The 71,331-nt window shown below is 47.0% G+C and overlaps 2 protein-coding genes and 1 pseudogene across 2 annotated transcripts; all 3 read right to left on the minus strand.

The window, feature by feature from the left end:
• Positions 1 to 40,211: 40,211 nt before the first annotated feature.
• Positions 40,212 to 44,182, minus strand: LOC114598163 (cytoskeleton-associated protein 5 pseudogene; annotated as a pseudogene).
• A 10,420-nt stretch (positions 44,183 to 54,602) lies between these two features.
• On the minus strand, positions 54,603 to 60,156 carry SST (somatostatin). Its single transcript, XM_077929610.1, has 2 exons — positions 59,826 to 60,156; positions 54,603 to 55,011 (listed from the first exon to the last, which is right to left on the minus strand). Exons 1-2 carry the CDS (start codon positions 59,964 to 59,966, stop codon positions 54,799 to 54,801), a joined length of 354 nt encoding a protein of 117 aa, XP_077785736.1. The 5' UTR covers positions 59,967 to 60,156; the 3' UTR covers positions 54,603 to 54,798.
• A 6,643-nt stretch (positions 60,157 to 66,799) lies between these two features.
• LOC144327921 (somatostatin-like) lies at positions 66,800 to 68,451 on the minus strand. The gene is made up of 2 exons (XM_077929611.1): positions 68,051 to 68,451; positions 66,800 to 67,204 (listed from the first exon to the last, which is right to left on the minus strand). Exons 1-2 carry the CDS (start codon positions 68,189 to 68,191, stop codon positions 66,992 to 66,994), a joined length of 354 nt encoding a protein of 117 aa, XP_077785737.1. The 5' UTR covers positions 68,192 to 68,451; the 3' UTR covers positions 66,800 to 66,991.
• Positions 68,452 to 71,331: the final 2,880 nt, after the last annotated feature.

Genomic DNA, 71,331 nt, shown 5'->3' on the forward strand with positions numbered 1-71,331 from the left:
ACCCCTGAGAATTTTCCTCACTCTCCTGAGGCAACGTTCTTCCACGATGTCATCCAGTGGATAGGACAGCCCATAATAACTTGTGCTGTATTCACCACTCTCTGTATGCACTTCCTATCAGTTGATGCCAAACCAGCGTACCACACCATGATGCAGTATGAAAGGACACTTTCTGTTGTGGTCCGGTAGAAGGAGATCATCAAATGTTGATTGACATCGTTCTTCCGCAATACTCTGAGGAGATGGAGTCTCTGTTGGGCTTTCTTAACCACCTGGGTTGTATTGATTTTCCAATTATCTCAGGCCTTCACTGAGATAAGAACATACCTGACCTAAGAACATAAAAAGGGCCTTGCTGGATCAGGCCAATGGCCCATCTAGTCCTCCCTCCTGTTCTCATTGTGGACAACCAGATACTCCGAAGGGAAATCTGCAAGCAGGATTCGAACACAAGAGACCTCTCCCCTCCAGAAACTGGGATTCAGAAGCACGGCTGCCTCTGACAGTGGAGGCAGAGAAGAGCCATCCTGACTAGGAGCCACCAACAGCCTTACCTTTAATTATTTTGTTTAACTGTCTTTTAGGACCACCCAAGTTGATGGCCATCACTGCCTCCTATGGAAGGGAGTTCCATAAATTCAAACTAAACCCCCGGAAGATCTTCGACAATGGAAAGGATTCCCTTGGGAGGTGGCAGACTCTCCTTCCTTGGAGGTTTTCAAGCAGAGGTTGAGTGGCCATCTTTTAAGCTACGATATGATATGATCATCTTTATTGTCATTGTCCCATACAGAACAATGAAATTGGGGGGAGGATCTACATCAGACATTCAAAACCAAGCCTGCTATCCCAACTATCCCAGCCTGGTTAGCCCCCTAAAAACTCTGATACCCCATAATTAAATACAATATGCTCCCATAGAGACTACCTTACACTGGGTTTAAAACCAAAATCACATTTGGATAGAAACTGTTTATCAGGCGGCTGGTCCTAGTCTTTATAACCCTGTACCTTCTTCCAGAAGGCAGAAGCTGAAAGAGATCATTTCCGGGGTGCGCACTATCCTGCGCTATCTGTGCAGCTTTCTTATGGCACCTGGCAGCATAGATTTGATCTAAGGTGGGAAGAGTGCACCCAATTATTCTCTCTGCAGTCTTTACAACCCTGGACAGCATTGTTTTTTCCCTGACCGTGCAGCTCCCAAACTACACACAGAGACCATAAGGTAATACACTCTCCACAGTACAATGGTAAAATGCCATCAACAGGTCCTTTGAGAGATTGTTTTTCCAGAGGATTTTGAGAAAATATAACCTCTGCTGTGCTCTCTTCATCGGGTCTTTGCTGTTTTCTCCCCAGGTTAGGTCATCTCTCAACTCCATTCCCAGAAATCGAAACACCAAGACCTGTTCCACGCACTTACCCTCAATAATAAGTGGCTGAATATTCAATTTACATTTCCTAAAGTCCACAATAATCTCTTTTGTTTTCTTTAAATTAAGGAGTAAGTTGTTTTTCCTGCACCACTCCCCCAACTGCTGTTCAATTGATGTTGAACTCCCTGCCACATTTGTCTAGTATCAAAATTTCTCAGATGGTCCTCAATTTTTCCTCTGTACTCCACTTTTGCTTTTCTGATACCCCTCTTCAAGTTCTAAAATATACTCAGAGTCGAGGGGGGATTTCATGCTCTTTATTCAGCTCATAGTGGTGAGGAGGAATGAAAGTTCCCCCAAAGTATCTGCTTTATATACATTATTTACACAATGGGCTGCACATGAATGGCTAATTCCGGAATTCTCCTGAAGGCCAATCAGGTTGTGGATTCACTTCCATCTGGAGCTGGATTGGGTGGCTCCTGCAGACCAATCAGACTGCTGCATTCTGAATCCTACTGTTCTAGGACCAATCAGACTGCTGCATTTTGGATCCTATTCAACTCAGTACATAGCAAGTTCGCTTTCATGGGTGCTTTAGCGGAGATTCCTCTATTGCAGGAGGTTGGGCCAGATGACCTTTGAGGTCCCTTCCAACTCTACAATTCCACAATTCTATGATAGTTCGATGTGCATGTCCATGAATTTTAGTGTTAGGGGAGAGGAAGAAAAACTCTTCTTTATCCACTTCCTCCATCATTTTATCCACCTCAATCATGTCTCTCCTCTTTCTTGCTTTTCCTCTAAGCTTAAAAGCCCCATTTCCTCCTTGGGGAGTTGCTCCATCCATTGGTTTGGCTTTTAATTATGGTTTTAATGCCCGCTGCCCTACGATCGCAATCGCTGAAGGGCAGCTTGGAAAGGGAGTCACTGGGTCAGCTCACCTGGAATCATCCTGAACTGGGGCCATGCAGAAAGCAGAGACAATCACGGGGAGCAGAAGTTTGTCCCCATTAGCTGTTGGATGGGGTGAACCTCTAAGTGTTTTGTTTATTGCAAAACCAGCAGCCAAGAGGCATCAACTCAAGAGAAAGGCCATTTTCAGATGGCGGAGTTTATTAGCCTGGTGTCAGAGAAGCACTTTCTGCAGTTAACAGACAAGAATAACTTTTTACACAGTTAAAAACCTGCTAGCTACCCTGGCATTAAGATCAAATTAAATGCATTTTAGCTGTGAGATGGTTATTATGTAAAGCTGAAAGGAGAGAGGAGAGGATGAGAGGGAAAATATCGACATCTCCCTTCCCCCCCTTCCACATTATTGAAGATGCATTTTCTACAGAATAGACCAATTATGCCTGACACTTTAATTGACAGCCAACGCAGAGAGAGAGAGAGAAAACGTTTTTCCAAAGTAGTTAAGTCTCATTGATTTTAATATCAGCTGCAGTTTTTATTTCGTTTCATGTTGCCTTCCTTCTTTTAAAAACATGCTCCTGAGCATTTACAGTCATGTTGAAAGGCTCATTAACGATGAATTAAAACCCCCGAGATCTGTTTATTATTTCTTATATTTCTTTTCCACAGTGAGGGTATTAAAGTGCCACCCAGAGAGAGGCTGTTGTCTTAACAAATGCTTTTCTATGGCATAAACATTCCTTGATTGATAACCAGAGCAGAAGGGATGCAAGCAAAGAAGCCTTTTCATGCTCAGTAAATAGAAAGTCGGGTGAAAAAAATCAAAAAAAATCAATGGCACTTTGATTTCTGGAGAAAATGGAGTTGAATAATAGGAGAGTTACACCATCAGGATTTGCAGACTTCCTTAAGAACGTAAGGAGAAGGCAAGAGCTCCAGTCCTGGTCTGTTTGTTTTTTGGTGGGGGTTTTTTTGGTCACTGACAACCAGGTACAGTGGTGCCCCGCAAGACGAAATTAATTCGTTCCACAATTTTTGTCGTCTAGCGAATTTTTCGTCTTGCGAAGCACGAAATCCCATAGGAATGCATTGAAAATCAATTAATGTGTTCCTATGGTCAAAAAAAGTCCAAACAAAGCCAAATTTGGTACAACAACAGTTTATTAACTGCTCTTTAAAGTCACACATACTGTAAAGAGCAGTTCAAAAATTGAAGGGAAAATAAATTAACTTTATAAACAAAACATGTCTTTGTTTTTAGACAAAGAAAACAAAGTCGCGAGACGTTTTCGTCTTGCGAAGCAAGCCCATAGGGGAAATTCGTCTTGCAAGGCAAATCAAAAACGGAAAAACCTTTCGTCTAGCGAGTTTTTTGTCTTGCGAGGCATTCGTCTTGCGAGGTACCACTGTACTCAAAAGCAGGAATGGACACATGTGTCAAATTCAGCTTCTCCTCCGCCCCCACCCATCTGCAGTTTGTGATCTATTTACTTCTTTAAAAGAGCCAGCTTGAATATTCACAAATATTTCCATATGCCTTCCTCCTAATATGCACATTTTTCGTTCACAGTTTTGCCCTAGTGTGCACATTTATTTGTTTTTGCAAGAAAACTAATGCAATGCATCTTGGTGTATTGTTTTCACCAATATGCCCTTTTAGAGCCCTGCAACTGTAGAGTTGGAAGAGAGACCCCAAAGGTCATCCAGCCCAACCCCCTGCCAATGCGGGAATCACAGCTGGAGAATCTCTGGCGGCAGATGGCTATCCAAAATCTGACTGGAAAACTCGAAGGGAGCCCATTCCGCTATCCGAAATCTCACCATCAGAAAGTTCTTCCTAATCTTTAGTTTAGAGATACACTTACCCCAACATACCTGCTTTTGTATGCTCACTTTGGTTGGAGGACTTGTGGGATGTGATACACAAGCAGCAGTCAAGTACAACATTCCTTGTTTTCCTAGAGTGGACATGCAGGGGAATGTTTGGTCCAGCCGGTCGAAAACTTCCTGTTTCCTCCTGGCTAGGACATACTTCCTTTGCATGTGACTAGAGGTGGGTGTGGCCTTACCTGTCCAGGTAACAAAAGGACAAGGCACACAGCACACTCTCCCTTTTTGACTTCCTCCTTTGTTGGAGCAGCTCTTTAGCTAGAGATGCTCTGTTGGCTTTCAGCTAACAGAGGACACTGGGGTTATCCCCATAAGGGATAATCCACATGTATATACTTTGTAACTAAATCTGCCTTCAGGGATCCAATTGTGTACAGAATGTGAGCAAACTACTTTTACATACTTTACACAAGATTGTGGTGTGTTTATTCTTTTAAGAGGGATATAAGGGAACTTACCAGGAACCTAATACAGTGGTACCTCGGGTTAGAGACACTTCAGGTTACAGACTCTGCTAACCCAGAAATATTACCTCGGGTTAAGAACTTTGCTTCAGGATGAGAACAGAAATCGTGCGGCGGTGGCACAGCAGCAGCAGGAGGCCCCATTAGCTAAAGTGGTAGCTCAGGTTAAGAACAGTTTCAGGTTAAGAACGGACCTCCAGAACGAATTAAGATCTTAACCCAAGGTACCACTGTAGTGAGAAGCTTACACAAGCCTGCAACCAGCTATCTACTGTGCATGTAAAAGGGGAATGTAAACTCTTCTAATTAAAGAAATTTGCTAGCACAAGTTAGGAAGGATATTAATAAACAATATATCCTTTCCTGCCTCCCTGAACATTCCCACAGACAGCAACAAAAGCAGCAGCAGCAACAACAACAATTAATTTATACCCCGCCCATCTGGCTGGGTTTCCCCAGCTACTCTGGGCAGTTTCCAGCAAAATATTAAAATACAATAATTCATCAAATATTAAAAGCTTCCCTAAACAGGGGAGCTTCATACCTCTACAGAGATGAATGAGCTTCATATCTCTACAGCTTATGGAAGGGTCTTCTTGGTGGTGGCTCCCTGGCTCTAGAATGCTCTTCCTCCTAAAATCCAGCTGGGGCCAACAATGGTTGGTTTCCTGCATCAGCTAAAACCTCATCTCTTCAGCTAGGATTTTAAAGACATGGGTTCTCCCTTACTATTTTTCTATCTTTATTTAGCAGGATTTATAAACTGCTTCACCACCACAAACTTCTACATTGGTGGGTTAAAAATGAAATAAATCTATTGTCTCTTAAGTGATACTCTTCCTCTTCGTCCCATCTGCATAAAGTCATGCTCTGGGCATCTCTCGCCTGCTACAGATACCTTTTCCTTTCCAGCCTCCATGGTAAGACCCCCTATCCCCCCCCCCCCCAGCAGAAACCTCACTACAGCTTTAGCAGCGGGAGATAAGCAATAATCACTCCTAAAATGTCTCCTGCCGAAGCAGGGGGATCGTTTGTTCACCCTCCATCCTTCCTCGGCGAGTAATTAGAACGCCGCTGTGTGTTGCACAGGTTACCATCTCCTCCGTCATTCTCTTCACCAATTTCCCCGCTTTTCAGGAATAAATCAAAGGCAGAAAGCTTCTTGGGTGCCATAACCAGCTATTGATTTTGCATTTGCCATTGTGAGAGGAGAAATCACACTCTGCTGCTCAGGACCATATATGACTCACGGGGCTCAGATGTCTGCATTGTTCCCCAATGTTTTTCCCCCCCTTCTTAACATAAAGCTGTTGCAGAAGTTGAAACTTTGAGTAGAAAAATGGTGGGGAGGGGGGACGGATGCCCTGCTTAGCCTTTTCACGTTTGGCTTTTGTTCTGCTTGAAATCGCCTCTATCTCTGAAACTGTCTCGGTCCAGTATATCTGAAGGAGCGTCTCCTTCCCCATCGTTCTGCCCGGACACTGAGGTCCAGCTCCGAGGGCCTTCTGGCGGTTCCCTCACTGCGAGAGGCCAAGTTACAGGGAACCAGGCAGAGGGCCTTCTCGGTAGTGGTGCCCGCCCTGTGGAACGCCCTCCCATCAGATGTCAAAGCGATAAACATCTACCTGACATTCAGAAGACATCTGAAGGCAGCCCTGTTCAGGGAAGTTTTTAATATGTGACATTTTAGTGTATCTTTCATCTTTGTTGGAAGCCACCCAGAGTGGCTAGGGAAACCCAGCCAGATGGGCGGGGTACAAATAATAAATAATAATAATAATAATAATAATTATTATTATTATTATTATATAATTTTATAATAATTAATTATTAATTTTATTATTACTTATTATTAATGTTTCAACATGCAGGGCAGAAGATACAGCGCTCTTATCTCTTGGTACCTGATGGGACAAAAGCACAGGGAGCTACCTTACAATGAGTGATGCTGTTGGCCCATCAAGCTCAGTGCTGACTACTGAGGGACTCTGGGAACTGACCACAGCCTCAGCTTATCCAGCTTAGTCCTGGCTGAGCAAGTGATGTCAACAAGTGAGCCAGTGTGGTGTAGTGGTTAAGAAGGTGGACTCGTAATCTCCGCTCTTCCACCTGCAGCTGCTGGGTGACCTTGGGCCAGTCACACTTCTCTGAAGTCTCTCAGCCCCACTCACCTCACAGAGTGTTTGTTGTGGGGGAGAAAGGGAAAGGAGAATGTTAGCCGCTTTGAGACTCCTTAAAGGGAGTGAAAGGCGGGATATCAAATCCAAACTCTTCTTCCAAACATATCTTTGGAGGCCAGTTCTGGGCACCAGTTGAAGAAGGTCGTAGAATCATAGAATTGAACAGTTTGAAAGGACTTGAAGGGTCTTCTAGTCAACCCCCTGCAATGCAGGAATCTCAGCTAAAGCACCCAAGACAAATGGCCATCCAACCTTTGCTTAGAAGTCTCCAATGAAGGAGAGCTCACCACCAGCTCCTGAGAGAAACTATTATTATTATTATTATTATTATTATTATTATTATTATTATTACTACTACTACTACTATTTACTATTTGTACTCCGCCCATCTGACTGGGTTGCCTCAGCCACTCTGGGCAGCTTCCAGCATATATAAAGACATAGTAAAAAGCTTAAAAAGCTTCGCTATGCAGTGGTACCTTGGTTTAAGAACAGTTTAGTTTTGTTTTTGTTTTAATGTTTAATGCTTTATGATGTTTGTATATATGTTGGAAGCTGCCCAGAGTGACTGGGGGAACCCAGTCAGTTGGGAGGGGTACAAATAATAAACTTCTTCTTGTTGTTGTTGTTGAATGAAGGTAAAGGTAAAGGGACCCCTGACCATTAGGTCCAGTCGTGGCCGACTCTGGGGTTGCGGCGCTCATCTCACTTTATTGGCCGAGGGAGCCGGCGTACAGCTTCTGGGTCATGTAGCCAGCATGACTAAGCCACTTCTGGCGAACCAGAGCAGCGCACAGAAACACCATTTACCTTCCCGCCGGAGCGGTACCTATTGATCTACTTGCACTTTGGCGTGCTTTCGAACTGCTAGGTTGGCAGGAGCAGGGACCGAGCAACGGGAGCTCACCCCGTTGCGGGGATTCGAACCACCAACCTTCTGATCGGCAAGTCCTAGGCCCTGTGGTTTAACCCACAGCGCCACCCGCGTCCCTGTTGTTGAATAGGTTGTCCCTATTTTCAACAGAGGAATGTTGAAGAGCACGGGCTCTTCTTATGTTCTTATGAGGATAAATAACAATGCAGTAAGTGCTGTGCTGGAAGCCACCATCATAGCAATAAATAATTATGAAAGCAGGAACTCGGGGTGTCTTGCGGCTGTGAGCCACATTAGTTAAATGGGGCAGAAAGAGACCTTTTTCCGTTCCTTAAGTACCATTCCTGCCTGGGAACATGGATTCGGTCATTTCGAAGGGGGGAACATTCCAGCCCTGGCTGTTTCCGGCGCACAGATCACAGCTTGGTCTCTGCGTGAAGACACACACGTGGCCCCCATCAAAAGGAGAAGGCAGCATGTTCAGTGAGCTGGGAATGACAATCCTATGGAGCTGGGGACTGCGGGCAATTAGCAACCAAAGAATCCCGTCCTTTGAGCAGCCTTGATGGATGCTGGCAGGAGTGTTTGCTTTTCTAACGAATCTCTAAATGCAAAGCAAACAGGCCGTCCACGTCGGTCAATAATTGCTTTAGAGGAGCCGGCCTGTCAGTGGGGGCAATAAAAATGAATTTATCTCTTTGTTGGCAGAGCTTGTGGGTGAGCCCAGAGTCTCGCCATGTGCAGTAATGGCTTTATTATCCTGATATCATTAGCGGGGTTCTTCTCAAAGTTCATGCTAATGGGACCATATCTAACGAGCACTTGTGCGGCGTGAGTCAGACTCCGTGTCCTTTATTTAGAGTCGCTGGGGCTACATTGGCTTCTTTAAATATAGACAGCTAGGTGGATGGCATTGATATAAATAAAGGATTTAGGTTATTGTTTTATATATATATATATAAAAGTGAGTGTCTCATTCTGAGCAAACTAATGTAGAAAGGATGGCAAAATTCAATTATGGTTTGGCATGGTGTGCCCTGATGGAGCCACGAGCAGATGGAGCGATCAGCAGAGGTGCCCACATCCGTCCCCAGTCAGGCAATCAGCAATAACATCCATTGCCTTTTCAGTGAGTAGGCAGACAACGAAATCAGTGCCTGCCCACCCTCTGAATATCTGATAGGTATGATCAGCTGGATTCACAGAGTGCAGACCCATTGACTCTTACAGTCTCACCTCTTCCAGCTTAGGTGAGTTGCAGCTCAGAGATGGAGTAATATGCCGTGCCTTGGGGAAATGCTGCAAAATGGACAAAGTGGACCCAACACAGGAAGAGCTGCCTATTATTATTATTATTATTATTATTATTATTATTATTATTATTATTATTATCTACGGCCTCTGTCTCATTCCAGGAGGCAAGGCGGCTTACACAGATAAAATAGAACAAACTGAAGATATAGAAAGGACCATCATTAAAATGCAATCAATCACTATTAAAATAACATTTAAAAGATCCATTTAAAACCTGGATAGCTCAGTTGTTAGAGCGTGGTGCTGACAACGCCAAGGTTGCAGGTTTGATCCCCCGTATGAAACAGTTGCATATTCCTGCATGGCTGGGTGTTGGACTGGATAATCAACTCTACATTTCTGCCATTCTATTCTGTGTGAAAACACAGGCAATCACAATACATACATCCCAGGGCAAGCCCTTTAATCAGAAAGAGCCAGTTCCCAAAGGCCTCAGGGGGGGGGGGGAGCAGAGGCACAAGAGGAAGTGGAGGTGAGCCCTGAGTTGTGATTGCACTAAGTCAGGGCAGGGGCGGAGGAAGGGGGGTGCAGTGGGGGCTGTCTGCCCAGGTGTCACCACTGAGGGGGGTGACAAAATGCCAGGCAGCACTCACCGCGGGGCCTGCAGCACGCCCAAGCCACACGTCTCTCTGGAGAGTGAATGCAGTGGCTTGGGGCACCCGCAGGCTCCATGCTGCCCCAAATGGTCCGCCCGCTGCCTCCCCCTCAGCTGTAGGGCGGCTGAGTGGGAGGAGGCAGGCAGACTCCTTGGAGGCCCCGCAGAGTGTCCTGCCCTGGTGCTCCACCGCTGAGTCAGGGCTCATCCACATTGTCCCACTGCTTCCAACCCGCAGAAAACCACTCTTTAGCACTCAGTCGGAGCAAACGACAATTGAGATTTCATTGGCTTGGCGTTCAATTCAGTGCTAAACAGCAGGTTTTCCCTGGGAAAGGAGCAGGGCAAGGGGGAAACTGCATGGACCCATGCTTTTTAAGGATGGCAGAAACGAGGATGGGTGAGCTTGACCAGGGCAACAAACCCCTAGCAAACTTCTGCTTTCGAGCTGCATCGGGGATGACTCTGCGATGCGCCCATTTCTGGACCGCCAAGGCCCTGGGGAGCCTGTTCATTCTGCAGCACGGAGCCTGTTTCCTTTCGGATGCACACAAGCAGGGCCAAGGATTACAGGGTACCTTGAAGCGAGCAGCCTCTCAAATGCCTCTCTCTCTATGTATATATTTGCAGCCCAACACAGACTTAAGCCTCTGTTGGTCTGATAAGCTATTTTCCTGCCAGAGCTGAGGCCTCCCACACAGACAGCTGTGCCGGCTGCCTGCTACTCTCCGTATGTTTTAAGAGCATCGCCTTCTGCGCCACTTGCTGTAATCGCAGCCTCAACCTGGCAGATATGTTCATGTGAGATTTCCTCCCACTTGCAAACACCCGTCGAGCGGAGAAGGCAAATTCCGAGTTCCCTTTGCTGCTAGAGGGGAGAGGAAGTTGGCAGATGATACTCTTGGGAATTGATTGATTGATTGATTGATTGATTGATTGATTGATTGATTGATGGAAGGTACCCCAGGGGTCATCTAGTCCAACCCCCTGTGAGAAGTAACATGTCATCCCCTCCACCAGCAGCAATACAGTATTTCTCTACTCTCTGTTCGCTGAGCAATCAGATTAATTTCTTTGCAACGGTGCACCGGATCATGAAATTGCGCTGAGGTTTATCTCCCCAGGGATAATGTCAAGTGCTCATAATCATAATAACCCCCACCCCCGTGTAATGTTTTTAAAACCAAGAAGACAGAAATAGTGGCCTCGGAGAATTCATTCCCTGCAGTTACTAAATCTAGGTTTCTTGTAGTATCCGGTCCTCAGCATCCTTCTGAGGTTTAACTCGGGAGCGGGTGGGATATGATTAATTCATAAGGTGGTAAATATCACCTCGGGGCCAGACTGAACTTCTCTTCCCTCCCTTGGCTGCAAGCTCCTGAGGTATTATGGGTTGCCACTGGCATGAGAACTGTGCTGGGTAGAAATGTTGACTCCCCGCCCCCGCCTTTTCTCCCTGCCTCTCATCATATTCCTCAGCCGTGATGGTGGCAGTGAAGTAAACATGTCTCAGAGGGTTTCAATTAATGGGATTCTTCTGAGCTTCTTCTCTTCAAATCTGTTTTGTGTGTGTGTGTGTGTGTTTTTGAGTTGAGCAACTGTTGCTCTGTGATGATCCTTCGTTCACAACACTAGAACTCTTGGACATGCAATAAAGCTGAAGGTTGAAAGATTGTTGTTGTTGTTTAGTTGTTTAGTCGTGCCTGCCTCTTCGTGACCCCCTGGACCAGAGCACACCAGGCACTCCTGTCTTCCACTGCCTCACGCAGTTTGGTCAGACTCATGCTGGTAGCTTCAAGAACACTGTCCCACCATCTCGTCCTCTGTCGTCCCCTTCTCCTTGTGCCCTCCATCTTTCCCAACATCAGGGTCTTTTCCAGGGAGTCTTCTCTTTTCGTGAGGTGGCCAAAGTACTGGAGCCTCAGTTTCAGGATCTGTCCTTCCAATGAGCACTCAGGGCTGATTTCCTTCAGAATGGAGAGGTTTGATCTTCTTGCAGTCCATGGGACTCTCAAGAGTTGGAAGATTAGGGACAGATAAATGGAAGCACTTCCTCACACAGCACAAAGTCGCAATTATTATTTAGGATTATGCATTAAATTTGTGCACCGCACTTCATCATGTGAAAATACAAAATGAGAACACAAAATACATAATAAAGCAAAAATGAAAGCTAAAGAATAAAGACACACCCTTTCCACAAGCTCATTTAAAAGGCCATAGAACAGTAATCTCCAAGACTTTGGCCACCTCATGAGAAGAGAAGACTCCCTGGAAAAGACCCTGATGTTGGGGAAGATCAAGGAGAAAGGGACGACAGAGGACGAGATGGTGGGACAGTGTTCTCGAAGCTACCAACATGAGTTTGACCAAACTGCGGGAGGCAGTGGAAGACAAGAGGGCCTGGCGTGCTCTGGTCCAGGGGGTCATGAAGAGTCGGACACGACTAAACGACTAAGCAACAACAACAACAACAACAACAGAACGTTAATCAGCCAAAGGCCTGGTTGAAGAGAAACATTTTTACCTAGCATCTAAAGATATTTAGTGAAGGCACCAGTGAGTCTCTTTGGGGAAAACATTCAGCAAACAGGGAGCCACCGCAGAAAAGGCCCGTTCTCATGTTGCTAGACTGGTGACCGCTAAGACCACATAACACTGGTCCTGAAAGACCTACACTGGCTCCCAGTACGTTTCTGAACACAATTCAAAGTGTTGGTGCTGACCTTTAAAGCCCGAAACGGCCTCAGTTCATTATATCTGAAGCAGCGTCTCCATCCCCATCGTTCTGCCCGGACACTGAGGTCCAGCTCCAAGGGCCTTCTGGCAGTTCCCTCGCTGCGAGAAGCCAAGTTACAGGGAACCAGGCAAAGGGCCTTCTCTGTAGTGGCACCTGCCCTGTGGAATGCCCTCCCACCAGATGTCAAAGAGAACAACAACTACCAGACTTTTAGAAGACATCTGAAGGCAGCCCTGTTTAGGGAAGCTTTTAATGTTTAATAGTTTATTGTATTTTAGTGTTGTGTTGGAAGCCTGGTTTCCCCAGCCAGATGGGTGGGGTATAAATAATAAATTATTATTATTATATTATTTTTATAACCATATGCATGTGATAAAGAAGTCAGGGCCCTCAAATTCTCCAACCAGTTCTTTGGAGAATGCTTTGCTTCAAGCTTCTACGCTGCTTCACCATGATACTAAATGCATTGCAAAAGACATCCGGGCTGCTAAGGGGATAGAACATGCTGATTCCTCAGGGTTTGCTTGTAACTGTGACTTTAGATAAGCAGACCATCAAGACCTGGGGTAGCTCAGGCACGAGGCCAGTTGAATGCTCTGCCCACACCTGTGAGCAATCAGAAGGTAAGCACACCAGAAGATTGTGAGGTTTATACTGAGTGTGGATACATTCCACACTGCATATGCTCCCTGCCTCAAACCCTGAAAAACTGCTGTCTGTCCGTGTGGGAAATACTGGTCTAGATGGACAAAGAGTCTGACTCGGTATCTAAGGCAGCTTCCTGTGTCCTTAAGTTCCTGAGAAATGACTTTACTCCACCATCGCATACGCCGTGCCTGTTAATATTACGGTTTTATGAAACTGTTACTATCCACGGATTGAGTGAATCTAGGATGAGATAAGTAGGGCATAAGCCACAAAATGCGTAAGCATTTTAATTAACCAGAACAAACACAGGACTGCTGTTTCGTCTCATTTGCCCACCAGCTGTGGCATCTTCTGTGGCGTCAAACAAGCCTACCTGTCACATCACGTTATCTCCAGAATCCGAGAACGTCGCTCGAGTTTAATGGCATTAATTGCACCCGGATGGAAGCAAACACAGCTCCGCTGTCATCTATCCTTCCTCCTATCGCGGGGGAGGGGGCTACTTGTCATGCTATTGCCCCCTCCCCCAGCTGGACAGGTCCTTTATTTAATTACCCACATGCTGACCCATCCGCTGTGGCTTCTGTAGCGCCCGTGTTTCCATGTTTAAGACGACAACATCAAGCAGGAACATAATCTGCTCATCCATTGAGGCAGCACAACCTCCAGCATGAGGCTCAGTTCAGGCTGGTTGTCGTCTAGCTTCCAAAAACAGCATGAAGCCCGGATTTGCAACGTCGCTCAGTTAAAGGGATTGCGCTTTGGAACAGTTTGTGCCGTTGCCAATGTGCATCAAGACATATGAATTACCTTGTCAGGCGGGACCGGTGGCCCATCTACAGTCATACCTCGGGATAAATATGCTTCAGGATAAGTATTTTTGGGTTACTCTCTGCGGCAACCCAGAAGTAACGGTGCATGTTACTTCCGGGTTTCGCTGCTCGCGCATGGGCAGACGGTCAAAAAGACATCACACGCATGCGCAGAAGCGGCAAAACGCGACCCGTGCACACACAGACGCACTGTCGCATCTTACGTTCTATTCAGGATGCGAACGGGGCTCCAGAACGGATCCTGTTCGCATCCCAAGGTACCACTGTAGTCTGTGTGCCTGCCTGTGCATCTATTGCATTTGTTGTTGTTGTTGTTTAGTCGTTTAGTCGTGTCCGACTCTTCGTGACCCCCTGGACCAGAGCACGCCAGGCACCTCTGTCCTCCACTGCCTCCCGCAGTTTGGTCAAACTCATGTTTGTAGCTTCGAGAACACTGTCCCACCATCTCGTCCTCTGTCGTCCCCTTCTCCTTGTGCCCTCCATCTTTCCCAACATCAGGGTCTTTTCCAGGGAGTCTTCTTTTCTCATGAGGTGGCCAAAGTCTTGGAGCCTCAGCTTCAGGATCTGTCATTTCAGTGAGCACTCAGGGCTGATTTCCTTCAGAATGGAGAGGTTTGATCTTCTTTCAGTCCATGGGACTCTCAAGAGTCTCCTCCAGCACCAGAATTCAAAAGCATCAATTCTTCGGCGATCAGCCTTCTTTATGGTCCAGCTCTCACTTCCATACATCACTACTGGGAAAACCATAGCTTTAGCTATACGGACCTTTGTTGGCAAGGTGATGTCTCTGCTTTTTAAGATGCTGTCTAGGTTTGTCATTGCCCTTCTCCCAAGAAGCAGGCGTCTTTTAATTTCGTGGCTGCTGTCACCATCTGCAGTGCACTTTTTCTCCAAGGAGCTCAAGGTGGTGTACACACATCTCTCCCCTTCCTCATTTAGTTCCCACAACAATCCTGTGAGGTAGATTAGGCTGAGAGGCAATGAGTGGTCACCCAGGTCCACCCAGAGAGCTTCATGGCCAAGGGAGGATTTGAACCCTGGTCTCCCAGTCCCTACTCCAACACTCTAACTGTTATGTACTGAAGTTCTCACCCTGGGCCAGCAGGGGGATACTGTAGATAGGTTTCACTCAGGTCCACATATGCAAATAAGGGATTGAAAGTGACACTCAGTGATTGGATAGTTACAGAAAGTGGTTACTGTTGTGTTGTAGTGGAGCTCTATATAAGCAGGCTGGCTGAACCCTTCAGTTCAGTTCTGTTCTGGCCTGTGAATAAACAAGAGCTGTTTGAAGAATCGCTGTGTCATATGATATGTTCACCCACAACTTAACACTAGTCACTACAACACATTCAATCTCCTCTCCTAAGAATGTGGGGAGATCTTGTTTGATCAGGCCAATGGCCCATCTAGCTCGGTATCCTGTCCGCACAGTGGCCAATCAGATGCCCCAGTGGGAAGGAGGTAGCAGGGGCATAGGAAGGGGGGCAGTGGGTGCTCTCACTGAGGGGGGTGGCATTCGGCATGCCACCCACCCGCGACTCACAAGCCTACCCCGAGCCGTCGGGGTAAGGGGGCAGCTGCACCACTTCGCCGGCAGCATTCCCCCCTTCCCCCTTCATTTTGACAGCTTGGGGAAAGCTTGGGAGTTGCAGGGGGCGGCATGCCGAATGTCCACTATGGACAGCTTGCTCCACCCCCATGGGTGGCTCACTCCGTCCCTGGCTGCAGGACACGCATGCTGCTCCGGGCACCCGAGCGGCTATCCTGCGCCTGGGAGGGCACCCTCAATGCCACACACACACACACCCTTGGGAGCGCGCACACCCTGGGCAGCGTGGGCATATGCTCTGCCGTTGGCTGGTAGGAGAACCTGAGTACATCAGCAACACTCCTCAACTGGTATTCAGTGGAAGAAGGTACAGGGTTATAAAGACTAGGACTAGCCACCTGAGAAACAGTTTAGGACTTGCTGATCAGAAGGTCGGCGGTTCGAATCCCTGCGACGGGGTGAGCTCCCGTTGCTTGGTCCCAGCTCCTGCCAACCTAGCAGTTCGAAAGCACATCAAAGTGTAAGTAAATATATAGGTACCGCTCTGGCGGGAAGGTAAACGGTGTTTCTGTGTGCTGCTCTGGTTCACCAGAAGCGGCTTAGTCATGCTGGCCACATGACCCGGAAGCTGTATGCCAGCTCCCTCGGCCAATAAAGCGAGATGAGCGCTGCAACCCCAGAGTTGGTCACGACTGGACCTAATGGTCAGGGGTCCCTTTACCTTTAATGTAGTATCTATGGGAGTATATTGTATTTAATTATCAGCTATCCAGGCTGGGATAGCTGAGGTAGCAGGCTTGTTGGTTTTTGAATGTCTGATGTAGATTTTTTCAATTTCGTTGTTCTGTATGGGACAATGACAATAAAGATTATCGTATTGTATCGTATCGTATCATATAATGACTCTGCAATGGAGGTAGAACATAACCAGTTTCCACACTGGACAGAGGAGAACATCAGATTGAAAACAAGCCCTGTAGTTGCATCAATTCACATGTCTGTTGAACATAAGAAGCTGCTTTCTACTGAGTCAGGCCATCGGGCCCAGTGACTCCGCAGGGTTCCAGGCATGGGGTGTTCTCAGTCCTGCCTGGAGATGCCAGGAATTTTAATTTGGGACCTCCCGCATGCAACTGAGCCACAGCCCTGCCCAAACCTAGATGTCCATCTAGTCCAAAATCCATCCATGGCAGACAAGATTCACCTGAGAAGCACACCAGAAGCACATGAAGAGAACAACTAGGGCTAGCCTGGAAAGCTCCACCCATTTCACCTTCCTAGTTGGAGATGGGGAGATATTTTGGGCCAGTTTTCCTGCCCAAGTTTGGCCCTCCTGCTCCCCAGAATTTGCTGAGACAGCTTCATCACCCTGGTTTGAAGGGTGAATGTTCTCTATAGAAAGTTTTCTGCTCAACTCCAGCCTCTGCCCTTCTTTCTTGTATATCCTCAGAATATTTTATTATTATTTTTAATAAGCATTATTTCATTTTGCTCCCTCTGGACTTGGAGGCTCCATAGTTAGCATATATTAGTTTGTTAGCTTGGTAATTGCATTTAATTTTACTTTGGCTTGGAGCCTAACTCGGTTTGTGAATGCAATCTGCTGAAGGACACAGGGAGAATTGACAAGCTCCACCATGACAGATTTCATCCAGTATAGTTGACCCAAACAGTGGGATTTGATGCCGAATCCAGTATGACTTGGGCCTGTTCAGTTCCCCCACTTACACAGCCCAAGAGGGATGACGTCTGCATTTCTATATCCCCTTTTCCCCTGGAAAAAATGGAGAAGAAGAAACCCCTGGACGTTTCCTCGTAGGGCGAGCAAGAAGCTTAAACCTTAAGCCTGCTTTGTTTTTTGGAGACTTTTATCCAGTTAAGCATGTTTAGGTAAATCCAGGATGAAAACAGCATACCGTTTCTCCAAGCTTCAAGGATCTTCTTCATGGTGTCTGGGTTAAGAGCCTTATGGCGGATTAGAGTCCCGTAGGAGGAAGGTTTCTCTCTGTGTTATTATTGAAGACTTGAAACAGGAGGAGAGGGAAGGAATCTGGGGGCCAGGGGGGGGGAGAGAGAATGAAGCTAAAAATCAAGAGAGGGGAGGGAGAAATTGTGCAGCAATGGAGGGGGGGAGAAGAATTGATGAGCAAAGAGGTGAAGAATACTTAGAGCCATGGCAGAGTTGGCAGGTAAACCCAACCGTCATATAGTCCAACCTCCTGCAATGCAGGAGTCATGGTGAATAGGTCTTCTTATAGGGAAAGGATAGCAAAAATAAGGGATAATAGTATGTGTCAGAGCTGCCTCAGGTCCCAGCTCACAGAGGACCAACGCCAGTCAGTTGTTATATAAAATAGTCTTTATTGAAGTTCAGTTTCTCATTTACAGCCACGGCGCGCAGCTCTACGTCTTAAACCCTAGACTGCCGAAGCTCCGTCTGAGTCTCCTCCCCCCAGACACCAGTTTAAGACCCTAGCCTTGCTCCACCTCCTCCTCTGCTCCCTCTTCCTCTGGGTCCGCTTGTCCGCTGAGGTCTTGCCCTTCCTGGACTCTTCTGACGCTGAGTCCCCTGAGTCTTCCCCCTCCCTCCGGCGAGCTTTAGGACCTGGTTCCCAATCCGGGTTTTCTGCTGTCCCGCGCGCCTGTACATTTGAACTTGGCGCGCGCGCCCAGCCTGCCACCTTCCTTCTGACCGTTATACTGCTCCTGTCGCTGCTTCCCTCTTCGGGGATGCCAGCTGGGTCTGACCCCTCCTCCCTGCTTGCCGGAGGAGACGTTGACTCTGACCTATGGGGCTCTTCCCCCCCACTACGCTCTGGTGGGGAAGCTGGTCCTGATTTCCAGCTACTGCTTTGGGAGTCTCCGCTGGCCCCCTGCTTCTGGTGTGTCCCCCCCGGGACCCCCCTTGCCCTGGCCATCGGCGCCCCCTTCTGGGAATCTTCCGATTCACTGGAGAGGCTTATGGAATCTCTCGGGTCACTGTCATTCTGCCCTCCGCTGCCCTCAGATTCTTCCCCTTCGCTCTCCATTCCCTCTCTCCCCTGCACCTCTGCTCCTGAGCCCCTGACAGTATGGAACCATTTAAGCTCACTCTAGTGAGATCCATGGCTGAGTCAGTGGGGACTAAATGAAACATGGATCTCCTCAGTTCTAGTCTGGCACTGTCAACATGACACTGAGGGATTCTAGAACCAACACCTCCTCTTCCATCTTTCCCCTCCATCTCAGTTGCCTTGCCTGGGATGCTGGTTTTTGACATCTCCCCTTTGTTTGCTGCGAGTTTGTGCAGATTTGGTAATACCGTTGTATTCTTGCTCGGCGTTTCCAGTCAAAATCACCAGTGCATGATTGCCAGACAGGCACATGAGGGGCTGCGCATCATAGAGCTCCTGAATCAATATAGAAGGGGCTTTGGTGGTGATTTCTAACAAAGGAGGTAATCTTATGTACTTCCGATCTGTCTGAGCTCTCTCTCTCTCTTCTTTCAAGCTAGTAATGTGAGCAGACATAGATGCATGGGCTTCACACAGAGCCCAAACTCCATTTTCTAATTTGTAACTAAGAAGTTTTTTTACCTGTGTACCACATTGAGGTATTTGCAGCCTGCATTGAAATGTAAGTAAACCTTTTTTTGCTTATCTTACTAAAACGTGTGGTTCATTCTTAGCAACATGGACAAAGAAGGGAAGGTTGTTGTTGTTTAGTCATTTAGTCGTGTCCGACTCTTTGTGACCCCTGGACCAGAGCACACCAGGCACTCCTGTCTTCCACTGCCTCCCGCAGTTTGGTCAAATTCATGCTGGTAGCTTCGAGAACACATCGAATTCCCTGTCAGAATTCAGGGAAGGTTAGCAGACCGCAAATAAACAAGGATAAAAAGGTGTAATTGCCTCATGCCTAGCTTCCTTTAGGGGACGCGGGTGGCGCTGTGGGTAAAACCTCAGCGCCTAGGGCTTGCCGATCGCATGGTCAGCGGTTCGAATCCCCGCGGTGGGGTGAGCTCCCGTCGTTCGGTCCCAGCGCCTGCCAACCTAGCAGTTCGAAAGCACCCTCGGGTGCAAGTAGATAAATAGGTACCGCTTACTAGCGGGAAGGTAAACGGCGTTTCCGTGTGCTGCGCTGGCTCGCCAGATGCAGCTTGTCACGCTGGCCACGTGACCTGGAAGTGTCTGCGGACAGTGCTGGCTCCCGGCCTATAGAGTGAGATGAGCGCACAACCCTAGAGTCTGTCAAGACTGGCCCGTACGGGCAGGGGTACCTTTACCTTTACTAGCTTCCTTTAAGCTGCAAAAGTGTGCAAGTGCTTTTACTCTGCTAAAAGGCCTTCACAGCCTGTTTGCTCTCATATTTCTCCAACACACGTGGGACAGGAGGTTTACATTTATGGATTTAACCCTGGATCCATCTCCATCAGGCAGTAGTAGATGAAAGGTTGAGAACTATTGAGTTAATATAAGCAATTGTTTTCATAGGTAGAAGTGTGCATATTTTACCGTGCGATCGAGAAAAAATTCCTCTAGGCAAATTAACAGAGGCAGGTAGATGACTTCTCCTCATCTGTTATCTGCCCCTCCAGGATTCCAGCTGTCTCATTGCCAAGCCAAATTCACACAATGTTTCAGGTGGGAGCCTTCACAACAACTTCGCGCAGAGAAACAGTTGTCACGGCATATGTCTGGTGGCGCACAGGCCGGGAAAAATACCTACCAGATGCTTGGAAGCAAATTGTTTTTAGTGGTTGAGAGAACAGCTTCTTACCACCCAGAATTCAGTACCAGAGGGACTGTCTACATTGCAAAACACAGAGAAGCAATGGCTGTTGAATCAGTTTAAATCTGTGATGTGAATATCCCCAAAGAGGAATGTGGTGGAGACATGAAACGGCCCTAAAATTTTGGATTATGTTTGGTTGTTATAAAAAGGTTGGTTAGAGGTTGCTCTGACCACAAAGGCCAAATATTTAGCCCAGGAACCCAGGAGTGCGGTGGAATGGTTAGAGTGTGGGATTAGGACTTGGGAGACTTGGGTTCAAATCCCTACTCAGCCATGAAGATTACTGGATGTGACATTGGGGGCCAGTCACTGCCTCTCCGCCTAACCTACCTCACAGGGCTGTTGTGAGGATTAAATGTGGAAGGGGAGAATCAGGTGGGATAGAAATGAAGTAGATAAACAAATAATAAATAGAGGAAAGGTAAAAATTGAACCGAGGAGAGAGCCTAACAGGAAGGCTGCATTGTTCAGAATGCTGGGGGGATGTTTTGTAAAATGAAATAAAGGACACCCACAAATGCCTAGGGATTGCGGGGGGGGGTGGAATTCAATTCAGTTTGCATTGAAAAGCAACTCTACCTAATCTGCAGTTTCCAAAGCAATATGCAAACCTAAACACAGCCACCCTTCAAAATTCACTCCAAATTTTTGCAATGCAATCCTCCACCTAGGCAGTGCTTGTGAAAGTTCATATGCTAAGGTAAAGTATATATTAAAAAGCTTTACATTAGTGATTATAACAGGCGATAATGCATTCTGATAGGGAAATATAATGCATAAACATGTGGGGAGATGAGCTTTCAGTGGGAATACTGTGCATCAACTGAACAATAAATGCTCATCTCTCTCGACTATTGTACAGCTGGCTCTCTAAAGGCAACCAGGCAGTGCTCAACTACATTCACTCCCAGTACATTTCCGAACATGATTCAAAGCGTTGGCGCTGACCTTTAAAACCTTAAATGGCCTCTGCCCTGTATACCTGAAGGAGCATCTCTGCCCCCATCATCCAAACACTGAGGTCCATCACTGGACTTCTTATCCAGCTCAAAAGAAGAACCATTTTAGTTTCTTTAGTTTCTGTCTGTTAGTCATGAGAAAGAGAGAGAGAGAGAGAGAGAGAGAGAGAGAGAAAGAAAGAAAGAAAGAAAGAAAGAAAGAAAGAAAGAAAGAAAGAAAGAAAGAAAGAAAGATGGATGAATGTTCTCTCAAATGGAAGTGATGGCAAAGTGGCTGTCTCTGGCCACAGATCTCAAGGACTTTTTCATACTTCTGGCGTAATGTTCGCACTTCAGATAAAGTGCAGGAAGTTACATTTTCCTCGTTACAAGGTGTTGCAGCAGAGCCATTAAGGTGGACCGAACAGCTGTCAATTTAAGGCAGGAGTGTTCTCGAGCGACGGAGTGAGCCAGCGCCAATTCAAAAGCTTTCTCCCTGCTCTCACTTCATTTTCATGATTCCAGCCTTAACTCTGCCGCGAAAGATCTCATGAGAATGGAGACCGTTAGATGGGAAACTCCTACGCTCATAAAACACATTTTGCAAAATTCGGGGTGGCGGGGTGAGACGTATATTTTATTACATCTATACATATATTCATTAAGCTTTATTGTTGATACCGTATATCTGTATTGTGCATTGCTGCTTCTACTAAAGCAGAGTTTCTCAAAGACTGGATCGGAAAACAACAGCGAGACTCAGGCCACTGTTGAATAGGCATCAAAGCCACAGCCACTGGTTTGCTTCCTACCTGTGTCCTGTAGCCTTTTGGTTGACCCAGTTCCAGCACCACCAATTCATCGAATTATAGAGTTGGACTTGGGCTGAACCCCCATCTAGTCCCACCTCCTGCTTGCATGCTGAGTAAAAGTGGCTGGGAGATCAATATGTCGTTGGGAGAGGGAGCAGGGGAAGAGGAAAGGAAGGGAAGAGCGACAAAGGACGTGTAGGAAGGGAATCATTCCAGTCTTCTTTACCAAAGTATTTATAATCCACACTTCCATGAATGCATATATAACAAGGTGGTACCAGAATCAGAAAGATTATTACAGCGATGATTGATTGATTGATTGATTGATTGATTGAATTTATATACCGTCCTATGTGGTAAAAGCCTCAGCGCCTAGGGCTTGCCGATCGAAAGGTCGGCGGTTCGAATCCCTGCGGCGGGGTGCGCTCCCGTTGCTTGGTCCCAGCGCCTGCCAACCTAGCAGTTCGAAAGCACCCCGGGTGCAAGTAGATAAATAGGGACCGCTTATTAGCGGGAAGGTAAACGGCGTTTCCGTGTGCGGCTCTGGCTCGCCAGAGCAGCGATGTCACGCTGGCCACGTGACCCGGAAGTGTCTCCGGACAGCGCTGGCCCCCGGCCTCTTAAGTGAGATGGGCGCACAACCCTAGAGTCTGTCAAGACTGGCCCGTACGGGCAGGGGTACCTTTACCTTTTACCTATACCCAGAGGTCTCTGGGTCGTTTACAGAAAAGATCACAATATATAAAACCAAAATAAGAAAAATAACCCAATAATACGCCCTCCCCCCAAAAAAGAGCCACATTTTAAAAGGATGTCCATCAGGCCAACCAAAGGCCTGGCTAAATAGGAATGTTTTTTGCCAGGCGCCTCAAGGTGTATAATGAAAGCGCCAGGCGAACTTCCCTGGGGAGAGCATTCCATTAGATTGGGAGCATTAGAACATAAGCAGAGGCCAATAGCCCATCTAGTCCAGCATCCTGTTCCCACAATTGCCAACCAGATCCATATTGGTGGCCACCCCTGCCTCCTGTGGCAGCAGGTTCCATCATTTAACTCTGCACTGTATGAATCAATGCTTTAATTGCAACTTATGGTTTCCGCTCACATCCTGCAGGCCCAAGACCTCCTTTATTCATCCCATTAATGGCTCCTTTGCAGGAGACCTACAGCGGCGAAGGAAATGAGATTATGCTCGGAGCAACACATGCAATGGCACAGGAGAGAAACACACACATACACACACTGGAAACAGATTCTGCAGTGTGAGAAAGGCGAGATGTATATAATAACCCCCAGCAGCCCTTTGACTGAGGCTCTGGCATTGCGAAGCCCCGTGGGGGAAGGACGAAGGGAGCGAGAGGAGGCAGCAAGTGACAGAGGTTGTTTGCCTGCAGTGCCTGGAAGAAATTATCCCTTTTTCCAAAGACTAGTAATTCCCAAATCGTGTGCTGGAGCATAGCTAACACACCGTGCGAGCACTGCTAGTGTGTTTCAATGCTTGTTGTGGACATCCGTCTGTCGAGAGAGACAATGGAGTGTGCCTCCAGGGGTGAAGTCAAACTGCTGTGTGTCAGATGCTGGTGCTGGTTGCTCGTGAATAATCAGGCAGGACTCCGACCTGACTTTTACAGGTTTTATTGTGCAAACTATTTACCGTGCAGATCTACAAAGTTCATGTCCGACTTTGTTGTTGTTTAGTCGTTTAGTCGTGTCCGCCTCTTCGTGACCCCATGGACCAGAGCACGCCAGGCACTCCTGTCTCCCACTGCCTCCCGCAGTTTGGTCAAACTCAAGTTGGTAGCTTCGAGAACACTATCCAACCATCTCGTCCTCTGTCGTCCCCTTCTCCTTGTGCCCTCCATCTTTCCCAACATCAGGGTCTTTTCCAGGGAGTCTTCTCTTCTCATGAGGTGGCCAAAGTCTTGGAGCCTCAGCTTCACGATCTGTCCTTCCAGTGAGCACTCAGGGCTGATTTCCTTCAGAATGGATAGGGTTGATCTTCTTGCAGTCCATGGGACTCTCAAGAGTCTCCTCCAGCACCATAATTCAAAAGCATCAGTTCTTCGGCGATCAGCCTTCTTTATGGTCCAGCTCTCACTTCCATACATCACTACTGGGAAAACCAGAGCTTCGAGTTAGTCCGACTTAATCACTTGCAGAATCCAGGAGTGGCCCCTTCCGGCTTCTCCCCCAACATAAGAAATTCGGCACCCCAAGCCTCCTCCTCCCCTCCTTGCATTTCACCCCTCTGCGCAAGCTGGGCGACGGAAGTGGCATGCATCCCTCCTGCCCAGCCTGGCATGGTGAGGCGCTGGGGCTCTCAGCAGCATCCTCGCACCTTTCCCTCACTTGGCTGGCTCCTTCCTTCTCTTCTCCACTGGAGGTGTGGCTTTTCCCATCGCTGGAAGAGGAACTGCTCCTCAGGAGTTTCGGAGGCTCTCTGTATCCCAACGGCCCCCCTGCCTCCCTCCCCTGTTCCGATGGCAGTCCTCTGACACTATGTTTTCAGCACTGACGTGACCTCCACAGGGCACCAGCCTGGGCAGTATGTATGGAGGTCCTGGGCTGTCCAGACGACAACAACACACACACACACACCCGGCCTTGTTGATGTGGTCCAAAGGAAAGCAGAGCAAGATGTTTGGCACCAGCTCGGCTGCCGGAGCTGCTGGAAGGAGTCGTACAAAGCACCATCCAACAGACTTAAAGACTCCACTCCGAATTTGTGTATGGTTTGTGGGATGTAACATAAGCAGTCAAATACAACATTTCCTGTTTGCCAAGAGTGGACATGCAGGGGGATGTTGGTCCAGCCAGTAGAACTTCCTATTACAACTGATCTGGAGCAACCTTCCCTTTGCATGTGACCAGGTAGATGGGCATGACCCTTCCAGACCCCACAAAAGGGCCAGTCACACAGCCATCTCTCTTTTTTTTATGCTTTCTCTCTTTCAATGCCTTTTCTTCTCTTGGACTGCACTGCTGAGCATGTGGGATGAGTTCCCGTATGGGATGAACTCAAACCCTCTTCTGTAACTCTAAGCTAAAACCTGCCTTCAGGGATCCAACTGTGAACTGAATGTGAGTAAACTTCTTAACGTTAGTTATGAACAAGACTGTTGTATCTTTATTCTTTAGGAGGGAATCAAAGGGGTCTAACGAATTTGCAACCAGCTTCCTGCTGTGTAAAAGGGGGAATGTACTCTGCTGTAGCTACCAACATGAGTTTGACCAAACTGCAGGAGGCAGTGGAAGACGGGAGTGCCTGGTATGCTCTGGTCCAGGGGGTCATGAAGAGGCGGACACGACTAAATGACTAAACAACAACAACAACAACTCTGCTGTATGAATAAACTCACTAGCGTGGGTTAGGAAGGATAATATTTAATCAATATAGCCTCTCCTGCTACTCACAACCTTCCCACATAGTTTACTCCTTAGCTTTTCCTTCTCCTGAAGATATCCCCCAAGGCAGCAGAGGTTTAGGACCAGAGCTTCCTTCTCCTAAATGAGTGCCCTTTCCAGATTGACAAGCCCCATCTGTCCCTCACTTCCTGCTACAGCATGGGCAGAAACCGTCTTCTTGACTGTTGGTCCCACTCTTGGTCTTGTCTGCTCAATCCGCCAGAGCCTGTCTTCCTATGCAGAGAAAGTCCCTAACTCGCCAAAGGTTTGAGACCCATCGACTACCCTCACCTGGCCTCCCAACAGCTTCTAGGAGCCACAGGTGAGAGCTGAGTGCAGGCTGGGGAAGAAAGGTGGTCAAACTACCCCAAAAGGAGCACGGCATGTCCCCCAGCAGAGGTACAAACCATCCCCTAACACCCCACACACCCTGTTTCAACAAATGAACCCATTTTAAGGCTCCTTTGAGCCCCAGAGGTGGGTTCTGAAGAGGTAGGTGCTCCATTGCCTCTCTGTGTGAGTCAACATCCTGGTCCAACTTCCTTCCCATCAGCTTCTTCTGGGAGGTAACTAATTCTGCTGAATTACTTCCCTCAAACTCAGTTTAGTGGGAGGGGAGAATGTTGTTGTTTAGTCGTGTCCGACTCTTCGTGACCCCCTGGACCAGAGCACGCCAGGCACTCCTGTCTTCCACTGCCTCCCGCAGTTTGGTCAAACTCATGCTGGTAGAAACAAAAAAATATTCCTTCCAGTAGCACCTTAAAGACCAACTAAGTTAGTTCTTGGTATGAGCTTTCGTGTGCATGCACACTTCTTCAGATACACTGAAACAGAAGTTGCCAGATCCTTCATGCTGGTAGCTTCGAGAACACTGTCCCACCATCTCAACCTCTATCGTCCCCTTCTCCTTGTGCCCTCCATCTTTCCCAACATCAGGGTCTTTTCCAGGGAGTCTTCTCTTCTCATGAGGTGGCCAAAGTATTGGAGCCTCAGCTTCAGGATCTGTCCTTCCAGTGAGCACTCAGGGCTGATTTCCTTAAGAATGGAGAGGTTGGATCTTCTTGCAGTCCATGAGACTCTCAAGAGTCTCCTCCAGCGCCAGAATTCAAAAGCATCAATTCTTCGGCGGTCAGCCTTCTTTATGGTCCAGCTCTCACTTCCATACATCACTACTGGGAAAAGCACAGCTTGAACTATACGGGCCTTTGTTGGCAAGGGGATATCTCTGCTTTTTAAGATGCTGTCTAGGTTTGTCATTGCTGGGAGGGGAGAACAGGGGGTTCCAAGGAGAACCAGGTTAAGAAAGATTCCTTTGTAGGAGCACATGCCTATTTATAGTCTGAAACTATGAGCTCTTTCATATGGGCAAATTCAGGTTGTACAATTAGAATTGAATGGGGTGTCTTGTGCAAGAAACCTGATTCACCCCCAAAAGTGGACTTTCTGCAATACAAAAATTGAAAGGAAAATGCACTGGAGAACGGGCCATGGTGGTGGCCTAAGGAGTAAGACCCCTGGCTCCTGTGAAAACAGTATAAGAAACTAGCTGGGAACCTGCTTCAGTGTCAAATGTAGAGAAAGGGAAAATAAACAGACTGTGTTTTTGTATCAGTCGGGGGGAAAGATGCAAGATGCAAAAAAATGGGCAATGTGTGGGGCCCTGACCTAGCCACTGTGATCCACGCGACGGTCACCTCCAGACTGGATTATTGTAACTCGCTCTACGTGGGGCTGCCCTTGAGACTGACCCAGAAACTCCAGCGGGTGCAGAATGCCGCGGCGAGACTCATTATGGGGTCTTCGCTGCGGGATCATATCCATCCGGTATTATACCAGCTGCACTGGCTCCCGGTGGAGTACAGGATCAGGTTTAAGGTGCTGGTTTTAACCTTTAAAGCCCTATACGGCCTAGGACCCTCGTACCTACGGGACCGCCTCTCCTGGTATGTCCCACAGAGAAATCTACGGTCTGCAAATAAAAACATCCTAAAGATCCCAGGCCACAAAGAGGTTAGGCTGGCCTCAACTAGAGCCAGGGCCTTCTCGGTCGCAGCTCCAATCTGGTGGAACGCTCTGTCACAAGAGACTAGGTCCCTGCAGGACCTGACATCCTTCCGCAGGGCCTGCAAGACAGAGCTGTTCCACCAGGCCTTTGGTCAGGGCGCAGCCTGACCCCCTCCTCTGGCAATCGGCAATCTGCACAGAATTTGGCTTGATGGTTGCCATTAATTTGATTTTAATTTGATTTAATTAATTTTATAATGAATGTTTTAGAATGTCGGATTATTTTGATTGTTGTTAGCCGCCCTGAGCCCAGCTTCGGCTGGGGAGGGCGGGATATAAATAAAATTTATTATTATTCTTATTATTATTAATGTGACGAAACGTCAGAAAGAGTGTTCAAGCTGCAAAAATGAATAGCTTTATTAAACTTCAATATAATTTACAATTTATCTTCTTGTTTTCTTTCAATATAGCAATAGGATGTTCATATGACAGACGTATATTGTGCTTCTCCCAGGTTTTCTTTGTGTTTCTAATCAATGTATTCAGACGTATTGTGACATTCTGTTCTGGAGGGTGGAAACGTATTTAAAATTAATTTTTTTAAAAAAATTAAAACAGTGTAACAAGGGGGACTGCCTGATGTTAACAGCAAGAGTAGCAGTAAAATGGAGTTGCAATAGGCAGCAAGGAGCTGTATGTGCTTCTCCCATGGCATCCCCAAGGCAGGATTGTCCTGCCATTAAGACATAAAAGTGAGTCATCCTGTTCAATGGAAGGAATCCCAGCCTATCAGGGTTCATGGGGTGTGTGAGAGATTAAATGACACACGTTCTGTTTTCCATGACTATTTCCAACTGGCAAATCATAGTGAAGGCAAACGGTGCTGCCTTAACCACATGACCATATGACAGCTGTCTTTGAAGATCTGAAGCACCCATACCAATGGATTCAAATGACAAGGAAGTCCATTCCTGTGGGAATGTCCAGGATGGCAGGAGAGGATATATTGTTTATTAATATCCTTCCTAACTTGTGCTAGCACCTTCCTTTACTTAGCAGAGTTTACATTCCTCTTTTACATGCACAGCAGATAGCTGGTTGCAGGTTTGTGTAAGCCTCTCACTGTTATACAATTCAGTCTGTGTCAGATTGAATTGTACGTTCCTGGTAAGTTCCCTTGAATCCCTCTTAAAAGAATAAAGACGCCACAATCTTATTCAGAGTCAATAAAAGAAGTTTACTTACATCAGTTCACAGTTGGATTCCTGAAGGCAGACTTAGTTACAAATAGGAATCATCCCAGTGCTTCTGCTAGCTGAGAGCTAGCAAAGCAGTCCTAGCTAAAAGTTAGTCAAACGAAGAAGTCAAAAGGAGAGAGGTGTGCTGTGTGACTCATCCTTTTGTTACCTGGACATGCCCACCTTTAGTCACATGCAAAGGATGGATGCTCCAGCCAGGAGGAACAGGAAGTTTTTGACTGCATGGACCAAACATCCCTCGCATGTGCACTCTAGGAAAACAAGGGATGTTGTACTTGACTGCTCCAAGTGGATTACATCCCACAATTCTGACTGAACACGACAAAGAGCTTTCATGAGGGTGAGAACCGTTCAGCTGTGGAACGGACTCCCTCAGAAGCTGGCGGACTCCCCTTCCTTGGAGAGGTTGGATGGCCATCTGTTGGGGATTATTTAGCTGCATTGTAGGGGTTAGACTAGATGACCCTCAGAGATCCCTTCCAGTCCTACAATTCTATGTTTCTATGAATGGGTGCTGTGGGAAGGGGTACATTCAGCAACGGAGGCAAGATTCCTGGCCTTCCCACATTATGGAGGCCACATTTTGGTCATCATTGCTGCTATCTCTATCAGCACACTCATGAGCTGCAAGCCATTTTATTCCTGTTTAAAGGAATGTAGGTCTTTCAGGATTGCAGTGATCATTCTATGATAATATGGCGGTGGATAAAGCTGTATTGCAACTTTTGAGCGTTTGTTTGTTTGTTTGTTTGCTTGCTTGCTTGCTTGCTTGCTTGTTTTAAAAAACAAATAAGTGCTCCATGAACTCTGTAAACTGACATGAGCACAACAGCACTCTGCATACCTGTGCCTCAGCTGGTACCCCAAAGTGTTGTGTCTCTGGCAGTGGATGTAGAGCATAGCCACTGTGGCTGGTACCTATTGTTCTCTGATTGGTTGGGATCCCCAAAGTGACCATCCCTAGGGTTACTTAAAGGGAAGAGATTCAGGAAGAGAACAGTGAAACAGTGTGGGAAACTCACAACAAAGCCTTAAATTCCGATTATGAAAACATTCCACATAGTGCCAAATTTATCATCTCTGTGACATCTTTTCTCAGTTTGATGCAGGCGGGGAAAAACAGAAGAATGCATGCGGCAAATGACAAATTTACTACTCTTGGAACAATACCCATAATTTTTGCAGCCAGAGGTGGCACGTCTTTCTCTGTCCAACAACAGGGCCAGACCTGCACAGGGAATCCAGAAGGTGGTGGTGTGATGGCTTGGGGTTCGGATTCAGATGCTGAACCTGAGGAATCCCAGCCTGCACAGAATCCCCTGCCTCCAGAACCAGCTGAGCCTGAAGGGTCCTCACCTGTGCTGGATCCTCAGGTGCAGGCACCAGCTGAGTCTGCTCTGGCTCCTGAGGTGATGGAGGACCCATTGCCTGCAGGTGCTCCACTCTCAGCCCCATCAGAGGAAGCTGAGGTTGCCTCTGGGTCCGGTAGCCCTCCAGCCTCTCCTGAGCTGCAGAGGCTCAGGGCAGAGAGGCGGAGGGAACTAAGTTCCCGCAGGAGGAGTGCTGGCCTCCAGGCCAGGAGAGGCGAGTCACCAGAGGATTGGGGCTGCCCTATGCCTCGGGGCAGATAAAAGCCAGCCAGCCCCAGTCCCAGGTTGTGGGAGCAAAGTTGGTGGTTGTCAGTTCCTGCCTGAACCCTGCCCTGCACCCAGCTTCGACTTTTACGGACTGCCTTCATATTGCTTCATCGACCACGGACTGGACTTGGACCTTGCCTCTTGTTTAACCCCCGGGACCAGCACAGTCATTCTCGGCACACATACCCCCCCCCCCCCAGTGGAAAGATTGGTGGAAAAAGTCAAGAGTTTGGGCATGGTTTTCCAAAAGCTTTCAAATAATTACCGGATAGCGGGCAAACAGACACTTCACACTTGATTAGCTAATCCATATTACGGCTCCATTAAACACACAATAGCATTTTCTGCCATCCGCCCCCCCCCCTCACTCCCTACCACCCGCCAACCCCTTTAAAAAAATTTCCAAGGATGGGCATTCACTCAAGTCATCAGCGCTAATTGCTGGTAAAACAGAAACAAAGCTCTTAAAAGGGAAATAGCTTTTGAAGGTCTAATCTGATTAATTAAGAGAGTTAATTGTTTCCATTTTAAGCAAGCGGGGAAGGGGAGGGCAACCTCCCACAAAATTAATATTTATTCATCTTAATGCATTGTCCCAGGAACCGACACAACCTGGTTTTCACGAGGAGCTTGCAAACTCCTTCTGGGTAAACAGGAAGGAGAGAAGCGGCGTTCTCCACTAATTAAGGGTATGCTGTTCCCAACCTAACGGGTCTCGGTTTTAATCGCATGCTGGAAATTGTATGCAGATGAAATCAAAAGAGCAGTTCTCCCCAGAGACAAAGGCAGAGAGCAGGGAGTCTAAAAATGCTCATCTCAAACACATAAATGCAGCGTGGGCACACAAAGTCAGCTGTCGTTCAAAGATGTACCCTCCTCCTGCCCAGTAGGGACCAAGGTCCCTTTGCCCCCCCCCCCCCCAAATAAGGCAAAGTTGATTGGCGTTGCCATTTAAATGGTATGTATATGCAGGGCCGGATTTAGGTTTGTTGAGGCCCTCAGCTCCTGAAGGTAATGGGGCCCTTTATATGTCCAGCTGTCCTTTGTCAACAACAAATTACGCTGTTTTTTGTGTTGAATGTATGCTATATGGTAATTGATGGACCTCATAGGTATTGAAAGCTATTTGCACGTAAAAAAATACGTATTTTATCAAAGTAATTGTTGAACGGAAATACAATTAAGAAGAAGTATATTAATAGTGAAATACAATTAAGAAGTATATTAACAGTGAAATAATTATTAAACTCTAACTTAAAATGTTGTTTTTTTTAATTAATAACAAACTTAATAATGCAAACACATTGGCATTTGGCAATAACAAAAGTTCCTCTAGAAACACAATTTACAAAGACTCTAGAAACTCGCTATAACATGAAATAATAATAGATGTAAATATATGATGCAAACTACTAATAATTATAAATAGCAGAATGTATATATAGAAAGGAGCAAACCAGGGACATTTTAGGGAGGAGGCGAGCAGGCGGGGCCCATGACTTACGTCATAGGAGCCCACACAACACAAAGCACTGTTGCTGGATGTAGGTTTTATTTTATTTGTTTTTTATCTTATATTTTGGAAATGTACATCCAGTTCTTTTCCTTTAATTTGTTGGGGGTCCCCCAAAAGTGGGACCCTAAGCTAGAGCTCGTTTAGCTTATACGTAAATCCGTCGCTGTGTATATGCAACGTCATCTGATCGATTATGCAGGGCAAGGTATACCAGACCCCCCCCCCCAATATTTTATTCAAGTTGACATCCCTGCATAGACTTGCAGATCTGGAAGGGACCCCGATTTTAATAAATTTTATATATGTATATAGTTTTCCTTATTGTTTAACTGCTTTTTAATGATCGCTTTGTTTTTCTATGTGTTTGTGGTTATTATTTTTATCTGTAAGCAACCTTGAGTCCCATCAGAAAAAGGTAGAGAACAAGTAAATTATTATTATTATTATTATTATTATTATTATTATTATTATTAGCTACAGGGTGAACCCAGAGTGCATCATGGACAGCTCAGGCAGTTCTGCGTTTTGCTGCTAATTTGAGCAGAGAAAATGAAATCCTGCACTTGCACAAATTTAAATAAGCCTCCGGTGCGACGATCGGGGTTATTATATTTTTAATTAGCATATCTCTCTTTAATGGCAGGCTTTTTGATTATTTTTTATTATGATGATGGGTTTGTTTGCCCTGCTTGTGTTTAGTTTACCTTGATCTTTCACCAGGCTTGCTCCTTCCTTCTTCCTCGCCTGTTGCTTCCTGGAACCTTCTCTCTCGCTCATTAGAGGGACCAATCAAAATGGAGATTGACCTAAGAAGATGCTGCGGGCAGGAAACTTGGTAACGAACATGGGCACCCTGTGCACTTTCCTGATGTCAGTGGTTCAAGCCAAGGGCTCGCCTGATGCTGTTTTCTCAGATGCCTAGGACCTGATTCTCAGCAACTCACAATCTGCGGCAGCCCTGCGTTATCCAACAGGCAGGCTAAGCACTTTCATAGAGCACCAGCAAAGCAGTGGCACAAACAAAGAGAGAGATTTATTTTTTACTTTTTAAGAATTTGATGGTTCATATGCGGGTGGCGCTGTGGGTTAAACCACAGAGCCTAGGACTTGCTGATCAGAAGGTCAGCAGTTCGAATCCCCGCAACAGGGTGAGCTCCCGTTGCTTGGTCCCTGCTCCTGCCAACCTAGCAGTTCGAAAGCACGTCAAAGTGCAAGTAGATAAATAGGTACCGCTCCGGCGGGAAGGTAAACGGCATTTCCGTGCGCTGCTCTGGTTCGCCAGAAGCGGCTTAGTCATGCTGGCCACATGACCCGGAAGCTGCATGCCAGCTCCCTTGGCCAGTAAAGCGAGATGAGCGCCGCAACCCCAGAGTTGGTCACGACTGGACCTAATGGTCAGGGGTCCCTTTACCTTTACCTATTTCAAAAAAAAGAATCAATGTAGTCACCATGGGGGGAAATCAGAACTTTGTTAGGCTTCCTTACAGGCCGCTCCACACTCTTCCCTCACTTATCTGTTCTCCTTTTTTAAAAATTGTTGTTGTTGTTGTTTAGTCGTGTCCGACTCTTATTGACCCCATGGACCAGAGCACGTCAGGCACTCCTGTCTTCCACTGCCTCCTGCAGTTTGGTCAAACTCATGCTGGTAGCTTTGAGAACACTGACCCACCATGTCGTCCTCTGTCATCCCCTTCTCCTTGTGCCCTCCATCTTTCCCAACATCAGGGTCTTTTCCAGGGAGTCTTCTCTTCTCATGAGGTGGCCAAAGTATCGGAGCCTCAGCTTCAGGCTCTGTCCTTCCAGTGAGCACTCAGGGCTGATTTCCTTCAGAATGGAGAGGTTTGATCTTCTTGCAGTCCATGGGACTCTCAAGAGTCTCCTCCAGCACCAGAATTCAAAAGCATCAATTCTTCGGCGATCAGCCTTCTTTATGGTCCAGCTCTTACTTCCATACATCACTACTGGGAAAACCATAGCTTTAACTATACGGACCTTTCTTGGCAAGGTGATTTGTTTTTATTACTTATCCCCAACCAAACCAGAGGGTGTTCTACTAATGTAGATCGAAATAATCTGATCCGGTCATGTGCTGCAAGAAATCTATGATCAATAGGTTTAGGGGGGAAACCTGGAAGCTGTGGCTGAATCATACGTCAGAAGGGATCACAGTTCAAGTTATATGACGCACATTTGGAAATACAGCAGGAAGACATAAGAATTAAAAAGAAATCGGGAGTGGGAAGGGAATGTTCAGTATTAAAATAAATAATAAAATGGTATGAATCGTGATGGTCCAAAGGAACTGGGTATCTCCTAAGTTACAAGAAATGTATAAAATCACACACCACACTTTTTTGGAGCTCTGGAGAAGCAATGCAAATGTTTAAAGATTTAAATCTCCAAAATTCCACGTTTGGAGGCCATGTTTCATTTAATTTTACCATTTTTGAGCATTAAGTCTCCCTCCTGCGATTTGTATTGATTTGCTTTGTTTTGATGCAAACTTCCTTGAAGCCATGTTCTGGCAAAAAGCACTGTGTAAGAAGGAAAAATACAGAAATAATACAGATGATGCTGAGCGTTTGGCCATACTCAAGAGTAAGCCCACTGAAACCAATTTGTTTAAATAAAGCATTCTAAGTCTGCAGCCAATCAGTTCCATTGGATGACCCAAGGTCTCGTATGACTGGGGGAGAGAAGAACTTTTCACCCTCTCCACTTGGTGAAGAATTTTGTAAGCTGAGCTAAGTGTTTCAGTCGCCTTGAGGACACTAGCAAAAGTAGGCGTGTTTGAAGGCAAATTCCATGCTTCGAGCAGAAAAGCAAAATTCTATAAAGCTTTTTCGACTCCCCTAGGATGCTGGTGGGGAAGTTATGATCCTTGTAATAGATCATTGTTCTGTGGGTGTCCATAGCAACCTTAATGCATGAGCCATTTTGCATCTGACAAGCGGCGGAGGGTTTTGAAATTCTCCGGAGAGTTTTGATTCCCTGTATAACATGATAGGGAACAGGTTGCATCTCTAACCACCTGGCCTATTGACATCTCAGAGAGTTTCCATGCCTCAGGTGTGTTTGCAAAGCCAGAAGGGTCAAGTGGCAAGAGGTATGTTTTATGGTACAAGAGAAAGAGGTTTTGTGGAAATAAGGCGGGCAAGAAAGTTTTAAAAGCCAAACTCAGTATCCAGTGTGTCCCAAGAGAATATTACTTTTGGATTTCAAGTACTGAAGACTTATAGCTGACTAATAATAGTAATAATAATAATAATAATTTATTATTTCTACCCCGCCCAACTGGCTGGGTTTCCCCAGCCACTCTGCGTGCCTTCCAACAAAAGATTAAAAATACATTAAAACATCAAACAGTAAAAATTTCCTTAAACAGGGCTGCCTTCAGATGTCTTCTAAATGTCAGATAATGGTTTCTTTCTTTGACATCTGATAGAAGGGCGTTCCACAGGGTGGGCGCCACCACCAAGAAGGCCCTCTGCCTGGTTCCCTGTAACTTCGCTTCTTGCAGTGAGGGAACCAGCAGAAGAGCCTCGGAGCTGGACCTCAGTGTCGGGGCAGAATGATGGGGGTGGAGACGCTCCTTCAGGTATACTGGGCCGAGGCCATTTTGGACTTTAAAGGTCAACAGCAACACTTTGAACTGTGCTTGGAAACATACTGGGAGCCGATGCAGGTCTTTCAAGACTGGTGTTATGTGGTCTCAGCGGTCACCAGACTTGCCATAGGGATGTTCACGAGGGTTGTGCACTGGGTTAAACCCAAGTCTCATTCCTGAGCTGCCAATTTAGGGGGATCCAAACCTGTTCGAGACCCCTCCGGATTGCCCTGGCTCAGGTTGTGTTGCCCAGAGTGATTTGGGGCTATCACAGGCTTTCGCATTGGGCAGGATGCCTGCAGAGGAACCAATGGGTAAGCAGATTCCAGCAGGATTAAAGCCTCCATTGACCAGCTGGTGAGCAGAGACGTCAATCCTACAGGCTGCGGGGTGCTCCTTTGCAAGAAAGCCCCCTGCCCTTATTAGGATGGGGGTCCACATGTCCATATCCATCACTATGCTGCAGCCCCTCACTTAAAGGGCCTTCCCTAATTCTTTGCCCCTCCCTCCACCACTAGTGGAAGCAGAATAAATTGGGCAAAATGAGATTTGCATAATAAATTCAGATGGTATACGAAGCCCTTTTCATCCATGTGAAACTTTGAGGAACAGAGTCACATGGTTGGTCCCTGCTACCCAGGCCAATATTGTCCACGTTGAGGTTCTCAGTTTTTCTTTCCTTCTATCAATGACACCTAGAAGAGCCCCGTAGCTGGATCAGGCCCAGAGGAGCGCATGGTGTTCAGCATCCTGTTCCTACAGTGGCCAAACCACTGTGGAAAGGCCACACACATTATTTTTCTGGATAGCATTACAAGCTTGGTGGACATAGTGTACAGTGGTACCTTGGGTTAAGTACTTAATTCGTTCCGGAGGTCCGTTCTTAACCAGAAACTGTTCTTAACCTGAAGCACCACTTTAGCTAATGGGGCCTCCCGCTGCCGCCGCACCGCTGGAGCACGAGAGCCAGTGTGGTGTAGTGGTTCAGAGCGGTGGACTTGTACTCTGGTGGACCAGGTTCGCTTCCCCGCTCCTCCACCTGCAGCTGCTGGGTGACCTTGGGCCAGTCACACTTCTCTGAAGTCTCTCAGCCCCACTCACCTCACAGAGTGTTTGTTGTGGGGGAGGAAGGGAAAGGAGAATGTTAGCCAATTTGAGACTCCTTAAAGGGAGTGAAAGGTGGGATATCAAATCCAAACTCCTCCTCTTCTTCTTCTTCTTCTTCTTCTTCTTCTTCTTCTTCTTCTTCTTCTTCACACACACACACTATGCATTGCATGAAAAAGGTCTTTCTTTTGACTGTCCTGAATCTTCCAACATTCATTGCATGCCCACAAGTTTCAGACCCTCCAACATTCCTCGGCTGAAAATAGGGCCATTTCTCACTCCCTGCCTACCTGACCCTCCTCGATCCCCCCACATTTTTGTCCCCCTGTTCCACGCAGAGCATTTCCTATCAGAAAAAGGGTGAGTTCCACCAACGGGACACAGCACACAAGCCCGGAGAAAACCCCTTGATTTCCTTTTATTCTTAGGTACAAAATTACGATTCCAATCGGTGCCCTCGATGGTGTTTGATGGTCGGTATGACAAGTACAGTACGAGGAGAGACTTTGTATATGTGGGCAACCCTGTGTAGAGGATCTGTACCATTATTTATTGCAAAGTCCACTATACATAGATCCAAGAGACCGATTTATAAAACCCCTGCTTACGAATGGAATACAGTGGTACCTCAGGTTAAGTACTTAAATCGTTCTGGAGGTCCGTTCTTAACCTGAAACTGTTCTTAACCTGAAGCACCACTTTAGCTAATGGGGCCTTCTGCTACCGCCGCACCGCCGGAGCACAATTTCTGTTCTCATCCTGAAGCAAAGTTCTTAACCCGAGGTACTATATCTGGGTTAGTGGAGTCTGTAACCTGAAGCGTATGTAACCTGAAGCGTATGTAACCCGAGGTACCACTGTATCTTGATTTCAGTAAAGCTTTTGGCAATGTCCCCCTTGATATTCTTGTGGAGAAGCTGGTAAATTGTGGGTTGGATGAGGTAACGGTTGGGTGGAGCTGTAGCTGGCTGACCAAACACAAAGAGTCCTCACTAATGGTTCCTCATCATGGGGGGAAATGACAAGCGGGGTGCCACCAGGTTCAGTCCTGGGCTCGTTTTGGTTGTAACATCTTTATGAACAACCAACCAGTGGCCAACCAGATGCATCTGTGAAACCCTCAAGCAGAACCCATGCGCAAGAGCCCTCACCTCTTGCATGGTTTCCAGCAGCTTGTACAGTGGTACCTCTGGTTGCGAACGGGATCTGTTCCGGAGGCCCGTTCACAACATGAAAAGAATGCAACCCGCAGCGGCGCGTCTGCGCACACACGGGTTGCGATTTGCCACTTCTGCGCATGCGCGTGACGTCATTTTGCGCGTCTGCACATGCACGAGCGGCAAAACCCAGAAGTAACACTTTCCGGTACTTCTGGGTGGCCACAGGACGTAACCTGAAAGAATGTAACACGAAGCAGACGTAACATGAGGTATGACTGTATTAAGGAACCTCTGCAGAGCAGAGCTAATAGCCGCTGATAGTTTTCTCTTCCTCCATGAATTACAGTGGTGCCTCGGTTTAAGAACAGTCCTATTTACGAACTATTCAGTTTATGAACTCCGCAAAACTGGAAGTAGTGTCCCAGTTTGCAAACTTTACCTCGGTCTAAGAACGGAAGAAGGTGGTAGAAGAATGGTAGAAGGGCACCGGCGGCGGGAGGCCTTGTTAGGGAAAGCGCACCTCGGTTTACGAATGGTTTCGGTTTAAGGACGGACTTCCGGAATGGATTAAGTTCATAAACCGAGGTACCACTGTAGTCTAGTCCTCTTTTAAAGCCATCCAGGTTGGTGGCCTCCTGTGGGAGGGAGTTCCATCATCATCATCATTTTTTATTTGTATGCCGCCTTTCCATAGTTGCAACTATGCTCAAGGTGGCTTACAACATAACAGGATTTACATAATTACAAAATTACATACCTACAAACATAGCAGAAGTCATAAACAATAAATAAACCACATCAAAACATACACAACCAAATGGAAACAATTTCACATAAATCATAAGATCTAAAACTAAGGATACAACAATCATATCAATAATAGCAACAAGCTCTCTCAACAATATTCCAGCCCAAGAATCTGTTCAACAGCCTCAGTTTTTGTAGCTGGAGTCAGTCCACATTCCACTCTCCCAGGCTAGATGGGAAAGGGCCAGCAAGGCAGGGTGCAGGTCTTCCAGGGCTCACAGCCAAGATGGTCTCATTTAAAACAACACAGATAAAAATTAAAAACAATTTAAAAGAGGAGCCCTCTCTGCTGAGCAGCAGCCACAGTCCTTGTGAAGCCTGTCAAGCCCCACCCCAAGCCAGGTGGAAAGAGGCAAGGGGATTGCCCTTCAGGCCGTCAGCAGGCAGTCCTGACTATACGCTGCATGAAATACTTCCTTTTACCTGTGGGATGCAATCCACTGGGAGCTGTCAAGTACAACATTCCTTGTTTTCCTAGAGTGGACATGCAAGGGAATGTTTGGTCCAGTCAGTTGAACTTCCTAGTTCCTCCTGGCCTGGAGCATCCTTCCTTGCATGTGACTAGTGGGTGGGCGTGACCTTTCCAGACCTGGTCAAAGGACAAGGTATGCTGCCACTCTTTCTCTTTTCCATCTTCCTTTCATCCTGTGAACTGCCAGACTGCTAACTGCAGTCACTAGGTCAACCCACATACGGGGTAAACCTGTTTGTATATGCTTGTAACTTTGGGCCTTAAGCCTGCCTTCAGGGATCACACCGTGCTCTGCCTGGTCTTGAGTAAACTTTCTTTTTATTGCTTATGAATAAGACCGTGGTGTCTTTATTCTTTTAGGAGGGATTCAAGGGGTCTTACCTGGAAAATACTAGAAGACATTTCAATCTGGACAAGCCAGATGGAATTGCATATTGTCTTAAGAAACTCACACGAGTTTGCAACTAGTTTTCTGCTGTGTTAGGAGGAATGCACCCTCCTCCTAAGTAAAGGAACTTGCTAGCGCAAGTTAGGAAGGATATTGATAGGCAATATATCCTCTCCTGCCACCCTGAACATTCCCACATTACTGAGGAGATTTCACCCCTCCCATACCCAAGAATCTCCTGATGGTCTCTGCTGACTCTCCAGAGAGGAGGAGGCGTGTCCTGCTATCTACTTATTCTGCCCAGCACCACATCTGTTTGTGTGTGTGAGAGAGTCAGTCAGTCAGTGTATCGGAGAGAGAGAGAGTGTTAGAGATCCTAGAGATAAGGTTGCTGCTAAGTGCAGCTGCAGACTCTCAGTGTAGCATTGGTTTATGCTTAGAATATTCAGCTCTGTATATAGTTTTGTATCATAGTTGTAGTTACAGAATAAAAGGAAGATATTCTACAGAGCTGCTCTCCGAGTGGTTTATACTCTGCAAGACTCTGCAAAACTCTGCTGCGCAACGACTGTATTATTGAGACAGTGAATCCGGTGCTCTCAGCTCTAAGCTGTGAGTCCACAGCACTGTGACCTGTTCCTGTGAGAAAGGAGGTCTCTGGCGGTGCTACCCAGCTCGCCTAGCCCAGTCGGGGTGGAGGTGCATGAGTCCAGTTGGTGCACTGGCTCAAGGGCGATGCTAACAATTACCTGTCCTGAATCTTCCAGCATTCAGCTTCATTGGATGTTCAGGAATGCTAGTGTTATGAGAGCGAGCCCTTCAATCCAGCCCCAGTGACCCAAGCATGATTTCAATGATGGCACTTCTGGTGTGTTAGGTAGGCAGTTGATTTTATTGTTTAGTTTTTCACCTTGAGAATGATCTGCTGGCTGGAGAGGGAGGGCCAGTGGAAAGCATGCCTGGCCAAGTCATTGACCCTCTGCTCCTGGGACTCCATACTTGAGGTTTCTTTCTCTTTTCTTAGGCAACGGGGGTCTGTACTGTTAGCATCACTCTAAGCCACTTTCTGCAGGAGAAGAGCTCTTCTGTTTGCTTTGTCTCTCTGTCCCTATAACTGCCAAACCGTGCTTGACATAGCTCCGGAAAAGGAGCGAGCTGTTTCTCAAGAAAGGCTCCAAGTCTGCCTGTGGGTTTCCCCCCTTGTATTCATACAGTTCCTCAAGGCCCGCCCTGGCTGTCTCCTTGCAGTTGATCTTCTTGAAAATAGCTGCCAGAGTCTCATTTGCTTTGTGCTCATCTGGGTGAGGAGAGCCCTTGTCCTGGTGGACAGCAGCCTGCTCTGACAAGTGCTCCACGACCTTCCACAGGTGGTCCTCCAACTCAGACTCATCTCTGTTCTTGATCAGCGTCAGGTGACCCATGATCTCTGCCCCCTTCAGCTTGCAAAGAGTGTTCAGAAGAGACTTCAGGGCTCGGAATGGGTAGTTGCTCGAGTACTGCTTCAGCTTCTCCTTGGGCATTGCCTTCATGAAGACGTGGATGTCCAGCAGAAGCTGGTCAAGATTGATGCTGCCGATGGTTTGTGGCAGGAACTTGATGGCTTTCCACAAGCACTTGGCAACCATCTCAGAAAAGGCCACCAGGTCAGTGGGGGCATTCAAGCCTTCATGGAGCAGCAGCAGAAGAGAGCTGAGAAGCCTGTTGTGGTCTGATTTCTCCAGCACCTTGCTTATCAAGTGGCTGATAGACTGGGCGGTGCCCTGCTCTTCCTGGACCTCTTCAACGGGAGAATCCAGCAGCAAGGCAATGAGGCTGCTCAGGAGGTCCTTCAGCACCCCAGCAGAGGCTTCCTGGGCGAGGCTCTCCACCTGGAAGAGGGAGACCATGTTGGAGATGATGCAGCTGTAAAGCTCCATGACTTTCTGAGTCCTCATCTCCTCCTCCGCCATCACGTGGAGCTGGTGGATGAACTTCAGCTGCCGGAGCGTTGCGATCAGGAATGGGTTGATATGGCCAGACAAGGTTTCTGCTTGGTCCTCCCGCTTTAAAATCTCCTGGATCTGCAAAAGCGCCTCAATACTGGTGCTGGTGCTGCCGCTGGCTACGCGGCAGATGATCATGTTGATGTTGGGACTCTCAGTCCGGTAGGGGACAACATCAACTGCTTTTGGACTTCTGCAGGAGGCCATGCCATCATTGACATTCTGCCCCCCAGCTTGGTCTGCATGGGAAGCCAGATGTTCTCCCCCTGTGTGGCTGCCACCAGTTCCGTGGCTTTGTTTGTACCCTTCTAAGGACCCCAGCCTAAGACTCAGGTTGAAGACCTGGGTGTCCACTGTTTCTTCCTTGACTTGCTTGGCAGCTGCATCTTTCATGCTCCCTTCCAGCAAATTCATGTGCTTGTCAGAGATGTTCCCAATGGCCTTGAAGGTCTCGACTCCATAGACGTCCCGGGCAATGGCGATGACTTTCAAGGCCGCGCAATGGACAGCATTGTTTGAGTCTCCCGTCAAGGTGATCAGGGTCTTCAGGGTTTTGCTTGGGTTTGGCTGACACACTTCTGGACCATACGTCTTGAGCAGCCAACCAAGCTCTTTCAAGCACCCCACCCTCTGGTTAGCATTCTTAGCCTGGGCTCCCTCCAGGAGGAAGCAGAAAGTCTTGGCGGCCGGGTAGATCAGGGTGGTCTGCTTCACGATCGCCCTCACCTCTTTGAGGATGGACTCCTTTGTCCCTCCCAACTTCAGAAGGAGGTAGGGCAGGAAAGAAGCAGCCTCGTTCTCCATCAGCTGGTACCTCTCCTCAATCAGGAGACTGAAGAGTTTCTTTAAGTATTCCAAGGTCTTCATCAGCACCCATGTGTTGGTGTCAAACAGCCGCAGGCTGAGCCATTTCAGGATGAGGTCCAGACAGCTGATGACCCCATCCTTCTCACTCTCCAAGTGCTTGGTCATCACGGTCAGCGCCTTGATGTGGTGCTGGAAATTGGAGTGAAAGAGCTCCTCCTGCAGCCAGGTGGAGAAGCAGGTGCACATCTGGGCCTTGAGCTGCTCCACATATTTGCTGTTGGGGCTGCTAAAATTCCACCTGAGCACCTTCAGGGCCTTCTCGTCCTTTGCCCTCTGCTCTTTTGCTTTGGGGACGATGATGAAGATGGGGCCCAGCTTACTGATGTCTTCCTTCATGCTGAGCTTCACCTGTGCCTTCACATTTGGTGGCTTCTTTGGTTTGGGGACGGCGCCTTCCGACTTGGCTTTCTTGACATCCATGCCCCCATCGCTGGCTCCTAAGTTCTCTGTTGAGGAGGAGACTGGCTTGCACTGCTGGGGAGAAGCCAAGATGGATTTGGGCCAAGACTTGCCCCGCGGTAGCTTCGAAAGGGATTTGGGGAAAGGCCGGGTGGGCTTTGCTGGATGACCAGCTTGGGTTTGCTCCAGCAGAGAGAGGACCTGGTCTTTGGAAGCCGGCTTCAGCTTGTTGGCAGCTTCGGCCATCCTCTCAAAGCCAACCTGGAGGACGAAGAATGGCACAGCCTCGTATGCTGCCTTGTGCATGTCCTCGTGGTTGTCCTCCAGGGCAGAGTAGAGGTGGGGCACGCAACGGAGCAGGTCGTTGGTGGCAGAGCTGGAGGACGGCAGCTTCTCCACCAGCCAACCCAGGAGCCCCTGCCTTTGGAAGAAACTCTCCTTCTTTGGATCTGCAGAAAGGTCCTCCACTTCCAGCCATTCTTTCATGCCAGTCTGCTCAGCCCAGGCTTCCACAGTCAGGAGAGCTGCAGCCCGCACACCACTTTTGCTGTCCCTCAAGATGGCGATGATGGACATCCCCAGAGTCTTGACATGCTGCCTAATGCCTGGGCCCATTACCTTGGCCAGCTGCTGGAGGACAGAGAGCGTCTGCTTCACAAGGGCTTTGTTGGAGTCGTGCAGGCAAGCCTTCAAGGCGACGGGGAGGTCCCCCAGGCTGGGCTGGATGGACCCGACATTGCTGAGGATCCTGGAAACCTCCTCGAGCCCTTCCTTCCGGACCTTCCAGCTCGTGTCCTGCATCTTTGACATCAGCTCCTTGGAGATCTTCTGGCTAATGTCAACAGCATCACTTCTCTTGCAGGGCTGAGCGTCGCCCCCTCTCTGCTCGCTCCCGCTGTCCCTGCAGAATTTGCAGCGGCCTCGTGTTGGAGGGGGCGGATGCTGACCACTCACCTTCTCAAACTCCATGTCAATCTGGGAGAGCAAAGCCGGCTTCTCATCCTCAAAGAAGACCCTCAGCGGGGCTCCGACATACAGGTACATCACCCCTAGGAGGCCGAAGGCAGAAGCTCTCTCGTCCGGGTGAGCAGCAGTCAAGGCAGCTTTGATGTAGCCAATAAAGTCTTGGGCCTCCAAGCTGTCGAAGCCAAAGTCCTTGATGGCACCAGTCAGCCAGCTGAGTGTTTCCGAGTGGGTCCTGGGGCTGTCTTGCAAGAAGGCCGCTTCCACCACTTTCCTCGCTGTCCAGGGCAACCCGCAGGCTTCCGCGACGGCCGTCAGAGCTTCCTTGGTGTCACCGCTGCAGATGACATCCCCGATCTTGTCCACCAGCTTCCCCAGAACAAACTGGGCAGTGGTCTTGGAGAAGTTCCCCCTCTGGGCGATGAGGGTGACGATGTGCAACCTTTTCTGCATCACCTGCAACTTGGTCTCGTTCCACCCGGGCTCCTTGTCCAGCAGTCTCACAAGCGCCTGGCAGGGCATCTGGCTCTTGTCCATCTTCTCCACGGCCTTCTCAAACACCTCCAGGCAGGAAATCCTCTCCTTCCAGTTACTGCTGTCCATGTCCCGGAGGCAGGATGCTGGGAGGACAGCGGCAGCTTCCAGCTCACATGATTCCTCTGAGAGTTCCGCCTCTGGCGCAGTCCTTGGATCTAGCATCTTGGCTCACCTTGCGTTCTAGAACTTTGGCTAGCCATGCGGGGCATGGTGGCTTTGTCCTCCCTTGGGCGGCCCTCAGACCAGGGAGGGCAGAGGACATTCCGGGGAGTAAGAGAGGTGGCGGAAGGACCCTCAAGTCTTCCTGGCTGCCCCCCAGCCTCCTCCCTGGGCCCCTCCAGAAAGGAGGTGATGGTTCCCACACCTTGGGGAAGGGGCCCTTCCTGAGGGGTTGCTGCTCCCGCTGGTGAGCGGTGGCTTCTGCCCGGAGGCAGGCTGGGCTCATTGTGATGTCATCAGGACCCTAGCCAGGAGCTTGCAGCAGCAGCAGCAGAGGAAAGTAAAGCCAGGAGGGAAGAGAGTCTTGCAGCCACCATGAAAACCTCCAGAGTGGGATGTGGGACTATGTTGTTTGACATGGTGCGTTAGTTATTGAAACCCGCCATGGGCCCTCAGGATGAAGGTTGGGAGATAATTTTAAATCATCATCATCAAAAGCTAATTCTAATGGTTAAGAGCAGTGGACTTGTAATCTGGTGAACCGGGTTCGCTTCCCCGCTCCTCCACATGCAGCTGCTGGGTGACCTTGGGCCAGTCACACTTCTCTCTCAGCCCCACTCACCTCACAGAGTGTTTGTTGTGGGGGAGGAAGGGAAAGGAGATTGTGAGCCGCTTTGAGACTCCTTTGGGTAGTGATAAAGCAGGATATCAAATCCGAACTCTTCTTCTTCTCTTCTAATTCTATTCCAAGCTTGTTGAGGTCTAGTGTCCAGATCTAGTCTACCTTGATCAGACCACACCTGGATTCCTGTGTCCAGTTCTGGGTGCAACAATTCAAGAAGGATGTTGACAAGCTGGAAAGTGGGCAGAGGAGGGCGACCAAAATGGCCAACGGTCTGGAAATGAAGCTTTATGAGGAACGGTTGGGGGGAGTTGGGGTGTTTAGCCTGGAGAAGCGGAGACTCAGAGGAGATATGAGAACTGTCTTCAAATATCTGCAGTGCGGTCACAAGGAAGAGGGAGCAAGCTTGTTTTCTGCTGCTCCGGAAGGTAGAACTGACCCAATGGATTAAAATGACAGCCAAGTAATGGAGACTTTTAAGTTAGACAGGAAAACTGGATTCCAGGTGGAAAAATCAAAATTGGAGACAGAATTGTTAGAACCCAAAACTAAGAATTTGTCAAAAATGTATAACTTGCTGCTGGAATGGAATACACAGGATGAAATAGTTAAATCAGCTATGATCAAGTGGGCACAAGACATTGGTCACAATATTATGTTTGAGGACTGGGAACGGTTGTGGACCACCGGTATTAAATTCACGGCATGTAATGCCCTAAAAGAAAATATTATGAAAATGATTTATAGGTGGTACATGACTCCAGTCAAGCTTGCAAAAATCTACCACTTGTCTGATAATAAGTGTTGGAAATGTAAAGAGACTGAAGGTACATTCTTTCACCTTTGGTGGACGTGCCCAAGGATTAAGAACTTCTGGGAGATGATTTATAATGAAATGAAGAAGGTATTTAAATATACCTTCCTGAAGAAACCAGAGGCCTTTCTCCTGGGCATGGTCGGCCAATTGGTGCCAAAGAAGGATAGAACTTTTTTTATGTACGCTACAACAGCAGCAAGAATACTCATTGCAAAGTATTGGAAGACAGAAGATCTACCCACCGTGGAAGAATGGCAGATGAAGGTTATAGACTATATGGGACTGGCAGAAATGACTGGCAGAATCCGAGACCAGGGGAGAGAGACGGCGGAGGAAGATTGGAAGAAATTTAAGGACTATCTTATGAAACATTGTAAAATTATTGAATGTTAGGACGATGTTGATTTAGAAATTAAGTGGTTTTCAGCTGTAATGATTATGAAATTAAGAAAAGAAGGGTCAAAAATTAAATAGAAATTAGGGGAGGGATTTGCTGAATTGAATTAATTTGAGATTGGAATACAGAAAGGGGAGGTACGAGGAGGTCGGGAAAGTAGGTTTTTACAAATATAAGGGTTTGAAATTATACATGTTGTTGTATGTGTTTTTTATGTTTGCATTTTTGCTTTTCTATGTTTTCTGTTTTTTCTATTTTATATAAACTTTTTTTTAAAAAAAAACACCATAATAAATATCTTATTAAAAAAAAAAAATGACAGCCAAGGAGATTCTGACTAAACATTAGGAAGAACTTTCTGAGGGCAAGAGCCATTTGACAGTGGAACGGTCTCCCTCGGGAGGTGGTGAATTCTCCTTCCTTGGAGGTTTTTAAGCAGAAGTTGGATCTGCTAGGGAATTTTCAACTGTGGACCAAGTTAAACAGTACACAAAGAAACTCAGAAACATAGAATTGTAGTTGACTTTTAGGACCCCTTCCAGGTCTGTAATTTTATGATTCTATTATCACCATCTCCCTTCTATTTGTTCATCAGTGGTGGGTAGCTATAGTATCCTATAGTACTCTAACTACTATAGGATACTATAGCTACTCTAGACTGTTCCATTTTTTGAAGGAAGCCTTCTTGCCTCTAATACCTTCCTAAGGAAAGTTAGGAATTTAATCCTTGTGTTTGTTTTACTCAGTTTTCATTCCGTCCATACAACGAATGCATGGATGGCGGAACAGAATTCTGCCTCAAGGGGGGTTTTCATGTCCCACTTCACTAACCTGGGCGATCTAATCTGCAGATTATGCAAATTTCTTTGCTAACTCTGCAATTTTTGCCCCCGTTTTGTGTGAGACACCTGCTTAGTTTTTTGCTCCAGGAAGGGGCCCTCGCTCTCAAAAAATCATCATTTCTATACTGCTCTCTTCAGATCATTCTTTTTCCCTCAAAGAAAGAAATCTGCTAACTGGGTCTGGTGTCAACAGGCTACTAGATCCAGGCAGACCTGCTGGGCCGGATAAGTAGCTTAGCAAAACATTTGTTGCACATAACGGGCAGCTGGCGCAGCACCATTTATTTTGACCTCTGCGGCCAAAAGTCTTGCATTAGAAAGAAATGTTTGCATCCCAAGCCTCTCCTCCTCGCTGAACCCTAATACGAAGCCTAACAATTTGTGCAAAGGAAACCGGTGCTTTTCTACAAATTGTTTCTTCTGGGAAATGTACTTGAGCTCTGATTGCAGAATAAAGAATGAATCATAAGTGTGTGCTCTTGTTTGCTTGCCTGTTTATTTGTTTAGCCTCCGGCGCACGGAGAGAATTTGTTGCCATTTATTTGCCGAGAGTGAAAAGCTCTCAGGGAATCAGAAAGTGGGAGGCGGGGTAAGCGAGAAGCCGCTGTTTTCTTGGGAGGAAGTGAAAGTGCGCACACAGCCCTTTCCCCCACCATCTATCAGAACATGGAAAGAGCCCGGCTGGATCAGGCCAATGGCCCATCTAATCCAGCATCCTGTTGTCACAGCAGCCAAACCCAGTGCCTTTTCTGGGAAGCACAACATGAGCACAACAGCACCATGGCCGCCTGCAATTCCCAGAAAGTGGTGTTCAAAGGTCTGCTTCCTAGGAAAGGAAAGTGAGAACATAGCCAGAATGGCTAGTAGCCATCGATTTGCCCTCTCCTCCTCCATGAGTTTGTCGAATCCCCTTTTAAAGCCATCCAGGTTGGTGACTTCACTGCTTCTTGTGGGAGGGAGTTCCATAGTTTAACTATGTGATGGTTATCTACAATAACAATCCCCCCCCCTTTGTGTAATGTATACAATATCATTTGTTTGTTTGTTTTGCTTTGATCTTGTTGTTGTTGTTGTTTAGTCGTTTAGTTGTGTCTGCCTCTTCGTGACCCCCTGGACCAGAGCACGCCAGGGCCTCCTGTCTTCCACTGCCTCCCGCAGTTTGGTCAAACTCATGCTGGTAGCTTTGAGAACACTATCCCACCATCTCATCCTCTGTCGCCCCCTTCTCCTTGGGCCCTCCATCTTTCCCAGCATCAGTGTCTTCTCCAGGGAGTCTTATCTTCTCATGAGGTGGCCAAAGTCTTGGAGCCTGAGCTTCAGGATCTGTCCTTCCAGTGAGCACTCAGGGCTGATTTCCTTAAGAATGGATGTGTTTGATCTTCTTGCAGTCCATGGGACTCTCAAGAGTCTTCTCCAGCACCATAATTCAAAAGCATCAATTCTTCGGCGATCAGCCTTCTTTAGGGTCCAGCTCTCACTTCCATACATCACTACTGGGAAAACCATGGCTTTAACTATACGGACCTTTGTTGGCAAGGTAACGTCTCTACTTCTCAAGATGCTGTCTAGGCCTGTCATTGGCCTTCTCCCAAGAAGCAGGCGTCTTTTAATTTGCTTTGATCTACATGGGTACTATTTATTGTTTTTTCTTTTCTTTTTTGTGTGTCTTATCTTACTTACTCTCTGCACTTCTAATTTTGTACTTTTTATTCTCAGGGACGTGGGTGGCGCTGTGAGTTAAACCACAGAGCCTAGGACTTGCTGATCAGAAGGTCGGCGGTTCAAATCTCCGCAACAGGGTGAGCTCCCGTTGCTCAGTCCCTGCTCCTGCCAACCTAGCAGTTCAAAAGCATGTCAAAGTGCAAGTAGATAAATAGGTACCACTCTGGCGGGAAGGTAAACGACGTTTCCGTGCGCTGCTCTGGTTCGCCAGAAGCGGCTTAGTCCTGCTGGCCACATGACCCAGAAGCTGTACGCCGGCTCCCTCAGCCCATAAAGCGAGATGAGCGCCGCAACCCCAGAGTCGGTCACGACTGGACCTAATGGTCAGGGGTCCCTTTATCTTTAAAGAATACACACACACACACACACACACACACACACACACTATGCATTGCATGAAAAAGGTCTTTCTTTTGACTGTCCTGAATCTTCCAACATTCATTGCATGCCCACAAGTTCCAGACCCTCCAACATTCCTCGGCTGAAAATAGGGACATTTCTCACTCCCTGCCTACCTGACCCTCCTCGATCCCCCCACATTTTTGTCCCCCTGTTCCATGCAGAGCATTTCCTATCAGAAAAAGGGCGAGTTCCACCAACGGGACACAGCACACAAGCCCGGAGAAAACCCCTTGATTTCCTTTTATTCTTAGGTACAAAATTACGATTCCAATCGGTGCCCTCGATGGTGTTTGATGGTCGGTATGACAAGTACAGTACGAGGAGAGACTTTATATATGTGGGCAACCCTGTGTAGAGGATCTGTACCATTATTTATTGCAAAGTCCACTATACATAGATCCAAGAGACCGATTTATAAAACCCCTGCTTACGAATGGAATACAGTGGTACCTCAGGTTAAGTACTTAAATCGTTCTGGAGGTCCGTTCTTAACCTGAAACTGTTCTTAACCTAAAGCACCACTTTACCTAATGGGGCCTTCTGCTACCGCCGCACCGCTGGAGCATGATTTCTGTTCTCATCCTGAAGCAAAGTTCTTTAAAAAAAAAAAAAGATATTTATTAAAATTTTCAAAATATTACAAAAGGAAAAAAGGAAAAAAGAAAAATACAAAATAAAAATAGTTTAAAAACAATTCCATCTTTCCATCACTTATCTTTCATTTGCTTATTTCCCGGACCTCCTCACACCTCCCTTTTTGTATTCCAATTCAATTTGTTAGTTCAGCAAATCCTTCCCCTCTTTGTTTATCCTAGTCTTTAATCTTAAAATATTGTACCATTAAATTTTTACCTGTTAATAATCCATTTTTTCATATTCCTTATAGTGTTATAGCTAAGAACCAGTTAACTTTTTATCCAACATCATTCTAACATTCATTAATTTTACAATATTTCTGTAGATAGTCTTTAAATTTCTTCCAATCTTCTTCCACCGACTCTTCTCCCTGGTCTCGGATTCTGCCGGTCATTTCTGCCAGTTCCATATAGTCCATCACCTTCATCTGCCATTCTTCCAGGGTGGGTAGATCTTGTGTCTTCCAATACTTTGCAATAAGTATTCTTGCTGCTGTCGTGGTATACATAAAGAAAGTTCTATCCTTCTTTGGCACCAATTGGCCGACCATGCCCAGGAGAAAGGCCTCTGGTTTCCTGAAGCAAAGTTCTTAACCCGAGGTACTATTTCTGGGTTAGCAAGAGTCTGTAACCTGAAGCCTCTGTAACCTGAAGCCTCTGTAACCTGAGGTACCACTGTACACACACCAATAAATCACTTTTAGAAAGGGGCAAGATTAGATATGGACGCACGAAGCATTTTTATAACAATATCAAGACTTCTTGCAGTCCACTCAGCTCCCCTTTCTTCCCACCCAGGGCAGTCCTGCCCCCTACTCATGGGAGCCAACTCCAGGGGGCCCTGGGTGCTTGGGCACCCACAGTTCAGCTCTGCCTTTCGCAGCCAGCCGGTGAAGCATCATTTTCTGGGGGAGTGGGGCTCGACCAGGAGGGAGGGAACATGCCAGTCAGGCATGTGTCTCTGCCAGGGTCCTACTCGAGTGTAGGCTGAACTCCTGACATACTGAAATACTTCACGGAACACAGGAACACAAACATCCTGTCTCCGTCACTTCCCACTCTGTGGAGTCAAAACATACATCGTCATGTGAAAGAGAACAATCCCATGACTGCAATCATGGAGCAGGAATTCTAACAGAGTCCCCCACAGAAAAGGCTATAGAGAGCAGGAAGAAGAAGAGATGCCGCCACTGCAATGTGGACATGCGACATCACATGCACATGTCTCAAATAGTGCGTGTGACAAGGAAAATGAGTTGGAATTTTTTTATTGTGCTATGGCACCATGAATTCATATGTCTGATACTAAGTACTATGTGTAAACTCAGTTTTGAGTTTTTCCAGCACTCAAGAACCTTATTTTAAAATAGAAAAGACAATGGTTAACTGATTAATACAAAAATACAATTAATACAAAAATACACACTAATAATGTTTATATCAAGGGGTTTTTACAGAAAACTTGAAATACATTGATTATAAAGAGAGGCTTAACAAGAGCATTAATCAATTTTAGCTATAAACAAGTGCCTTTTTATAAAGGGAAACTAAATAGGAAATGTATTTGTATAAGAATTTCTTTGTTCTGATAAATTTATTATGCATTTCAGTATTTCAGTTATTATTCTTTTCCAATGAAGACTTATATGACAATGTCTTGGTTTTGTTTCCTTTGGCTAGAAAAACATTAATGTTTGGCATCCAGTTTTCATCGTATATGCTCTTCTGCTACTGAGTTTTTCCAATAAATGTTACTTTATAAGTGTAGGATGCGATCCTAGACTTTTGTTACAACCAAGTTGCATATTTGCATAATCTAATGGCATACTGATAATTTGTTCTGACTGAATAAACAATTTGTGAAGTTGCATTAAAAAAAAACTTAGTGCGTGTGGCGTCACACACGCTACTTGCAGCCGTGTGATGCCACCCATGTGAGTTGCGGTGGCAGGCACCCACAATCCCAAGGGCAAGATGGAGCCCCTGCCTGCCCCTTGGAGCCAGCACATCATGCAAGGCTGGGCCTTGGCCGCAGCAACCTCTCCTCCTCTTTGCCCATTCTCCAGCAGTTGCTACAAGCTGCCCCAAGGAGGATGCTGGCAGTGGCAGTCCATGGAGAGCAATGGAATCCTCCCTCATTGCTGCCACTGCTGCTGCCACTGCCGCACTCGGAACAAGCGCCAGCTCATCGTCCTCCCTGAGCCTGGTGGCGCCAGCACTGGTGGGGGAAAGAGGGACATTCTGAGATGAAATCAGAAGCCGGGGTGGCTTTTGCTATTCCGGGTCTGTCCCTGGAAAATTGGGACACTAGGAGGGTATTAAATTCTGGTGTTATGAGAGAGGGAGAGAAAAACTTAAGGAACTTGCTAGCGCAAGTTAGGAAGGATAGTAATAAACAATGTACCCTTTCCTGCCTCCCTGAACATTCCCACAGATACTAGATAGGCCATTGGCCTGATCCAGAAGGCACTTTTTATGTTCTTAAGACCTTATAAGGCAAGAAGATAAATAAGCCTTTCTTGGTCTTTCTCTTTTTGATATGTTAAGAAAGAGATAAAAGTGTCATAGGAAAACTTTAGTCAAAACAAAAAAAAATTCCTTCCAGTAGCACCTTAAAGACCAACTAAGTTAGTTCTTGGTATGAGCTTTCGTGTGCATGCACACTTCTTCAGATACACTGGTACTTCAGATACTCAGTGTATCTGAAGAAGTGTGCATGCACACGAAAGCTCATACCAAGAACTAACTTAGTTGGTCTTTAAGGTGCTAATGGAAGGACATTTTTTTGTTTTGACTATGGCAGACCAACACGCCTACCTATCTGTAACAGGGAAGCTTTAGTAAGTTAAAAGTGATGTTGTGTAGTTTTCTATTACTATTTATGTATTGTTAAAATTGGTTAATTGTAATGAATTGATGTAGCAACTACTGTGGGGTTTTTCCTTTGTTATTGTTGAATTCTAAATAAAGTATTATTCAAAAGAAAAAGGAGAAGGAGAAGGAGGAGGAGACGGAGAAGGAGAAGAGGAAGAAGAAGAGGAAGAAGAAGACTTTAAGTTGCTGTCCATTATAAGCATGTCCTTTATAAACGGAGCATCTTTTCTTGCTTTTAATTTCGGAAAAATTATTTGATGGTGAAGACATGAGGCTGCCTCTTAATGGATCAGCCCATTGCTGCAAATTTCCAACTCTAGCTGGCAGTAGCTTTGTACGATCCAAGGGAGACAAGGGTCTTTTCCATTCCTTGTCACTTGAGAGCCAAGTTTTCGTGAATGTGTTGAAGGGAGATACTTGGGACTTTCTGCAATGCAAGCAGCTGATCTGGCTACCGGACAACTCTGGGCCAGTCCAGAACACAACATGCGGGAATGATATTTTCAACACAGTACTGGACATTGGGTTACATCCTCTGGTGATATATATGATTGTCATTAACTACTAGGATCATTTGCATGAGAGATGATTGTTGTTTTTTCAAGCGCTGGGGACTTTGCTTCAGTATTTGATATGATTCAGGGAAATCTATCATTCGCAGAGGAGATATTATTCAAGAGTTTATGTTAGCCCTGAGTTTAGTTCCACTTCTCCTTGACATCGCTCAGGAACCTTTCAGAAAAACCCATTTGTCCACTGATTTCACGATACAGCTCAGCTTCAGCCCCACTCCTCCCAAGGGAAGGGAGGCAGCAGTTAATATTTATTAACAGCAGTTAATAAATAAAAAGAAAGCCTTAATGATACTCCACATCTCCTCCAGTGCATTCAATCCTTGTGGACTAGCAAGATGTTTTAAACTGACAAAACAAAAGAACGTGGAACTTCCCAAGTGTTATGGCAGTGCAGGCGGGGACTGGTGGGAACTGTTTTCCCAACATTTGCAGAATATGTTTGGCAAATTCTGGAACAGATGGGCCATTGGCCTGAGGCAGCAGGCTTTTCTTATGAAAGATATTCAGAACAACATATTTAATTACCAAACCACACCTTAGCAGATAATGTAAACAGCCTTCCCCAACCCAGATCTCTTGGACTATGACTCCCACCAAGCCTGGTCAACATGGCCAAATGTGGCTAACAATTATGGGATGCGTAGTCCAAAACATCTGGAAGGCACTGAGTTATGGAAGGCTGAGCTAGAAAGGTTTCATCTCATTGGTGTCTCTCTCTTTTCTAACAGCTACTGATAGCTGACTTTTCTGCTTGTCACCAGGACAAATTTTAATATCTTCAGGCGAGAGCCAATATACTTTAAAACATTTGTGTGGTCAGTTTATTTCACTGCCAAAATGTCTTATCTGTGAAAATGGTACGTGTCTAATCATTCTGGAAATTCCTTCTCATTTTTTATTTTTTTGCAGACACACGTCTTAAGCATGAAGGCCAACATCAGTGTGGTGTGGAGAGCCAGTGTGGTGTAGTGGTTAAGAGTGGTGGACTCATAATCTGGTGAACCGGGTTCGCGTCTCCGCTCCTCCACTTGCAGCTGCTGGGTGACCTTGGGCCAGTCACACTTCTCTGAAGTCTCTCAGCCCCACTCACCTCACAGAGTGTTTGTTGTGGGGGAGGAAGGGAAAGGAGATTGTTAGCCGCTTTGAGACTCCTTAGGGTATTGATAAAGCGGGATATCAAATCCAAACTCTTCTTCTTCTTCAAGGATGTCCTTGGCCTGTAAAATACCTCCTGACATCTCCACTTAAACAAATATTAAAGTGAAGAGCCTGCACTGGACTCAATCCTCCTAAACCAGAGAAACTCGAGATGACCATAGTCAAGGATGGTTTTAGAGGTCTCCATCATGACACCACTTTTTCACCTGAACTCTACAGAAGGACAGAAAGAAAATTTATAACCATGACACTTTGAAGCATAAACTTTATTGCAAGAAGGGATTTAAAAGGGCACATCAGAGTGACTTGCAATGTGGGGTGGGGGGTGGGGGTCAGTGTGTCATGAAGAAATAGTCAGAAATCACAAACGCCAAGGAAATTGTGTACAATTGAAACTGAATGTTTTATTAAAACAACTTCAAAATCAAAGTGAGGTGTGTATTTTTTTTTTCCTTTTCATATCACCTTAACAATGAATTTTATACAATACAGTCTTCAGCTCCTGGCATGAAGGGACTGGGAAAGAAAGGAGAGTTTGGAGGTGGAGACAGGGGGAAAGGAAGAGGTTTCTCAAGCTAACAGGATGTGAAGGTCTTCCAGAAGAAGTTCTTGCAACCGGCTTTGCGCTCTCTGGGTCCCAGAGCTGGGTTCAAGTTGGCCGATCTCTCCAGCTCCAGCCTCACCTCATCCTGCTCGCCTCCACGGGACAAATCGTCTGATTCCAGGGCCTCGTTGTCTGTCTGGCTTGGTTCTGAGAGCAATTCTGCCAGGAAATACTTGGCCAATTCCTTTGAGAAAGAGAGAGAGAGAGAGAGAGAGAGAGAGAGACTGAGCTCAGTATATATCTTTCTATATGGCATGATTCCTTGCATCTCAGAACCACCAGTAGGTGCAAATGTCTGACTCATACCAGATTTCACAGAACCTCTATTCTCAATAACGATGGGACTCGGAGGTGGAGAAAACCTTTATTTTGTTTGTTGTTAAAAGGGAATCTTCACGTGAGTCAATACTTGATTACTCCTTTGCAGCTGGTACCATTACAGGTGCCACATTCATTCTGCATTTGTGAGAAATCAGCACCTACACTTTGGAACTCCCTGCCTATTAACAGGCACCTGCACAGTATTCTTTTCAGCACCTGCAAAAAACATTTTTGTCTGGACAAACCTACCCAGATATTTAGACTGCTGATGCATGTGTGAGTCTGTTTTTAGTTCATTTCATTGCCAGTTTTACCTTTTGAATATCTTAAAGTGTTGTTTTAACTGATTTGATTGATAATTTTTTTGCTGTATTCTCTTTGTAAACTGCTTTGAGGTTTTCTTTTACAATCAATTTTATAAAATAAATGAATGCACTATATCTTTGTCCTTTTGTCCTCCCAGGCTGCTGAGATGCTTTATGGTTTACACTTTCGGTTGTTGTTGTTCTCTCTCTTTTTGTTATGTTTGTGCTTTTTGACAAAAAAAACCCCAATTAACCAATATTGCATATCAGACAAGAGAGAGGCTCATGTCAATAGCTTTTTTGATGATGACCACATGAGAAACTGGGGCAGAAATTGGTTCTGTATCCCTGGACAATGCCTTCTATTTCCATTCATTTCATCTCGGACAAAGGCACAGCTTGAAGGGGACCTAGAATGGCCGTGGGGAATCTTTCACAGCCCGAGGGTCACATGACCTCATGGGAAATGTTCTGGTGGTCACATGCCGGTAGTGGGTGGAGCCAAAGACAACAGAGGGCGGAGCAACAGGCGTGAATCTTACATTCGCATGGTAGGCTACACCCCTATCCACACACCTCCATTTAGGCAGGCAAGTTCAAGGAGACATTCTAGTCAGGCAAAAGTGTTCAAGGAGGGCACAAAGCAGAGCTGGGGGGGTGGTCTGGGAAGAGGGGGTGTGGCCTGGGCTGGATGGAGGGGCCTAGCGGGCCATGTTTGGTCTGAGGTCCAGAGATTCCCCACTCCATCCTTGGAAAGGCCCCTGGAGAGCCATTGCCATCTCCTGAGCTGGATGGACCGTTGATCTGACTCGTTATAACACAGTTTCTCATGTTCCTAATTGGGAAGGATCATACCTCCATGAGAAAGCATCTGTTTGAGATGATGGAATTTATGGAGTTGGGTGATCTCACCGGGAGAATCCGCGACCAGAAAGAAGAGGACTACCAAGAAGATTGGAAGAAATTTAAAGACTATTTGAATAAATTTTCTAATATTAAAGATATGTAACCACTTGAAAGAACCAATCAGGCTTAGGATTAAATTAGACTTAAATGTATAAATAAGAAAATGTACTATAAGAAAGGTAAAGAAATTGGAATATGACTGTAATGTTGTTTTATGAAATAATGATATTGGAAACTGCTACATTCAAATTAAGAGGAAATTCAGATGGAGGAGATTAGAGGAAGTCAACTAAAATGTTTATGAAAATGGATTTTAAATAATTGGTTGAGTTTCTTTTTTTCTGTTTAGGCATGTTAAGTTTGTTATTCTTTTTTCTTATTTTTCACTTTTTATTATGTTGTTGTTGTTGTGTTGTTGCATATTCTCTTTTTTGTTATGTCTATTGAAAATTAATAAATATTATGGTTAAAAAAGAGAGAGAGAGAGAAAGCATCTGTTTGGCATGAAGAGGACCCTGGGTTCAAACTTCTCTAGATAGGGCTGGGAGAGAACCCACCTACACCCTGGGGAGCAACTGCCAGTCAGTGTCAACCATGTTGAGCAAGATGGATCAGTGGTCCGAATTCAGTATTAGATTAGATCATATAAGACGGATCCAGAAGCGGCTGCTGAAAAAAATAGCTAAAGACGTCTCCATGTACAGACACATTTTGCCTCTCAGTACCAGAGGTGAGGTTTTCTTTGGGGGGGGGGGGCAAACAACAGCTGAAAATAGTAAGTAATTTTCTTCTCAGTTTTCCAGGAGCTTCTGGCTGGCAATTGCGGGCAAATGCTGGACTAGGGGAACTTTCGTCAGATCCACCAAGGCAGATCTGAAGATCTCACCTCATACCCTCTCCTATCTCCCCCCCCCCCAATTATTTGCAGATGGAGCTGTGATCTGTACAATAATTGATCCAAGGAAAAGAGGTTGGTTTGGATCTTCCACATGATCACCACCCACAGTAGGACTGGCCCTGAACAGGAAGCCCATCATCTAAAGAGGTTCACGATGTAGTGGATTTTGAGGCCATCACATTTTCTGAAAGGAAAATGTTCATGGCTTGGGGGTGGAGGGCAGTGCCATCACCTGCCATTCCTCAGTCCCTTTGGCTCCCACTGCCAACTGGAAGGACCCTAGCTCAATGGTACAGGATCTGCTTGGCACACAGAAGGTCCCAGGTTTGATCCCCGTTGTCTCCACTTAAGGCTGGAAGAAACTCCTCACCTGAAACATGCCTCAGAACCATGGCCACTTAGTGTAGACAACACTGGGCTAGAGGGACCAAATGGTCTGACTCAGTACAAACCAGCTTCCTATGGATGCAGCTGTTGCAGAAGGCAGCATCTAACAAAAGCGGAAGGAAGCAGGAATCTGGATCCACTCAGAATGGTGGGTCACAGCATGTATGAACCAGCTCTTTAAGATGGTGGAGATTTTCAGTGGGGAAAACAGAGAAAATTTAAAAGATTCTCCAGCTATTGGACCAGCACCTTTAAAAAAGAGTTACAGTGGTACCTCGGGTTACAGACGCTTCAGGTTACAGACGCTTCAGGATACAGACTCCGCTAATCCAGAAATAGTACCTCGGGTTAAGAACTTTGCTTCAGGATGAGAACAGAAATGGCGCTGTGGTCGCAGCGGGAGGCCCCATTAGCTAAAGTGGTACCTCAGGTTAAGAACAGTTTCAGGTTAAGAACGGACCTCCAGAACGAATTAAGTTCTTAACCCGAGGTACCACTGTATTCGCATCTCACTATTGCATTGAGTCATTTTGTGCAGCTCAAACGTTTGCTTGGCTCAGTGGTAGAGAGCATGCTTTGCTGGCAAAAGGTCCCAGATTCAAACCCGAACATCTCCAGGTAGCTGGGGAAGACTCCCTGCCTGAAACCCTGGAAAGGTTCTGCCAATCACTGTGGATAATACTGAGAAAGAGGGACCAACAGCCGGTGTGAGGCAGCTTTCTTTGTTCCTATGCTCGCCAACACAGTTGGCCCCTGAAACTCTGTGCTCTTACATGGTTCCAAAGCCAACTTCCTTTCCCCTCCGCAACATCCCTCTGGTCACTTTCTTAAGCCTGGAGTGTAAACACACTCGCTAGGATGCAAGGCTTCCTTCTGAGTAGCCTTGGTCAGGCTGAGCTGTTGGAGTGATGCTCTTTTCAGCACCACGGAGAGCTCCGCACCAAACAACTCTGTTAGCCCTGGCCGGTTCCCTATTACATAAAAGGACTGCTGTTAGGAAATTCCGGGGAAGCTTTTCTCTAGTATTTCATGTGTTTAGTTGTGCTTTTGAAATTGATGGCAACAATGTGGGGTGGGGAAATTGCAGCGCAGATGCAGATACTCTACCACTGAGCTCTTCCCCTGAAAAATAAAACAGATTCCAGTTCTCATGGTCTCGAATTAAGGTCTGATTTAAAAGGAACATGGGAACCTGCCTTATACTGTCAGAACCTGCTGACCCAACTAGCCCACTGTTGTCTACCCTGACCAGTGGCTCTCTGTGGTTTCCAGCAGGAGTCTCTCCCAGCTGGAGAGGTTACCAGTGGGAATTGAGTTTGGGACGTTCTGCACGCAAAGATCTTCTGTCACTGAGCTTTGGCCAAGGATTAAACCTTGGAGCATGGCATGCTTGGACTCTGAGCTACAGGCTTCCCCCTGATCAGAGTTTAGTCTAAGACACACCCAAACTGTCGAGGTAGTCCTAGGACCTTTGGAATTTGCGTCTCCCAGCCATGTCTCCCAGATGTCTATATCAGCGAGCGGGATTAATTTCGGTTGTGGTGTGGTTGCACCTGAGGCTGGCTTTATGACTGATTTTTTTTAAGTTCACGCTGTTCGTTTACAGCCTTTGTCTACTTGCAGGTTTGTTGTGCTACAGCACAAGCTTACGCATATAATCATAGAACTGTAGAACTGCAGAACTGTAGAATTGGAAGGTCTGGGTCATCTAGTACAAGGTCTGGAAGGTCTGGGTCATCTAGCGCCCCACTGAGTGCAGATAGATTTACCCCCAGTAAGTGCATGTAAGGGCGCTTCCAGTGCTACCTGTGACAGTGGTGCAGTGGGCTTCATCAAAATGCCAACCTATATCCCCACCCAGTTCATCCGGATTTACCATTTCTAGGGAAAATCTTATTAAATGAATAAAATAAAATAACCTCTTGCCAAACACACATTTCGGATATCTTCTGCTGTTCCTTTTAGCTCTTTATATTACTGAGGAGTGGAACCTCTATGGACAGCGGCAGTCTACCTCTGCATTAAGGGGAAGCAGGTCTAGGGTCTGAAACAGCAGCTCCCACTGCTTAGAAGTGGTGATAAGGAAAAGGGGTTCTGCACTTGCTCAGAGACTCTCTAGCTCTGCTCCCCACGCCCTTCTCTCTCTCCCTCCACCCTCCCTCGGACTCCTGGGTCCCTTACCTGTTTCCCCGCCGCTGCGGCCAGCGACTTCTGCAGGAATTGCCGGAGCCTCGGGTCCGAGGGGGCGGCGGCCACGGTACTCAGCGCCAGGGCGACCGAGACGAGCAGGGCGAGGGCGCACTGGAGGCGGCAGGTCAGCATGCTGGCGAAGCCTGAGAGAGCAGCTCTTTCCCGGGGAAAGCGAGCGGAGAAAGGAGGCGAAGAGCGCGCGAGAGTCCGACGGGACGGGGCGAGACGGCTGCTGCGGTGGAGGGCTGCTGCGACGTCTCCGCTCCTTGGGATCGCTGCTAAGCTCACGGGGGGAGATCGTGGCTTCTGGGATCTCCGCCGACGCCCCCCTTTTATAATGCCTTTTGCTGACGTCAAGGAAGGGGGTGTAACAACTCCCCCTCCCCGCAAAAAGGAGCCCGGCGCTTTTTGACGCCCCATTAAGCGCGCGGATCTGTTACCCCCAAGTGAGGGGGCTGACACGTGTCTGCAGAGGGAGGGCTAAAAGAAGAAGAGGAGGAGGAGGAGGAGGCATGGCGACGCTTGCTCCCACAGGACACGCAACGCGCACACACACACGCAACCCCAAATCTCTTCGCTGGCCGCAAAGATGCCCTGTTAACGGAGAATTGGTACGCAAAGTTCCCACAGGCGCGCTTGCAAGTCCGAACGCACAGGGGAGATCTTTGGCCTGGAGGAGTGGGCGTCGGGTGGAGGCGAGGGTGAGCAGGGGGACGTCTGCGAATCCCTCCTTCCCTCCCCATGGAGGAATTGATACTCTCCCGGAGCAGCTGCAAAGGGCAGGAGCTTGCTCCTTCCAGAGAGGGTGGATATGACAGACGTGGAGCCAGGAAACTGACTAGAGACCCGCTCATCAAAACCTCCAGGCGCGCTGCTTCGTTTTTCACGCAGCCGAATGGAAGTCTGGTCGGATTCATTCGGATCCGCTTCTCCGAATTTGCTCAGGACTGAATCTTGAGGCGTCTAGGTGGAGATTTGGGGCCAATCCGGAGGGAAGTTCTGCTGCGCAAGATCCACTGAAACGAAGGTGGAGCCGCAGAATTTACCGCCGGATTGGGCCCTCTCCTCCGGATAGATCCAATTTCCCTTGTAACCTCGGGCACAATCGGCTTCTCTTCTAACCCCGTGGGTACACGAGCCCTCTCTTAACTCCGGATTAACTCCTGTGGCCTGAGTGTGTGCCTGGCTGCCTCCTTGCAACCATAGCCATAAGAGCGTAAGAAGAACTTGCTGGATCAGGCCAGGGACCCATCTAGCCCAGCATCCTGTTCCTTTCCCAGTTCTACAAGATCCTTTTTGAGGCTAGGTGACCAGAACTGTATATGGCGTTCCAGTTGTGGTGATTGCAGCAGAGATCTTGCAGATTTCCTTCCCTCAAACCACATTCTCTGCCACTGAGCCACAGCTCTTCACTTTGAAATAAAACAAGTTTCCAGACCTCATGGTTCTGAACCATGGGCTGATTTCATAGGAACTTGGGAAGCTGCCGCATCAGACCATTGGTCCCATCTAGCCCAGTGCTGTCTACACTGACTGCCAGAAGCTCCCCAGAATTATTAGACAAGTTCTCACCCATTGGGAACCTGGAGATGGCAGGGATTGAACCTAAGATCTTCTGCCACTGAGCTATGACCCTTCTCCTGGGGAATGGGGAGCACTTGGCATGAAATGAACTGTCCTAGACCCAGTTCAACAAAGGTCTGTATAGTTAAAGCTCTGGTTTTCCCAGTAGTGATGTATGGAAGTGAGAGCTGGACCATAAAGAAGGCTGATCGCCGAAGAATGGATGCTTTTGAATTCTGGTGCTGGAGGAGACTCTTGAGAGTCCCATGGACTGCAAGAAGATCCAACCTCTCCATTCTTAAGGAAATCAGCCCTGAGTGCTCACTGGAAGGACAGATCCTGAAGCTGAGGCTCCAAGACTTTGGCCACCTCATGAGAAGAGAAGACTCCCTGGAAAAGACCCTGATGTTGGGAAAGATGGAGGGCACAAGGAGAAGGGGACGAAAGAGGACGAGATGGTTGGATAGTGTTCTCGAAGCTCCCAGCATGAGTTTGACCAAACTGCGGGAGGCAGTGGAAGACAGGAGTGCCTGGCGTGCTCTGTTCCAGGGGGTCACAAAGAGGCGGACACGACTAAACGACTAAACAACAACAACAGGCCCAGGAGCAAAAGTCTACTGTAGTTTCCTGGAAGACTTTGACATATTACGGTGATGTTTGGTTCACAAGCGCTAATGTGATTTCCCCTGAAACTGCATGGAGGGCAGACCACATAGCTCACCTGAAGGTCTTCCTTGCTGCCAAACTCCACTACTGTGGAGTAGAATCAGTAGAAATCCTTAACATGATAATTTAATGAAATCTTTAGCCTCTTTACAGCATCTCTGTGTGTGTCCTTGACATTGCAGGACAAGGAATGAGACACGCAAAACTCTCTCTAGCCCTAATGTTGTGGAAGCAGGTTGAGAGAACAAGGTCTGGCATACGGTCTGTGTGGAAATTATGAACTTTTGTGCACAACCGCAAAAAAACAGCTGCCACTGAGGAGGTGTTGCTGCCAAAGGTTTTCTCTGTGACTGCTTAAAGGTAAAGGGACCCCTGTCCATTAGGTCCAGTCGTGACCAACTCTGGGGTTGCGGCGCTCATCTCACTTTATTGGCTGAGGGAGCCAGCGTACAGCTTCCGGATCATGTGGCCAGCATGACTAAGCCACTTCTGGCGAACCAGAGCAGCGCATGGAAACGCCGTTTACCTTCCCACCAGAGCGGTACCTATTTATCTACTTGCACTTTGACGTGCTTTCGAACTGCTAGGTTGGCAGGAGCAGGGACTGAGCAACGGTAGCTCACCCCATTGTAGGATTCGAACCGCCGACCTTCTGATCGGCAAGTCCTAGTCTCTGTGGTTTAACCCACAGCGCCACTCTATTTAATGTAGCCATTCATTTATACTTAGGCTCTTAAAATGCTTCTAAGTCACTTTGAGACCTTTTTGGGGGGGAGGTCCTCTTGTCATGAATAGTTAAACTTTGGAACTTGCAGGAGGCAGTGAGAGCCACCAACCTGGGAGAATTTAAAAGAGGATTAGACAAATTCATGGAGGAGGAGAGCACAATCAATGGCGACTAGTAAGGATGTCTCTGCTCTGCCTCTGAATACCAGTTGCTGGAAATCACACGAGGAGAGAGGTCTCTTATGCTCAGATCCTGCTTGTGAGTTTTCCATTGGCTGGCCACTGTGAGAACAGGATACTGTGGGATGTGATACATAAGTAGCAGTCAAGTACAACATTCCTTCTTTTCCTAGAGTGGACATGCAGGAGAATGTTTGGTCCAGCCACTCACAAACTTCCTGCTTCCTGCTGGGCTGGGACATACTTCATTTGCATGTGACTAGAGGTGGGCGTGACCTTACCTGTCCAAGTCACACAAAAGGACAAGGCACACTGCACACTTCCTCTCTTTGTTTTCCTTCATCATTGGAGCAGCTCTTTAGCAAGAGATGCTCTGTTGGCTTCCAGCCAACAGAGGACACTGGGATTATCCCCATATGGGATAGATCCACATGTATCTACTTTGTAACTAAGTCTGCCATCAGGGATCCACCTGTGAACTGAATGTGTGAGTAAACTTCTTTTATATACTATCCACAATATTGTCGTGTGTTTATTCTTTTAAGAGGGATAAAAGGGAACTTACCAGGAATATAAAATTCAATACTGAATTGTAAATAATAATAATAATAATAATAATAATAATAATAATAATAATAATAATAATAATATATTATTTATACCCCGCCCATCTGGCTGAGTTTCCCCAGCCACTCTGGGCGGCTCCCAACCAAGTGTTAAAAACAGTACAGCATTAAATATTAAAAACTTCCCTGAATAGAGCTGCCTTAAAATGTCTTCTGAATGTCAGGTAGTTGTTTATCTCTTTGGCATCTGGTGGGAGGGCGTTCCACAGGGCGGGCGCCACTACCGAGAATGCCCTCTGCCTGGTAATAGTGATAATAGTGAGAGGCTTACACAAGCCTGCAACCAGCTATCTGCTGTGCATTGAAAAGGGGGAATGTGAAACTCTGCTAAGTTAAGGAACTTGCTAGCGCAAGTTAGGAAGGATATTGATAAACAATATATCCTCTCCTGCCACCCTGAACATTCCCACAGATACTAGATAGGCCATTGGCATGATCCAACATAAAGTTCTTAAGACCTTATAAGAAGGAGAAGGAGGAGGAGGAGGAGACTCTAAATTGCTGTCCATTATAAGCATGTCCTTTATAAAGGGAGCATCTTTTCTTGCTTTTAATTAAGAAAAAATTATTTGATGGTGAAGACACGAGGCTACCTCTTAGTGGATCAGCCCATTGCTGCATCTTTCCAGCTCAAGTTGGCAGTAGCTTTGTACGCTCCAAGGGAGACAAGGGTCTTTTCCATTCCTTGTCACTTGAGAGCCAAGTTTCTGCTGAATGTGTTGAAGTGAGATACTTGGGACTTTCTGCAATGCAAGCAGCTGATCTGGCTACCAGACAGCTTTGGGCCAGTCTAGAACGCAACATGCGGGAATGATATTTTCAACTGGTACCTCGGGTTACATATACTTCAGGTTACATACACTTCAGGTTACAGACTCCGCTAACCCAGAAATAGTACCTCAGGTTAAGAACTTTGCTTCAGGATGAGAACAGAAATCACACGGCGGCGGCAGGAGGCCCCATTAGCTAAAGTGGTGCTTCAGGTTAAGAACAGTTTCCGGTTAAGAACGGACCTCCAGAATGAATTAAGTTCTTAACCTGAGGTACCACTGTACTGGACATTGGGTTACATCCTCTGCTGATATATATGATTGTCATTAACTACTAGGATAATTTGCATGAGAGATGATTGATTATTGCAGAATGTGTTTGGCAAATGCTGGAACAGATGGGCCATTGGCCTGATCCAACAAGCTTTTCTTATGAAGGATATTCAGAACAACATGATTAATTACCAAACCACACCTTAGCAGATAATGTAAACAGTCTTCCCCAACCCAGATCTCTTGGACGAGGACTTCCATCTGTGGGATGTGAAACACAGAGCAGTCAAGTACAACATTCCTAGAGTGGACATAAAAGGGAATGTCTGGACCAGCCAGTCAGAACTTCCTGTTTCCTCCTGGACTGGGACAGACTTCCTCTGCATGTGACCAGAGGTGGGTGTGGCCTCACCTGTGTAGGTAACAAAATACCTCAGTGGAGGCAGCCATCTCTCTCAGACTCCATTCCTTGAAGAAGCAACATCTGCTTAGTGTAAGATGCTCTCTTGGCTTGCAGCCAAGAGAGGACAAAGGAACTATCTCTTTATGGGATAGATTCCAGGTGTATATATTTTGTAACTTAAGTCTGCCTTCTGGGATCCATTTGTGAACAGAATGTGAGTAAACTCTTTTATATACTTTTCTACAAGACTGTGTCATGTCTATTCTTTTTATGAGGGACTAAAGGTGAAATTACCAGGAAGCTTATTTTAGAGGCTTATACAAGCCTGGCAAACCTATCCGCTGTGCAAGTTATAAAAGGGGGGAATGTTACTCTGCTAAATTGTAGAACTTGTTAACACAAGTTGGAAAGGATATAATTAAACAATATATCCTCTCCTGCCTCCCTGAACATTCCCACACCATTAAGCCTGGTCAACATGGCCAAATGTGGCTAACAATTATGGGATGCGTAGTCCAAAACATCTGGAAGGCACTGAGTTATGGAAGGCTGAGCTAGAAAGGTTTCATCTCATTGGTGTCTCTCTCTTTTCTAACAGCTACTGATAGCTGACTTTTCTGCTTGTCACCAGGACAAATTTTAATATCTTCAGGCGAGAGCCAATATACTTTAAAAGGTTTGTGTGGTCAGTTTATTTCACTGCCAAAATGTCTTATCTGTGAAAATGGTACGTGTCTAACCATTCTGGAAATTCCTTCTAATTTATTTATTTATTTTTGTAGACACACGTCTTAAGCATGAAGGCCATCATCAGTTAGTGTGCTGGGTTCAAGGATGTTCTTGGCCTGTAAAAGACCTTCTGACATCTCCAGTTAAACAAATATTAAATTGAAGAGCCTGCACTGGACTCAATCCTCCTAAAACCAGAGAAACTCAAGATGACCATAGTCAAGGATAGTTTTAGAGGTCTCCATCATGACATCGCTTTTTCTCCTGAACTCTACAGAAGGACAGAAAGAAAATTTATAACCATGACACTTTGAAGCAGGAACTTTATTGCAAGGAGGGATTTTAAAGGGCACATCAGAGTTGTGGGATGTGAAACACATAGCAGTCAAGTACAACATTCCTAGAGTGGGCATGCAGCGGGATGCTTTGTACCAGCCAAGAGTCTAACTTCCTGTTTCCTCCTGGGCTGGGACAAAACTTCCTTTGCATGTGGCTAGACGTGGGCTTGACCTTACCTGTGCAGTTAACAAAACCAAAAGGCACACAGCCCCCCTCCTCTTTCTGTTTCTCCTCTTCTCCATCTTGCTTTCAACCTGTGAGCAGAAGTGACTGCCTTTCTGCAGTCACTTGGGACTAACCCCCTTATGGGATATATACACTTTAGTAACCTAAGTCTGCCTTCAGGGATCCAACTGTGAACTGAATGAATGTGAGTAAACTACATTTATACTTTCAACACAAGATTGTCATGTCTATTCTTTTTAAAAGGGACAAGAAGGGATCTTACCAGGAATTTTATATTGAGATGCTCAAACGAGCCTGCAACAAGTTAACCCTCTGTATTAGAAAGGGGGAGGCACTCTGCTAAGTAAAGGGACTTGCTAACACAAGTTAGGAAGGATATTATTTAACAATATATCCTCTCCTCCCTCCCTGAACATTCCCACAAGAGTGATGTGCAGTGTGGGGTGGGGGGGGGGGGTTAGTGTGTCATGAAGAAATAGTCAAAAATCACAAACGCCAAGGAAATTGTGTACAATCGAAACTGAATGTTTTATTAAAACAACTTCAAAATCAAAGTGAGGTGTGGTTTTTTTCCTTTTCATATCACCTTAACAATGAATTTTATACAATACAGTCTTCAGCTCCTGGCATGAAGGGACTGGGAAAGAAAGGAGAGGCTTGAGGTGGAGACAGGGGGAAAGGAAGAGGTTTCTTGAGCTAACAGGCTGTGAATGTCTTCCAGAAGAAGTAATTGCAACCAGCTTTGCGTTCTCTGGGTGCCAGAGCTGGGTTCAAGTTGGCCGATCTCTCCAGCTCCAGCCTCACCTCATCCTGCTCGCCTCCACGGGACAAATCGTCTGATTCCAGGGCCTCGTTGTCCGTCTGGCTTGGTTCTGAGAGCAATTCTGCCAGGAAATACTTGGCCAATTCCTTTGAGGAAGAGAGAGAGAGAGAGACTGAGCTCAGTATATATCTTTCTATATGGCATGATTCCTTGCATCTCAGGGCCACCAGTAGGTGCAAATGTCTGGCTCATACCAGATTTCACAGAACCTCTATTCTCAGTAATGATGGGACTCAGAGGTGGAGAATACTTTGATTTTGTTTGTTGTTAAAAGGGAATCTTCGCGTGAGTCAATACTTGATTACTCCTTTGCAGCTGGCACCGTTGCAGGTGCCACCTAATATACTCATTCCGCATTTGTGAGGAATCAGTAGTTTTTTGTCTGGACAAACCTACCTAGATATTTAGACAGCTAATGCTTTTAAGTCTGTTTTTAGTTCATTTCATTGCCAGGTTTACCTTTTGAATATCTTAAAGAGTTGTTTTGACTGATTTGACTGATAATTTTATTGCTTTATTCTCTTTGTAAACCGCTTTGAGGTTTTATAAAATAAATGAATGCACTATATCTTTGTCCTTTTGTCCTCCCAGGCTCAGACGCTTTATGGTTTACACTTTCGTTTGTCGTTGGGGAAAATCTGATTAAATGAATAAAATAAAATAAAATAACCTGTTGCCAAACACCCGTTTGACATATCTTCTGCTGTTCCTTTTAGCTCTTTATATTACTGAGGAGTGGAACCTCTATGGACAGCGGCAGTCTACCTCTGCATTAAGGGGAAGCAGGTCTAGGGTCAGATCCAGCAGCTCCCACTGCTTAGAAGTGGTGATAAGGAAAAGGGGTTCTGCACTTGCTCAGAGACTCTCTAGCTCTGCTCCCCACGCCCTTCTCTCTCTCCCTCCACCCTCCCTCGGACTCCTGGGTCCCTTACCTGTTTCCCCGCCGCTGCGGCCAGCGACTTCTGCAGGAATTGCCGGAGCCTCGGGTCCGAGGGGGCGGCGGCCACGGTGCTCAGCGCCAGGGCGACCGAGACGAGCAGGGCGAGGGCGCACTGGAGGCGGCAGGTCAGCATGCTGGCGAAGCCTGAGAGAGCAGCTCTTTCCCGGGGAAAGCGAGCGGAGAAAGAGAGCACACGAGAGCCCGACGGGACGGGGCGAGACGGCTGCTGCGGTGGAGTGCTGCGGCGACGTCTCCGCTCCTTGGGATCGCTGCTAAGCTTACGGGGGGAGATCGTGGCTTCTGGGATCTCCGCCGACGCCCCCCTTTTATAATGCCTTTTGCTGACGTCAAGGAAGGGGTGTATCAACTCCCCTTCCCCGCAAAAAGGAGCCCGGCGCTTTTTGACGCCCCATTAAGCGCGCGGATCTGTTACCCCCCAAGTGAGGGGGCTGACACGTGTCTGCAGAGGGAGGGCTAAAAGAAGAGGAGGAGGAGGAGGCATGACGACGCTTGCTCCCACAGGACACGCAACGCGCACACACACACGCAACCCCAAATCTCTTCCCTGGCCGCAAAGATGCGCGCTCACAAGTCCGAAAGCACAGAGGAGAGCTTTGGCCTGGAGGAGTGGGCGTTGGGTGGAGGGGAGGGTGAGCAGGGAGGCGTTTGCGAATCCCTCCTTCCTTCCCAAAGGGGAAGCTGCAAAGGGCAGGAGGTTGCTCCTTCCAGAGAGGGTGGATATGACAGACGTGGAGCCAGGAAACTGACTAGAGACCCGCTCATCAAAACCTCCAGGCGCGCTGCTTCGTTTTTCACGCAGCCGAATGGAAGTCTGGTCGGATTCATTCGGATCCGCTTCTCCGAATTTGCTCAGGACTGAAGCTTTGAAGAGTCTAGCTGGAGATTTGGGGCCAATCCGGAGGGAAGTTCTGCTGCGCAAAATCCACTGAAACGCAGAATTTACCGCCGGATTGGGCTCTCTCCTCCGGATAGATCCAATTTCCCTTGTAACCTGGGGCACAATCGGCTTCTCTTCTAACCCCGTGGGTACATGAGCCCTCTCTTAACTCCGGATTAACTCCTGTGGCCTGAGTGTGTGCCAGGCCGCCTCCTTGCAATCATAGCCATAAGAGCGTAAGAAGAACTTGCTGGATCAGGCCAGGGACCCATCTAGTCCAGCATCCTGTTCTCACAGTAGCCAACCAGCTGCCTCTTTTGGGAAACAGGATCCGAGTCCTAGAGCAACTCTCTCCTCCTGTGGCTTTGGTGCCTCTGCCTGTGGAGGCAGGTGCAATCCTGGCTAGGAGCCACCTATAGCCCTCTCCTCCTCCTCCTCCATGAATTTGTCTATTCGTCTTTTCAAGCCATCCAGATTGGTGGCCATCTCTGCCTCCTGCGGGAAGGAGTTCCACAGTTTAACTGCGCTGCGTCCAGAACGGTTTCCTTTTATCTCTCCTGAGACAACCCAATGGAAGTCTGGTCGGCTTCATTCGGATCCACCTCTCTGAACTTGCTTAGGACTTGAGACTTGGGGAGTCTAGTTGGCGATTTGAGGCCCAATCCAGCGAGAAGTTCTGTTGCGCCCGATCCCCCTGAAAGGAAGGGGAGCGCCCTCGGCGGGGCCGCAGAATTTACCGCTGGATTGGGGCCCCTGCAGTATCCGCTTCTTTTCTAACTCCACCTCCGCGGATTCACAAGATGACAGATTTGTTTTAACTCGGAACTATCTCCTATGGCGCGATGGTGTCCGTGAGCGCGCCCTTGCAATCGTAGCTGCAGGTTAAAATGCTTCCCGTCGCGTTTGTTCCTCTTATTTTCTTTTATTTATTGCCTTTAAATCCCACCTTTTCCTCCAAAGAGCTCAAGGTGGCGCGCACGGTTTCCCCCCTCCTCATTTAATCACAACAACCCTGAGAGGCAGGCGAGACAGAGAGGCTGTGACGGGCACCCAAAGTGAGCTTCGTGGCCGTGTGGGGATTTGAACCCGGGTCTCCGGGGTCCTAGTCCACACTCTGACCACTAGACCACACTGGTTCTCTAATGGGGTTCAGTGGGATGGACTCCCTGGGTCAGCGTGCAGACAGGATGACAGCTTCAGGCTGAGATCCTGAATATATTTCAGGATCCTCTCCTGAAGAGTGAAACTAACTTCCGAGGAAGCATCCTCAGGATCGCCCCAAGGATCAAATACGGATCGAGGGAATACTGTTTTCGCCTCTAGCCTTCTTCCAGGCGGGTCGTATTTATTCGGTAGTTAAGTCCTGCGAAATTCAGGAAAACTTCCCGCTGCAAAATAAATGTGTCCAGAAATTACAGCCTAAATACTGTGTCCAGTTCTGGGCACCACAATTTAAGGAAGCCATTGACAAGCTGGAAGGTGTGCAGAGAAGGGCGACCAAGATGATCAAGGGGCTGGAAACCAGGCCTGATGAGGAACGGTTGAAGGAGCTGGGTATGTTTAGCCTGGAAAAGAGGAGACCGAGAGGAGATATGACAGACATCTTCAAATATCTCAAGATCTGTCACATGGAAGAGGGAACGAGCTTGTTTTCTCCTGCTCCGGAGGGTAGGACTAGAACTCATGGCTTCAAGTAACAAGAAAGGAGATTCTGACTAAACGTAGGGGGAAAACGTTCTGACAGTAAGAGTTGTTTAACAGCATAACAGTCTCCCTCGGGAGATCGTGGATTCTCCTTCCTTGGAGATTTTTAAGCAGAAGTTGGATGGCCATCTGTCAGGGAAGCTTCAGACGAGATTACTGCCTTGCAGTAATCTACGTGGGGCTACCTTTGAAGGTGACTTGGAAACTACAACTAATCCAGAATGCGGCAGCTAGACTGGTGACTGGGAGCGGCCGCCGAGACCATATAACACCGGTCTTGAAAGACTTGCATTGGCTCCCAGTACGTTTCCGAGCACAATTCAAAGTGTTGGTGCTGACCTTGAAAGCCCTAAACGGCCTCGGTCCAGTATACCTGAAGGAGCGTCTCCACCCCCATCATTCTGCCCGGACGCTGAGGTCCAGCGCCGAGGGCCTTCTGGCGGTTCCCTCATTGCGAGAAGCAAAGCTACAGGGAACCAGGCAGAGGGCCTTCTCGGTAGTGGCGCCCACCCTGTGGAACGCCCTTCCAGCAGATGTCAAAGTGATAAATAACTACCTGACATTCAAGAGACATCTTAAGGCAGCCCTGTTCAGGGAAGTTTTTAACATGTGATATTTTATTGTATTTTTGGTTTTTATGGAAGCCGCCCAGAGTGGCTGGGGAGGCCCAG

Source organism: Podarcis muralis, chromosome 6 (genome assembly GCF_964188315.1).
Source record: "Podarcis muralis chromosome 6, rPodMur119.hap1.1, whole genome shotgun sequence".
Lineage (NCBI taxonomy): Eukaryota > Metazoa > Chordata > Lepidosauria > Squamata > Lacertidae > Podarcis > Podarcis muralis.

Coding starts and splice junctions, on each gene's coding strand:
- SST (XM_077929610.1), bottom strand. CDS start 59,966: ATGCTGACCTGCCGCCTCCAGTGCGCCCTCGCCCTGCTCGTCTCGGTC. Junction 55,012..59,825: donor CCGCAGCGGCGGGGAAACAG/GTAAGGGACCCA, acceptor TCTTTCTCAAAG/GAATTGGCCAAGTATTTCCT.
- LOC144327921 (XM_077929611.1), bottom strand. CDS start 68,191: ATGCTGACCTGCCGCCTCCAGTGCGCCCTCGCCCTGCTCGTCTCGGTC. Junction 67,205..68,050: donor CCGCAGCGGCGGGGAAACAG/GTAAGGGACCCA, acceptor TCTTCCTCAAAG/GAATTGGCCAAGTATTTCCT.